The sequence below is a fragment of the Phoca vitulina genome, unplaced genomic scaffold (genome assembly GCF_004348235.1).
Source record: "Phoca vitulina isolate PV1807 unplaced genomic scaffold, GSC_HSeal_1.0 scaffold28, whole genome shotgun sequence".
NCBI classification, from domain to species: domain Eukaryota; kingdom Metazoa; phylum Chordata; class Mammalia; order Carnivora; family Phocidae; genus Phoca; species Phoca vitulina.
Genome location: NW_022589731.1, coordinates 14,940,630 through 15,012,718, shown reverse-complemented (window position 1 = coordinate 15,012,718; position 72,089 = coordinate 14,940,630). Strand labels below are relative to the sequence as shown.

The window sequence follows — 72,089 nt, the reverse complement described above, 5'->3', positions numbered from 1 at the left end:
GACAAGTATCATATGACCTCACTGATATGAGGAATTCTTAATCTCAGGAAACAAACTGAGGGTTGCTGGAGTAGTGGGGGTTGGGAGGGATGGAGTGGCTGGGTGATAGACACTGGGGAGGGTATGTGCTATGGTGAGTGCTGTGAATTGTGTAAGACTGATGAATCACAGACATGTACCTCTGAAACAAATAATACATTATATGTTAAAAAAAAAGAAGAAGATAGTAGGAAGGGAAAAATGAAGGGGGGGAAATCGGAGGGGGAGACGCACCATGAGAGACTATGGACTCTGAGAAACAAACTGAGGGTTCTAGAGGGGAGGGGGGTGGGGGGATGGCTTAGCCTGGTGATGGGTATTAAAGAGGGCACGTTCTGCATGGAGCACTGGGTGTTATACGCAAACAATGAATCATGGAACACCACATCAAAAAATAATGATGTAATGTATGGTGATTAACATAACATAATAAAATAAAATTTAGAAGGAAAAGAAAAGTAAATGAGTTGAAGACTAAGTAAAAAAAAAAAAGAATTAGGCTGTTTGAGATGATAAGCAGTATCATTCATTAACCATTAGGAAGAAACAGGGATAACTAGCCCTGATTCAATCTATTGCTGCACTTTGCATACTAAATGTTATTTACAGGGCTGAAGGGGTTATAGTTCTCTACAACTTACTGACATTGATTCATCTGGTTTATCGGTGTGTGTGTTTGTGTGTGTGTGTGTATCTGAGAGAGAGAGAGAGAATTCCCCTGTGCCAGGTTCTAGATCTTGAATATATGAAGATGAAAAAGTAAAACTCCAGCCTTCAGGAAGCCCTCATTCAAGCAGAGGTGATGGCCCATAGTTTTCTCAGTAGAAAATTATAGCTTAGAGAACACAAGTTATCAGCACGGGGGAAAAAAAGACCATTTTGAGAATATGACTCATTAAGCAACAATCTCCAGCTCATAGTTCATATGTTGACCTACCCTCAACTCATAGACAGAAGGATTTTGAGGGTTTGCATATGGTGGAATAATTCATCTCTTTCCTAAGCAGTAAAGAAAGGGTCATCTTTGCTTCTTTCACCTCTAGGCTCAAAGAGAAGCATTTCCCTGAGAGCTGGTAGAGAAGAATCCATTGGAATTTGATGTAATCTTTATTTCCCCTCCAAAAGGCTTGCTGACTTACATTAGGTCCTAAAACTACTTTTAATTCCTAATAAAACTCCATTTCTCCTTCTGAGGTGGAGCACCCATGGTTCTGGAATGCTGTGCAGAATAACCAAAAAAGAAAAAAAAGAAAAAAGAAAAAAAATGCTTCTAAAGTCCCTTAAATGTCCAAAATGAAATTTGCCACATTAAATCCAAGTATTTTTATTAATGACAGGAATTGCCAACATGCTAAGAACAAGGGAAAGCTCCAAGAACTTATCATTCATCTTACGCTTTTTTCTTTAACAGCAAAACCTATCTTGTTGTAAATTATTAGTTGTAAATTACTTCTTTAAAATATTAGGACTGTTCATTTGAGTAAACCATGAGGTAGATTTTTTCCCTATAATTTAAAAAGCTACCAAATGAGCTATAATTCATTTACTATTAACATCCAAATAAAAGCTATAAGCCAGAAGAAAAAAATGAGTCATAGTTGCATCACAAGAATTAACTTCAGAGGTATATTAAGGAATGAAATATTAGTTTCAGTACATTGGGATTAACTATTATTTGCAACCCAACCTCTGGTAGCACTCTATTTTATGATAGAAAGCACAGAAACACATGGTTAATCCTGAGCTGGTGTCTATTTTTTTAAAAAAAAATATTTATTTATTTATTTGAGAGAGAGATGGGGAGAGCGAGCACTAGCAGGGGGAGGGGCAGAGGAAGAGGGAGAGAAAATCTCAAGTAGACTCCACACTGAGTGTGGAGCCTGATACGGGGCTTGATCTCAGGACCCTGAGATCATGACCTGAGCCGAAACCAAGAGTCAGACGCTTAACCAACTGAACCACCCAGGCACCCCCTGACCTGGTATCTTTTAACATTAATCTAGGTTAGTGTGTCCCAGCCCTAGTTTGTTCCACTCCAGGGCATTTCCAGCTACCTCATGGGATGGTATAAAATTCTTCCAAATTGCCTCAGCAAAATTAATTTTAATTTACATTAATATTAAAAATAAATGTATACCATATGACAGATGAGGGGAAAGAAAATACTAGAAAGTCAAACTCATAACTTAGCAAAAGATTCCAATTCATCAGCCCAATTAAGTGAGGATTTAGATAACACTTTTTAAGCCACGGATTCTCAGGAAAGAAGAATGTAGTTCTGGAAACCAAGAAAAATATTACTGAGTTTTAAGTCCTTAAATTGCATATTGAGCTCTCTTGATGAAACACTTTTCTTTACAATGAACTAATTCTAGTTTCAAAAACATTAACACATGTCCTTGCTCACTCATAGTTTTGGTAAGGACAATGCTTTCCTCCTATGCTTCATAGATAATAATACTCTTCCATGTACAGTATCTCAGCTGCTGAGTAATGCTGGGGACCAGTCTGGTCACAGAGAGAAAAGATGAAAAGGCATCTCAATGAAAGATCTTCACTGAACTACATCTCAAGTGGACTAAAGTTATACTACGCTACTGAGAGTTCATATCCACCATGATGCACTTGTGAGAGATGGGAAAAGGGAAGGCTGTACTTTGTTACTTCTCCAGCTCCAATACCACATGCAGAAGCTAAGTGATCTGTCAACTTGGCCTCACTCTGTTCCACTCCCAGATAAACTAGAGGGAGGAATGGTCAGGAGTCAGTGGTAGAGGGATTAAAAGAAAAGAAATGATTGCTTCAATATAAGCAGAACTTAAAGGAAGCAGTGTGGGTAATGATAATTGGAGAAACTGGGTGGGTAGGTGGGTGGACCCCACAGAAACTCAGACTGGAGCAGTTTGAAATAACATCTATTGATGAAGCACCTGAGACCCAAAAAGAGATCCAGGAAGAGGCTCGCTCATTCTTTTAAAAAGATCAATTCTCACACACAAATTTAAAACAAAGATGTGTTTGTTACAACACTCAGGGTGTGGAAGAATATTTTTTTAAACCAAAATTTCATCCCCATTTGTGATGATATGGGCCCACTTCATATTCTAATTTTAAAAATTACTCAGAGGAAGGTAATTAGAAATAATACCTAACCATTTTTAATGTTTTGAGCATGAATTTAATTTTTAGTGTGTTTAAAATTAAATGAATTTACTGAGGGCATCGTTTTAAGAAGCTGAACACCAAGGAAGCTATTAATAATTTGGGAATCTCAGTTCTCATGAGAAGTGTTAAATCTACCTACTGAAGAACTATACCAGACATGTATTTAACTCATACATCCTAGTATTATTAAATGCAAAGCAGGATGGGTATGATTTTTCATGCTATTTCGCTATCCTCTAAATTTCTTCCTGCAGGTGGCAGACGCAGAAAAGCATAAATAGACTTTGAAGGGATTTCTGGTCCTTGTATGATGGTCAAGAGTCTTAGAACTAATTCTTCTTAGTCGGTTCAGTAACAGCTGATCATTCAACAACTTTTTGAAAACTCTTAGCAGTCTATAGTCTTGGCCTTTGAGAAGTCACAGTTCGGTGGATACAAAGAGGTACAAACAAGTAAAGTTAATAAGATATAGTAAGGACTTAGAAGAGATATGGACACAAGATCCTAGAAACTCATAGAAGGGAGTGAAGATTTCTTTGCAGGGGAGGTGGGAAAGCCGTCCCACAGAAGGTAACATTTGCACTCCCAAATGGAAAGCAGGAATTACCACATATATGAGGTCATTCAAGGCAGAAGGAAGAGCAAAATGAAAAGAAATGGGGGTATGAAAAGAAACAGGGAGGAGGGAGATGGCTAGAGCCCCTGGGCACAGAGTGTGTGGCAGACAAGTGGAGGAAAAGGCAGCCATACAAGATGGCAGCAGGGTGGATAAAGAAGCACTAAAGTTTGGGGGGAAAAATAAAAAAGCATTGACAGCACAAAAACCTCCAGGAAAACAGTATTGGATTTGGCAATCATTTTAGCCTTGTGCTGGCTCCCAATTCTGAACCTCCTACTAGGTGGTTTATTCAAGAGAATACCAAGCTAATGATAGAAATCAGCAGGAAAACATGTTTTTCTCTCTAGGAAATGCTTTAGTTTATTTGCTGGAACACATTTATTTTATATTAAACTCATGATTGTTATTTTAATATTTGAAATTATTTACCAAAAAAAACTTAGAAAGGATTTATACCTTGATTATTAAGAATTGCCAGATTCTTACAATTCTATTGGAAAATTAAAAAGACTTCAAGTGTACGAATTTAATGAAACCACAATCCACATTTACAACTGAATACTTATAAATGAGACCAAATTTTCACCTCCTGTGTTTCCTCTGGCTATAATCTTCCCAAGTATACTAAAAAGCTGCTGGGAAGTATGCCTATCATGAAAATTGCTCAATTTTCAAAATGATCTATGAATCATAATGGGAGTCTTGGTAGTTAAGTGTCTACAATAACATAAAAATGCCTCCCAGCCCTCTAACAGGTGGTAGAAAGAAGTCAGAAGTGACTCTTACAATGGCCTTTTTTTCATCCATTTAAATCCCAGTATATCAGACAGCATTAGGAGAAATAAAAAAAATAGAGCATGACTATAATAAGATACATAAGCTTACAGTATAATAATGATAAGAGAGATAGGCCTTGTACAGTGGAGCCAGACTGACCGGGTTAAAATCCTGGATCTATTCTTTACCAGCTGTGCAGTCTTGAGCAAGTTATTTAACCTCTCTGTGCATCAGTTACTATATAAAAAAAAAATGTACCAATAGTAGCTAATATGTAGGGTTATTATGAATGTTCTGAGTATCTTCCCTTTGCCTCCCCAGATCCTCCTCTGACCCTTCTCCATCCTGCTTCTGGACCCTGGGAGGCTGGCCCATAAAGGTGGAAACATTGAGCTCTTTGCCCTCTGGCTTTCTGTCCTGTTTGGCTGATGGGAGGCAGGAGGAACGTGAGGTCTGGGTGTTTGTTCTCGCGCCCTCCCTGCCAGGTGGCTATGGTTGTCTGCAACCCACCCACGGTGTGGGGGGGGTGGTTACTCTCCGGGTCCCTCTAACCATGCTCTCTGCTTGTGCCTTCAGGCAGGCCTGGGGGTGGAAGGGCTCCCTGCTGAGCCAGCACAGCGGGTTGCACAATCCCGCACTGCAGTTTTCTAAATCCCACTCACACCTTTGTAAATATTCCTTTTGTTCCATTCACTTCGATTTATCCAGTTTGAGTGTGCCATCTGTTTCCTGCCAGGATCCTGACTAACAGAATGAGTTCCTCTTTGTAAAGCACTTAGAATAATAGCTGGCCCATGATAAGCGCGATACAAGTATTTGATAGATAAATACAATAAATGAGATTTAGAAACTTTTTTTTTTGTAGTCGATTTAAGCATACCTTTTTGTGGCCTGCCATACAAAGCAAAATCTTCAGAAACATTTTCCCAAGTACAACTGCTCTCTTCAGTAGACTTTCTGTGCATGAAGTCACCATCATTTTATTTCTAATCACGTTTGTAGCACTTTGGTTTAAAAAATTCTAAGTAAAATATTATTAAAGTTTTTAATTCAATATGAGCCTATGGGGAATTTATATAACTATACTCATTATAATCATTACATATAGTTATTTCCCCCTTTTTTTAATACTTCTTTGTCATCTCTTCTCTATATACCTTTTATTCCACATACAATATTGTCTCCTTTGATGCTTTAAAACAAGTTGAATGTAAACCTACATTTCTACTCAATTGGTTAAATATAACAGTATTTCCCAGTTTCTAGAATTATCAGTGTATCTCTTACAAACAATACGCTTGTTACTTCTTTGCATGAAAGACAGGAGGGTTTGCATACTGGATTCCACTTTCCCCTCCTCCTCCTCCTCCTTCTTTTTTTTTAAGAGAGAAAAAGCTGGGGGGGGGGGGGGGGGGAGGGGCAGAGGGAGAAGAAGAGGGAGAGAGAGAGGGACTCTCAAGCAGGCTCCCCATTGAGCTCGGAACCCGGCTGCGGGTTTGATCTCAAGACCCTGAGATCATGACCTGAGCCAAAATCAGGAGTCAGATGCTTAACCAACTGAGCCTCCCAGGTGCCCCATCCCCTCTCTCGTTTCTTAAATCTAAGGTTCTAAATATTCCAGAATATTTATCTATTTTGTGCACTACTATTTTTTTTTAGACATGTGAACCAGATAGCAGAAGCAGCCTTCTTGTTTGAGCTCATATTTACTTCTTATTGAACGGTGGTTGTCTCAGATGCATCTTAGCAGTAGCATCTCCATTCAATATTTTTTTTATTCTAACTCATGCCTAATATTATGAAGTATGGCCTCCAGCAAGATGCAGAAAAGAGAGTCTGAAACTTTGTGATCTGAGAATATCCTTCCTTTGGCTTTTTTATCTGAGTGACAACTTGACCAAGTGGCCCATATCTTTTCCTAAGGGTTTCATAGATGATACTCCAGCATTTTGCAATACTTGCTGTAGTAGAGAAATATGGACATAGTCTGGCTATTACCCCTTTGAAATTAAGCAAAGTTGCTGTCTAGAAGACTGCCATACAAAAATCAGTTGTGTTTTTCTACTCCAGCAGCAAACATTTGAAAAAATATATAATCTTATTTTTAAAAGATACTATTGACAAAGCTACTAAATGCATAAGATATCTAGGAATAAACTGATCAAAAGTTATTTGAAACTTCATAAAAATGTTTTGTTACGGTTACAGAGGTCCTGTACTAGCAGCTTCAGTATCTCCTGGGATCTCATTAGCAATGCAAATATTTGGACCCCATCACAGACCTACTGAATCAGAAACTCTGGGGATGGGGACAGCAATCTACGTTTACTGAGCTCTCCAGGAAATTCTGATGCACAGTTGTGATGCAGGACAACACTTTGAGAACCACTGTTCTAGAGCAACCCTCAAGCACGCAAATATGAATTTATGTACAAGAATGTTCACAGAAGCATTTTTTGGTAAGAGCAAAAAACTATAGTAATCCAAACAGTCATGGAAGATAGAATGAAAAAGTGAACGGCAAATATGTTTCTAGAATACTCTGGAGCAGGGAAAGTGAATGAACAGCAGGGAGGTGCATCCATTTGAATGAATATCACAAAACACAACATTGAGTAAAAAATGTAAATTGTAGAAGAAAGCGTATAGCGTAATACAATTTATTAGAGTTCAAAAGCATACAAAATTAAGCTATATATTGCTTAACAGTAAGTGCATTTATATTAGAAAGTCAAGGTTTGATAAAACTCAATATAGTCATTACTATTGGGGACGTGTGTAGAGAAATACATTCAAAGAAGGGCAGATGGTGGAGTTTAACAGCATTTGGTAAGGCTTTATTTCTTAAACTAAGTGGAGAATATGCAAATGTTTGCCACATTAGTTTGAAATTTTTCTTGATATATGAAAATTTTCAAAGTAAATTTGAAATAACAAATATATTACATTTTAAAAGGAATCCAAACCTTATCTTTCTCTTTGGAAGTTGAAAAATCTGGTGTCTTAATGATAAGTGGGTATGAGAATATTTCTTATTTTAGGATTTAATTGTTTTTTTAGTTGGGGATAGTTTTACTCTTATGTGACTTTGATTATCTTTTGTGCCTTTGCTATTGCTTGATCTGCAAACGTCTATTTTTCACACAGTTTGGGTCTCCATGTTAATATCCTTCCATATCAGTCATCTTTTCTTGAATTTTTCTTTTCTATCACATTCCAGATATTTCTTAAGTTTATCTTTTATTTCTTTGTTGTACTTTCTAGCCTCATCCATCTCATAAGAATTTTCAACTTATTTACAACTAGATTTGAGCCATTTCAATTTTGTTTTGCCGTGAAAAAAAATCTATGGCAGACTTTACTTCTAAGCCAGGGATTCTTAACTGAGACCCATGAAATATCTGAAATCATACACAAAATTTATGTTTGTGATTTTAATTTTTTAATCTGGGGAAAAAATCCGTAATTTTGTCAGACTTCTTAAAGTGAACTGTGACTGAAAAATGTTTGATTCTAAGAACTACTCTGTTCTTCTTATGCTGAAGAAAATTTGCCTCAAGTCATTTTTCTGTTAATTGCTACTCCCTCAGTTTTTCCTTCTTTATATTTTTAAGATTTCCTTATTGACAAGAATCTTGTTTTATTTTACAGTTATCCTAACAAGGTATCACAGATCAGTTTCTTGGTTTAGATTTTGATTAATATCCAGATATTTTTGTTCCACTGAAAAAAGAAAAATTAAAGGCTAAAATTTTAATTCCTGATCATAGTTTCTGCTCATTCTGTGAATCAGGCTGGGATTTCAGGTGCATGATAAGATATCAAATGTTCTTCATTCTTATCATACAAAATGACATTAAAGTGAATACAGAAATATTTGCTTGAAAGGAAGAGGTTATTTCCAGTTGGCAGAATTTTGGGAAATATGTTGGACATTTGCCCTGAGCCTGTAGGCAGGTGGGGATAGGAGAAAAAAGTGCTTTAGGGTTTAAAAAAAATTAAAAAAAGCAACATAGCAAAGACAAGGTATCAGTAAAGTATGCAAGAATGTTAATCCTTTCAAGGAACCAACTTTTGGCCCTATTAATTTCCTATATTGTTTGTATGTGGGGTTTTTTTTGAAATTTCACTAATTGTATGTGGGTTTTTTTTTAATTTCACTAATTTCTGCTCTTCCCCCCCTTTTTTCTAATTAATTTGGGCTTACTTTGCTCTTATTTTTATAGGCCAAAACATAGGTCATTAATCTTATTTCATTCTTTTTTTCTAATTAAAGCATTCCAAGTTATAAATTTCCTTGCAAGCACTGCTTTAGTTATATCCCACAAATTTTGATATGTTATACTTTCACTATCATTCAGTTTAAAATATTTTCTAATTCCCTGTATGTTCCTTGTATTCCCCTTATATTTTCTTCTTTAATCTATGAATTACATAGAATGTGTTGTTTAATTTTAAAATATTAGATGGAAGGGATCTACATGTATTTTTGCTATTGATTTCTAATTTAATTTCTTAGTGGTCAGAGCACGTACAATGCCTTCAATTTTTTAATATTTATTTGGACTTGTATAATCCACATATGGTTTACTCACTGAATTTTCTATATGTGCTTGAAAAATTGTGCGTTCTGCTAATATTGGGGATAGCATTCTGTAACCATCAATTAGGTCAAGATGGTTGATAATGTTATTTCAATCACCTATATCTTTATTAATTTTTTAATCAGTTTTTAAAAATCAATAATTGAGAAAAGAGGGTTAAAATTTCCAACTATGATTGTGGATTTGTCTATTTCCCCCTTTAACTTGTTAATTTTTTAAAAAAATGTATTTTGAAACTCTATTATAAGACACACATATGTTGACCAAGAGTATGTCTTCTTGATTTAATATATACGTAACCTATAATTGAATATATACATTCATATATAATATATATGAAATCTAAAACTGTATTTTAGAATATACCCATATCCCCATGACATTTGTCATATATATTACATCTACATATACCAAATTTCCTTAAAGTTTTTCTTTTTTTTTAAAAGACTTACTTCTTTATTTGAGAGATGGGGGGTGAGGGGCAGAAGAAGAGGGAGAGAGAGAATCTTAAGCAGACAGCCCACTGAGCACAGAGCCTGATGCAGGGCTTGATCTCACAACCCTAAGATCATGACCTAAGATGACAGTGTTTTGGATGACATCCAAGAAATTGTGAATGATATATTGCAGAGCCTGTGGATTCTGTTGTGTTCCTCCAAAGAGCACTGATTTTTTTTTTTTTAAAGGAGTCAGCTTTCTTAACTGACCTCAAACTCCAAACTGTCTTCCTTGTGGTTAGCAGCAAGAGAAATCTCTGTTCAGTTCCTTTAGCCTTAGCGGGGCTGCTTGCATGCCTGGTTGGGGTGTCAGCAATGATTTGTGTGGATTTTACACACAGAACCAATTGTCTCCCTTCTTTGGTTCTCTTCTTTGCTCGATTCCCTCTTGCTTTCCAGTTACTAGAATTACCTTGAACTCTATCTCCTGGCTCTTCATGACAGTAAGACAACAGGGTTTCTATCCAAATTTTAGTTACTCCTATTTGGCACAGATTGACTCTTGCTTTCTGGTAAAAAACAAAACAAAACAAAACAAAAACAAAAGAAACAAAACTAAACAAAACGAAAAACCAGTAACAATGGGAAACTTGCGCATTGTCATTGTCTTCTTCCAAATGCAGACTCTACTCCTGTATTTGCCTGGTTGGTTGCTCCCTAGTGCCTTTAGACAGCTGCATTTTATATTTTGTCCAGATTTATAGCTGTTAGGTGCAGGAGGATTACCAGAAGCCAGAGCCCATTCCATTTCTTTGAGTTTGCTTGTATCTCATGGGTTGTTTCTTCTTCTTCCTCTTTATTATTTATCACTTTTCCCCCTGGACCCCAGGGCAGCTCTTCTGGTGTCCAAAGTCTCACAGTCTTTTCTGAAACAGTTCCAACAGACCTCATCTCTTGAGTTCCAGAGGCTCAAATCCAATTCAAGGAGCCAGACAGGGGATGAGGATAAGCGATCAATGACCTTGTCTTAGACCACACTTTAGTATTTTCTTCAGAGCAGCATAGTCTGTGGACCTGGAGCTGTTTATTCAACTCGGCAAATATTTACTGAGTGTCTATAAGGAGCAAGGCTCTGTTTTTGGACTTTTGGATACATTGATAAACAAAACAGTCAAATAGCCTTACCCTTGGGGGAGTAACATTATGAACAGGGACACAGACAATAAGCAATAGATGTAATAAATGAGCAGGATAGTATGTTAGCAGGGGTAAGTGGCCACCCTACTTCTCGCCCCCAAGCAGTTTTGGCTCTTGGGAATCACAATCATTTCAACATCGTCATTTCCCTTAGCTTTACGGACCTGTTTGAGTTGTTTGGCTGGAACTAAGAATTAGGCAGTGAGCCCTGAAGGAACAGCACCTGGTGCCAATTGCCGCAGGGATTCCCCTTCACCGCCAGGTGGGAAATAAATGAAAGGAGCCAGAGAGTGATTGCAAAGGGACAGAAGGCAAAGGAAGAACTGGTGTTCAATGATTGCTAAATTCCACCTAATCTTACTCTGCTCGAGATCTCTCTTTTACCTTTAGGGCCAAGGTCACACAATCAGGTGGAGCAATTTCATCAAAGGGTGGTCGTCTGGTGCCTAGAAACTGAGAAAGAGTGGGGTTTTTTTTTGGCACCGGATTTTATGTGTGTGTGTGTGTGTTTATGTATATGTATTTTATTTTCATTAGTATGTATCTTTTCATTTTTATATATATTACATGTAATATATATGTGCATATGTGCATGTATGTTCTACTTGCATTAGTACCTATAAATATATATATCTTTTACATATTTATTGTGTGTGTACATTTTATACATATATCATCTGTTATATAATATATAATATAATATATAATATATAATACATATAATATATATAATATAATATATAATATATAATATAATGATATATTATATATATAGTATATTATATATTACATTATATTATGTCATAGGCTTTCAATAAGCTGCTTTTAAAATCTTTTTGAGGTTATGGTGCTCCGTGACTGGTGATTTTACCCATATATTCACCATCACCATCATCACTGCTCACATTTAATAAGCTTACCATGTTACAGGTCCTGTGTTAGTGCTTTGGGGTATGTAATACAATAACCCTATGAAGGTTTGGACCCTTTTTCTAAAAAGGGCCACATGGTAAATATTTTAGGCTTTGTGGGCCACACAGCCTGTGTTGCCCCTGCTCAGTTCTGCTATTGCAGTGTGAACGCAGTTAGAGACAAGATATAAACATATGGGTAAAGATGTCCATCGACAGATGAATGGATAAAGAAGATGTGGTATATATACACAATGGAATATTATGCAGCCATCAAAAGGAATGAGATCTTGCCATTTGCAACGACGTGGATGGAACTGGAGGGTATTATGCTGAGCGAAATAAGTCAATCAGAGAAAGACATGTATCATATGACCTCACTGATATGAGGAATTCTTAATCTCAGGAAACAAACTGAGGGTTGCTGTAGTGGTGGGGGGTGGGAGGGATGGGGTGGCTGGGTGATAGACATTGGGGAGGGTATGTGCTATGGTGAGCGCTGTGAATTGTGCAAGACTGTTGAATCACAGATCTATACCTCTGAAACAAATAATACATTATATGTTAAAAAAAAAAAAGAAGATGAAGATATCAGGAGGGGAAGAATGAAGGGGAGAAATAAAAAAAATAAAAATAAACATATGGGTATGGCTCTCTTCTGATAAAACTTTATAAAAGTAGGATTTGGCCTACAGGCCATAGTTGACCTGTCCCTACTCTTAACCACCAGGCTCCACTGCTTTGCGATGGCAAAGATTCAGATGAAAACTAGAAGTTCTTCCGCTCTCCTGCTTACAACAGTATGCGTCAAAGGCACGTTGTTTGACTACTCTGGGTCTCAATCCCTTAGTTCTTTGCGGGAATAGAAAAATCTGGCTGACGTTGTGGCTCTGAAATCTAGAATTCTGAGTTTCCAAGAATTGAGCTCAGCTACAAGGAGTGGCTAGAGCCACCCAGAGCCAGTGGGTGAAAAAGTCAGAAGTTCTGACGTTTGGGGAATTCTTTTTTTTTTTTTTTTAAAGATTTTATTTATTTATTTGAGAGAGAGAGAATGAGAGAGACAGCACATGAGAGGGGGGAGGGTCAGAGGGAGAAGCAGACGCCCTGCCGAGCAGGGAGCCCGATGCGGGACTCGATCCCGGGACTCCAGGATCATGACCTGAGCCGAAGGCAGTCGCTTAACCAACTGAGCCACCCAGGCGCCCGACGTTTGGGGAATTCTACATGTTAGTATGTATCAGGTGCAATGCTAGGCATTTGGCAAGGCTTATTTCATTCACAGTACCTTTATGTGGGTAAGTGTGGTATTCTGGGGTGGAGGAGGAGAACTATTGGTTATCAATACCCAGATGGTTACAGGCAAGGGTCTCTCAGGACAATACCTTGCCTGGGAATCTGGCAGGCCTAGAAACAAGATATCATTAGTATGTCCAGTGATGACAAAGTCAGCTACTAAATGAATAGGCCATTTGCTCTGACACATAGGCTGAGGTGTCAATTTATTCACTTATCTGGGAGTATTCACACCCAATGGGAGAGGAAAGTTGGCTCAACAATCATTTCTTGAATACCCAGCATGGGCTAAGGCCTCAGGAACAGAGATAGGAAAGAGGACATGGCCTTTGCCTAAATGAACTTTTTGACTGATCACTGCATGCCTCTCAAGGATGTGAGGAGTGTGGGGTGGAGATGAGTCAGGGGCCATCTGAAAGCGGGTTGCACCCCAATATAGACCTACCCCTTGAAGAGCACTCATCTAGAGTCTACCCATAGGATGGAAAGAAGAACACTAAACTGGTTACCCAAGAGACTGTCAACCCTTGCTCGACCCTAGCTCCTTTGGAGACCTTGGACAATAATAATAACAGCTCATATATACTGAGCACTCACAATGTACCCGGTACTGTGTGCTAAGTACCTTACATACATGACCTTACACTGAATCTGAATTCTCAAGTGTGATGGTGGAGACTTCCCATGATGCAGCCCCAACATAAGGTTCTATTTTTTCCTCCTCTTATCTGAAGCTATAACACATTACCTTATATTGCTTTTATTTCCAGCCTTACCTTGCATAATCTTTTCCACCTGGATTGCCTTTTCCAACTCAGTCTATCAGAATGCTGGCCATCCTTCCAGGCCTAGCTTGTGTGTTAACCCTTCCTTGAAAATTTTCCTTGGAAAGGATCTCTCTTATGAACACCAGTGAAACTTTGTACCTCATTCAGTAGCATTTAAATGCCTTTAAAAACCCCATCTTAATGCTCTCAGTTCTGATTACAAAAATAAGACATTGCTCATTGTAAATAACTCAAACAATAATGGCAAAATTTTTATAAACATGTTATAATCCTCTTATGATTTTAAGTTCCTTAGGGACAAGGACTGTGTTTTAGTCATCTCTACATCCCCCTAGAATCCTTCAGAATGCCTACTCCAGGCTTGATTCATAATAAAAACAAAGTAAATATTTACTTGAATGATTACTCCTATGCTTAGCACTTTTATAGCTAAATCAAGAGCTGATTTTCAAAACTTAGGTGAGATTTATGGTCAATGATGTTATTAACATGTCTTTATTCCTAATATTATAATGCTTCTTCAAAAATCTGCTAATAAAATCATTTTGTTGCTAGATTAGTGAAATGTCTGTGCTTTCTTGGAGCATGGGCCAAATCCATCTCTGATCATCTGTTATTGCTAGAAATTCTATTGCCTCTATCTTCAGACCACTTTCGAGATGAATTATTTATTTCATGCTGAGAACATTTCAGTACTTCAGGTTGTTCACCTTTCAAAGTTCCTCAGGTATCTGTGAGAATTTGTGAGTGAAAATATTCTTGGGTTACAGGTCTTAACTTCATTGAAAATTGACTGCACATTTTTATCATTAAATCATGAGCATCACAGATGACTTTCACATTTCTGCTGAAGGCATGTTTCTTATTAGGCTAAAGCTTTTCAGTCTGTACAATTAATGGTTCATAGCACACTAGGGAACATTTATTAATTTTCATTTTCCATGTTTTTCAAAGGTTATGGGGGTTACGGGTTCTAAGTTGGAGTTACTGAAATTTTAAAAGGTATAAATAGGTAAATATTATGGTTCCTGGAAAAGTGAGACTTTTTTCTTTTAAGCATGTGATTAATATGACTAATAAAAATGTCATCAACCTTCACTGCCAGGGTCACGCAGTTAGAAAGACATTTTGTATATGTGCGTGTTGTTTGGTTTCCATATCTAATAAGATATTTTAAGAGAACACTTAAGATAAGAAAATTACTTTTAAAAGTAGGACCTTGATGCTTTGTTGGTTTTATACAATAATTCTAAATGGAATATAGCATCTCCCTACGCATTTACTAAAGATTTTTCTTGACTACATTTGGCGGCTTATGTCAGCGTGTGAGATGCAGAGAATCTTTCCCTCTGGTCAGATGACTTGACGTGAATACCATTCTTGTTGAAGGCTGCAGTTCTGAAAGGCAGACCTCTTTCCCACACTTTTGTGGATAGATAACTGATTTTACATCTCCATTTAGTTTCATTTCATGAGCCACTCTCCTAAGTAGGTACTTCCTCTTACTTATAGTTCATGATGTTGGTTATATACAGTAAAATATTTAATTTGGGCATATGTCAAACAGTAGTTTTTAAACACTTTTAGTGAGATTTGATTTACGTGCCACACAGTTTGCCCATCTAAAGTGCACAACCCAGTGGTTTTTAGTCAATTCATAGACTTGTGCAATTTTAAAACATTTTCCTCACCCCAAAAAAGAAATCCTGTGTTCACTGGCAGTCACTCCTTTTCTCCACCTCACCTGAGCCTTGGGCAACCACTAATCTATTTTCTGTCTCCATAGATTATGTAGTATTTTTTTTAGAACAACCCGTAATTATCTAAAAATTTTGGTGATTTTGAGACATTATTAAAGCTCATACAGTCAACACAATCCTCAGCTAATGGCATTTTTCTTTATCTTCTTTTCATCTTTATCTTTAAAACAAAGCCTCTGTCTGGTTTGCGGTAATTTCAGATCTGTTGGTAGTATTAAGTTTACCAGTGCTGCCCTTCCTCTCGGTTGGTACTGTAAGAGTTCTATATCTCTACCTGCACCAATGTAGAAATGCTAAGTTAAAAAAAAAGGCAAATACTTAAATAGTCAGCATGAGGCACATTCAGAGAAGAATATCTCAAATTACTGTATTTTTCTTCTTTTTCATTCTCCAGTTCCTCCCCAACACACACACACACACACACACACACACACACACACACATGCATGCACACACACATGAGTAGCCATGGTCATATATGGTGGAAGATGCTAGTGACTTTATTCAGTGACAACCCGAAGTAGTAATGCACGTCCGGTATTGATATATTCTTATGCATGCTATAAAAATAACATGTGTATTTTGATTGCATATACATATGGTTTATTTCTAAATCATAGTGGGAGTCACAGAGCATTCTCTAGAGGTTGGAAGTGCTAACGCAGAAAGCAGAAATGTATAAAATAATATTCTAGGTCGATGCTTGTTTCTACTGATTTTATTCATGGCATTATCAGAAAACCTGGAGCTCATTCTACTCACTCGTTCTTGCAACACCTATTTATTGATTAAAGACAATATAAAGTGCACAGTGCAAGGCCCCAGGTAATAAGGCACACCTAAAATTCAGCTTTCTTGGGAAGTGTTGCCCAACCTCAGCACATAAAAGGGTGGGCTCTCTTCTCAGAAGGAAAGAGCTCAAAGAATCATGCATCTTTTCCTTTCTTCTTGAAAAACTGCCGCCTATATTTTTCAGAAAAATTCAGCATAATTGGTGTATACCCATCTTTTTAGGTGAATTAGGCCTTAGCAGACAGGTAACCCATTTTGTTCTAAAATTCAACAAACTCTTGGAAAATCTTATTCCATACAATCTTTTGAATATGTCATTTGCCATTTATATTTGATGGCCTTCAGCAAAAAAAAAGTTATAAGAAGGTATTAATGCAAGTAGATAATAAAGCTGCATTCTATAAATCTATAGCAGCTTACAGTAATCATTAAAGCATGCCAAAGTCTTTCATCTATTCAAAAATATGCAGTGCACAGAATGTCTGCTAAGGTGCATGACAAGTCAGAGTTAAATATATATTAATAAATGAATTAGCTTCATAAATAATAGCCATAATGACATTTTAGGAGACAATAAGTCTGAGGATTGTCAGAAAACGGTTGATGTATGAGCTTCACGTCTCAGTGATTCTTCAAAATGAATAGGCTTTGCGAGATAGTTCAGACCCGCGACCAGCCTATTTCCTTGAATAATTTACTTGTTGTCAATTTGTACAGCCACATTACACATGCAAATTGTTCTGCCTGTGCAAACAGCACTTGGAGATGATAAAAACAAATTTACGAAGGCTATAGAAGAAGGATTTATTTCACTTTCTCACCCAGGTCAAGCAATACATGTATCTGACGATTGTGTGTACCCAATTTTGTTGTAATTATATCAGCAAATTATTCCTTATAATCTTATTATTTTTAGCAGTCTCCTTGTGCTTGGGATAATTAGCTTTCTTCACTCAGTGTAAAAACAATTCAACTTGCCAGCCAGGCAGGGCATAGCTCCATTATCTGTTTTGGGTTTAAATTTATTCCCTATATTCTTGGACACTTTGTGTAAATTAAAAATTTCATAGTCCCTAATACTGTACACGCTGTTCATTCAGTGATGAATTAAGGCCCCTAAACCTCTCCGTTTGCTATTAGATATCTCACCCACTTTATATGTTAATCTGTGCTAATGAATTCCACAACCCCTAGCCACAGCGAGATGACTAAAATTATTACCACTTACAGAGATATGCCTTTTTCATTTAAAGTTCAATTCAAATTGCTCCCATAAACAGTCTGCCACACAAAGATACCTCCTATAAAGGAGAGTTACTTACCTATAAGTAGAGTTCTCTGAAGGTAGTATTATCTTGGGATGCACATTCCTAGGTCACGTGCCCTCAGGTCTCTGGCGTGGGAGGGGAGAGAATTCATAGCTGATAGGTAAGACTTTCTTTCCTTGGGGCACTTCATTAGCTCTGTGGTCTATATTCCTGAGGGTTCTTTGCGCCACACCCCTTCACACAACCAATCCCTTCTTAGCAGAACACGCCCCAAGTGAAGTAGGCAGTGTAACGACCAAAAGAGAGTCGAGGGACTGGTTACCTACCATCGACAGTTGCTGATGGTCAAGAAGCACATTTTCTGTCTTCATAGAGGGTGCCTATAAAATAATGTGTCTGGTAATTGGGAAAATAATCTATTTTTTTTAAACCTATAATATGAAATTTCAAGTCTATATTTCCTTTTTATATAAATAACATTTTTGTTGCAGAAGTAACACATTTTCATTACGGAAGAATTAGAAAGTGTAAAACAGAAGAATAAAAATCACACACGTTCCCACCCACAGTCCCACCACCCAGTGACAACCACAGCTAAGTGTCCATGTCTATTTTTACAGTCAAGTTTAGTACTTATGTACCCTCAAGATGGCAAAAAAAATAACTAGTCTCGCGTTTCTCTTCAACCCATTCCAATCAGAGGTTCTAGGACATTTGCCCTTGTCTCTGACTTAACCCATTTTAAGAATGTTATGTGCTGTCTTCCTGTAAAATTGAGGGGTTCCTAGAGCTTCAGGTGCTCAGCTCTTTGCCTCTTTCACCCCTTTCTCCTCAACAGAACATTCAAGCAAGTTCTCACCTGGCTTTAGCTCTAAGGTGCTCTTGGTGATTACCACCTTCCAAAATAGCCTTCCTCAAACAGTACAGCAAGGCACAGGAGTGTCAGGCACAGTCTGAGGGCTGGTTCTTGTAGCAGACGGCACCATATTTTGTATGCCTGAGTGTCCTGTTGGTATGGGTGCTGTCCCTCATTCGCTGCTGCCTCCGCACTTGAGCCTCACGACGGTTGAGGAAGTGGGCAGAGCAGGTGCTGTTATGCCTGTGTCACAGATGAGAATATCTAAGGTCCAAGACGTTAAGCAACCTGCCTGTGAGAAAATAATGAGTGCCCAGGTCTATGTGACTCCAGAACAAAGCGCGCTTCCTTTCCATTCTTGCCCTTAATTGTCCCCAGTGGCATTGGGACTTAGGGCTCCTGGTGTGTTTTCAATATTTCTCCCTAAAGACAGATTGTTTCCAGAGGTAAATCTTCGGAAGTCTTTTTTGGCTAGAAATTCAGAGCTTCATTCATTATTTTATTTTGAGGCTCCTTAATTATTGATTACCTTGAGAAGCCTATTTACATAAAGCAAATATAGTGTTTTGCTTCAGGAGAGTTTATAAGAGTCTCCCTTTTAGAGTATCCTCTGCTTAAAAGTCAAAACAACTCCTTGAGAATGAGATTTTTTAGTCCACGGTTAAGAAAATACTCACAGATTAACTTAATTCAGTATCACACCTGGGTGTAGCATGACTAGGTCTGAACCTTCCTCACTCTGTTTGCTCTTCTCTTTTTGCCACGGGGTCGCCCACAGCATTACACACCCAAGCAGTTAGGATGGCATATCACATGTGACATTCAGTATGGGAGGAGCATCCACCGAGAGGAACAATTTAATGCGTCACTTCAAACCGTGAAACCGTCACATGAATGCTAGATTGGGCAGCCTGCCGTTAACCTGAGCTAGTATGTGGCAAAGCCAGATGGTCAGCTCCTAACATCTAATCTCACACTAAGTGTCATATGTTCTTTAGTTAGTAAAAACCAAATGCACTTTAATTTAGCATCTTCTTTGGAACAGAGTGTATTCACCTGATTGCCTCATCTCATTTACGAATCACAAATGTGGGTTTGGCTTTAGCAAGACCGAGCCCAGGAAAACCTGAAGTAGGCAAGGTTGGTGTTCTCTGCCTCCACCATTCCCCAGGAGTGTCTTCTCCCATCTTCGTCCCCCTGGCCCTGCCCTTTCCTCCTGTGGCCTGCTAGTCCTCCTTCCCCTGCGAAAGCCACCTGTCCTGATACCAGCTGGTCCTTCAGTCACAAAGCAGTGCAGTTAACTAATAAAGCTTCCTGTATTTTCACTCCCAAGATTATCATCGTCTTGAGTGGGACAAATCCTGGCAAAAATATTTAGAGACCAGGTAAACATTCCCAGGGACCATCAAATAATGTGACTTAGATCAAAGTTCTTGGTGATTAGGGATATTTTACTTGTAGACTTGTTGAATGCCATGTGGAAGATCTGCTTCCTTTCCTGGCCCATGTGACAACTTACTCTCTTTTTGGGGAATAGCTTACTCATATACAAAATGAGGGTAACAAATCTCTCTCATATGATTGCTGTGATGATTTAATTAGTTACTACGTGTAAAAGTTGTTGGAATGGTGTTGGCATTTAGGAAGTACTCTGTTCATTTTTTAGATGCTCTTCTCCCCTTTCTCTTCCTCCTCCTCGTCTTCCTGGGGGAGGCAACATGGCAGAGAAGAAAACACAGAGAAGAGGTTGGAAATGAGGTGATCCTGGGCTCGGATCTAGATTCTGCTATGTGATAGGGGGCACATAACCTTTCTGAACTTTAATTTCTTTTTGTATAAAATAGGGATTATACAAGTATCTCATCTTGTTATATTAAGCGAGGGAATGCATATGTGGTGATTAACAAGGTGTTTTGCAGACACACATTAATGAATTATTGCTGTTGATGCTAACAAAGGCAAAAGACATACATACATTTGAAGTCAACAGCACAGTTTTCTAAGTATTAAATTGCCTCTCACAGTCTCTTAACTAAATAAGGTGGCAGCTCGTTTGCACTTAAATAGTAAGAGTTTCCAGGCTTATGAACCATAAATACCATCTCCTTTATGTGAATATTTTCCCACTAACCAAAACAAACAAACAACAGCAAAAAACCACACTAGTATTATTTGAGGAAAACATTCCAATGAAGTACTAAGGAGGTGCTAAGTGAGTAGGTGGTTATCATGAAGAAAGCTTTTGTATATGGGAAAGTATGAAGTATATGTTAATAAGACTTCAACGGACAAAAAAGTAGAAGAAAGAAAATATAGAAATTCTGTTTGAAACAAAATTTTGGTGAAAGTTCCTTGAGTTTCTTTTTAAGTAAAAAATCAGAAAACTTTGAGTCCAATGGTCGCTTCTAAGCAGTTGACACCACTTGCTGAAACTCCCTAAAGAAAGGCCAGCTCCTTTTTCTTTGAGGGAATTCCTGCCTTTTGTAATTTATTATGCAAGTTTTTCTCTGCCTCTCAGGACGCATTCTTCAAACAATCAAAGGGATACCGAAACTGCTATATTCAAAGGAAAATCAGTTTTAATTTTATATGACAAATTTTCACAATGCTACATATAATTGCAGTACAAGGGTAAGAATATAAAAATAGCGACAGGATCAGAATAAAACAATTAAAAGGAACAGAGAGAGGGCATCTAGCGTAAGTGAAAAGAGGAAAAGGTTCCGGGATGAAATTGACCAGTTTATAACTGCATGCTTTCATATAAAAACCTAAAAAACCCCAAGTCTTCCCACTCGACCAATTCCCACATACATATGAATAATATTGGGACAATAAATAAATATATAAATTAATTAATTTTAAAAATCCTATTGGGGAAAAATTAGAACACTTCAAAAATTATTTTTTCTCTCGGCATCTTTAAAGTTCCATTACCATTTATGATTATATTAAAATATAATATGTCAGATAATTGCCTTTATATCAGCAACAAAGAACCCAAAGCATATACCATACTGACATAATAACTGTCATCTACAATGTGGTTCTGGCTGTTTCCATTAAACTCCCTGTGTTTCACTTCTTTCTTGCATAAAATATGTTGCCAAATCCTGTATGTTTGTAACCTCTTTTTCATATTTTTCTTGAAATAGAAAACATGGTTTTTGTTTCTGGCTATTGCCAGTACTTGTCACCTAGGTCATTGTACAACCTGGTCACCAGCTTCCCCGCGACAGCCTGCACACTTCCATCAGCCCGTCTTCACGGTTTGATCTTTACTCAACTTTCCCGTTTTTTTCCAATGATGATGAAACAGGTTCAGGTTTAAGAACTTTAAGACGTTGAACCTAGTCACAGGTATCTTTGTGACTACAAAGTCTAAAGTCTTATTCTTAAACCATGTTACTCTTCCCTGAGCATGACCCAAATTTCCCTAAAGTGAATTTTCCTATCAGATACACCTATTAAGTTCTTTACACCCTCCTAAGACCAGCTGGTAGACTTCCTTTACCAAGAAACTCACCTGCCATACCTATCTGATATCATTGTCTCCTACTTATTGCAATATAACACTTTGCTCTAATCTCAAAATAGCACTTACCATTGTCTGCTTTATATTAAGGTTATTTACATCTGTCTGTCTCCCTACTCGCTTTTGGATTCTTGGATGGCAGAGACCATGTCTTATCTGTCTTATGTAATTATCCTTCCCTTTTATCCTAAAACAGTCAGTATTTCCCACAGTGCTTTGCATCTAATAGATATTAAATCAGTGTTGGATAAATTAAATTAAAACTCCATTTTAAAATATAAGGAAGTTGGGTTCTGTGTTTTTGAAAGAAATTTCAGTGTTTTCTTTCAGTTCCAATGGCAATTTTTATGAAAAAATAGCAATTATTAACTAAATGTTCCTGTATAGAATTTTTCTCAACAAGACTATATTTTGTATACATTCTGAATGTATTCTGTATAGGTAAGGAAAAATTTATGCTATGTTTACTCATTATTCCTCATTTAAATATTTACCAAGGACCCAATATATAGCATTGCAGGGCATGCAGCAGTTAAGATGGTGCCAAGTAAAAAGTATCAGTCCTTGATCTGAAAGACTATAACCTAAAATGAATAAACTCTAACAACTATAATAAGATTCCATGAAAAACACAAGGCTGTTTAAGAACACATGCACCTGTCTGGGGGCACCTGGGTGTCTCAGTCGTTAAGCATCTGCCTTCGGCTCAGGTTGTGATCCTAGGGTCCTGGGATCCAGCCCCACATTGGGCTCCCTGCTCAGTGGGGAGTCTGCTTCTCCCTCTTCCACTCCACCTGCTTGTGTTTCCTCTCTCGCTGTATCTCTCTCTGTCAAATAAATAAATAAGATCTTAAAAAAAAAAAAAGAACATATGCACCTGTCTGAATTAGATATGCTTCCACTTCCAGTCATGGCCAAGTAAGCTCTGTCAGACCAATCTTTCCACTGAGACTCTGGAAGAAGCAAGATGACTTCTTGAAGACACTAGAGAGTGAACGAAAGCAGTCATACTGGAGAGGTTGGTTACTTGGAAGAAAAAGATTTCAGGAGAAGTTTAAGTTTGTTTTACAGCTCTTAATCTGAGGGGAGGCCGTAGTCAGCACTGTGTAGGAAGTTTAGATATTGGACAGAAATCTGGTCTTACCGGGGAAAGGGTTTGGGTCAATCACAGCTACTAGAAAGTGAAAGGGAATCTTGAAAAGAAAAGAGATAGAGAAGGTGAGCCTAAATTCTACATATAACTTATGCCAAAATTTCTGGATGACCCTTGAACTATGCAAGTGAAGGGCAGACTCCAAGCAGCCCAACTAACCCAAAATAAGTGAGCTTGTATTTGGGCTTCCACCTACCATGGGGAGACAGAGCTTGTACACTGGGCTAAGCCATTAAACTGCCTGTTTAAAAAAAAAATGGCATTCTTCAGAGGCACATAATATAATCTAGAATTTCTACAACATATCATTCACAATTTCCAGGATGAGATCCAAAATTCCTTATTATATTAAAAAGAAATGGGAAACCAGCCATTTCAAGAGTGGAACCTAATCCTGGGATGACCCATGTTTGAATAAAGAAAGAAGAATTTTAAAATAGTTATGTTGAAGGACTAAAAGGAAAATATAGTGAATGAAAACATGGGAAGCATCATTCAAGAGATAAATAAAAATTTTGGAACTGAAAAATAAAATACATAAAATAAAAAATGTGCTGTATGGTTTAAGAACAGCATGGATATAACTTAAAAGAGAATCAGATGACCTGAAGATACACCATTATAAATGATATAATCTGAAGAACAGAAGAAAAAATTTGTAATAAATGATCAGAGCCTCAGGGTCCTATAGACCAATAACAAAATGAGGAGTGGAATGAGAGAATGGATGAGAAAAGACTATTTGAAGAAATAATGGCTGAAAGCTCTCCAAATTTGGTTAAGGATATAAATTTTCTAGTTCAAGAAGGTTCAGCCAGCTCCAAGCAAAATATGCAAAATATAAACTGCATGTCTAGAAATATTATAGTCAAACTGTTGAAAACCAAAGATAAAGAGACAATCTTGCAAGCAGCTGAGAAAAGTGACACATTTCATACTGGGTAAGTTGATGGACCTCTAACCTTTCATCAGAAACAGCAGAAGCTAAAAGCAGTGGAACAACATTTTTTAAAATAATGAAAGAAAAAAATCTAGCAAAAAAAAAAATCCTTTAAAACTGAAAATGAATTCTACTTACACCTTGCATGTGGAAAGCTGGAAAGAGCATCATTTATACCATAAAATAAGAAAGTGCTCAGGAGACTAAGTTTTCAGGGCAAACAAGTAGCTGGAGATCTAAGGAATGACAGAAGCCATTAGGGAGAGATGAGCACTGGCTCACTTGAATAAGGAACAGAGAAAAGCACAGAAGTAAGGGACAAAGTGTGGAAAAAATAGAACATAACTAAAAAGATAGTAGATTTAAATCTGACCATGTAGATAATTACATTAAATATAAATACTCCAATTACAATTAAAAGAAAGAGATTGATAGGATAAAGAAGAAAGAACTAGTATATATTGTCTACAAGAAACACTTTAAATGTAAATGCATCAGTGTTTTAAGAATAAAATAATGGTAAAAGATGCCGTGAAAATACTAGTAAAAAACAAAACAAAACAAAACAAAAAAACCAGAGTGGCTGTATAAATATCAAACAAAGTAGACTTCATAATGGAGAATTTTGCCAAGAATAAAGGTAGCTGTTACATAACGACAAAGAGGTCAAATGACAAAGAAGTCATAAAAACTCATATATGCACCTAAAACTAGCTTCAAATACTAGAAGCAAATTGATATAAATGAAAGGAGAAATAGACATATCCAAATTAATAGTTGGAGATGTCAACATTCCTCTTCAATAATCAATTGAACAAGTAGACAGAAAATCAGTAAAGAAGTAGAAAACCTAAATATCACTATCCACTAACTTGATCTAATTGACATTTATGGAACAATCCACACAACAGCAAAATCCACATTCTTTTCAAGTGCATGATCAAAATTTTAAAATTGCATTTCTATTTAGTAGAAATGAACAGTTGGAAATTGAAATTAGAAACAATACCATGTACAATATAGCACAAAAACCGTGAAATACTTGAGCAAAATCAGAAATATGTACATGACTTATAGGCTGAAAATCACAAAATATTCATGAGAGAAATTAAAGCAAACATAAGTAAATCAGGAGATAAATTGCTCATGGGTTTGAAGACTCAGTAATGTTAGGATGTCAGTTCTCTCGAAATTGATCAATAGATTCAATACATTCCTGATCAAAACCTCAGCAGTATATATATTTTTAATAAGAGTTGAAAAACTAATTCTAAAACTTGTATGAAAAAGCAAACAACTAGAATAGCCAAAATAATTTTGGGGGAAAAAAAGAATATGGTTGAAAGACTCACATTACCCAATTTCAAAACTCACTGTAAAACCACTGTTATTAAGAGAGTGTATTATAGAAAAAGTCTAAACACATAGACCAGTTGGGACAGAATTGAGGGTCCAGAACAGAGGTGTACATAAATGTGGTCAATTTGATTTTCAAAAAAGGTGCAAATGCAATTCAGTGGATGAAGTAGTTTCAACAAATTGCCCAAAAATCAACCTTGATTGATTTTTTGGACCATGTAAATAATTAACTTAAAATGGATCACAGGTCTAAAATCTAAAACTGTACAGGTCTCTAGAATAAAACAGAGGAAAAATATCTTTGTGACCTTGGGGAAGGCAAATATTTCTTAGACATAACACAAAAAGCACAAACCATGAAAGAAAATATCAACAAAGTGAACTGTATTAAAATTGAAAACTTTTGCTCTTTAAAAGACACTGTTAGGAAAATCAAAACACGAGTGACAGACATCACTATCATTAGGAAAATTAAAATTAATACCACAATGAGATACCACAATACACCTATTTGAGTGGCTAAATTCTTTTTACTGTCCCTGACAAGAATGTAGAACAAGTGGAACTTCTATACATTGCTGATGTGAAGGAACAATGGCACAATCACTTTGGAAAACAACTGGCAGTTTCTTATATAGTTAAACTTAATCTTACCATACAACCCAGCAATCCCACTCCTAGGTATTGACTTAGGAAAAATGAAAACCTTTGTTCATACAAGAACCTATATGCGAGTGTTTTAGCATCTTTGTTTATAACTCATAATTGCTAAAGATGGAAAACAAACATCCTTCATCTGGTGAATGAATAAAAAACTACGTTATAGCTACACAATGGAACCCTACTCAGCAATACAAAGGAACAAAGTGCTGATGCATTCAAAATGAATGATCCTCAAATTCATAATGGTATGTGAAATAGGCCAGAGAAAAGACTACATACTATTTGATTTCACTTACATGACTTCATTCTGAAAAAGGCAAAACTATGAGGACAGAAAACATCTCAGTGGTTTCCAGGACCGAGGGTGAGAGGGTGGTTTCCTGCAAAGGGGCATAAGGGAACTTGGAGTGATGGCAATATTCTGTATATTGATTGTGGCAGTGGTTACATGATTATATGTAATCTCACAGATTGTACCCTATAAGGGGTGAATATTATTGCATGTAAATTCTACCTCAGTGAACCTGACTTAAAAAAAAAAAAAGAATGGGGAGGTCACCTGGGTGCCGCAGTCAATTAAGCACCCAACTCTTGGTTTTGGCTCGACTTTGATCTCACAGTCATGAGATAGAGCCCTGAGTAGAGCTCCGTGCTCAGCGGGGAATCTGCTTGAGATCTTCTCTCCCCCTCTCCACCCTGCCCTTCCCCACTGCGTGCACTCTCTCTCTCTTTCTCTAAAATAAATAAATCTTTAAAAAAATGGAGGTGAAATAAAGGTATTTTCAGAAAAAAGAAAACTAAGAAAATCCAGTGCCAGCAAAACTACACTATAAGACATACTAAAGGAAATTCTTTAGAATAAAGGTAAAGGAAAGCAGATTAAACTCAGGACCACAGGATGAGATGAGGAACACTGGAAATAGTAAATATGTGGGAAAATGTAAACGACTATTTTTTTGCTTTTTATTCTTTTATTTTTTAAAATTTTAAAAAAGTTTTTATTTATTTGACAGAGAGAGAGAGAGCACAAGCGGGGGAGTGGCAGGCAGAGGGAGAGGGAGAAGCAGGCTCCCTGCTGAGCAGAGAGCCTGATCAGGGCTCGATCCCAGGACCCTGGGATCATGACCTGAGCCGAAGGCAGACGCCTAACCAACTGAGCCACCCAGGCACCCCTGCTCTTTAACTTTTAAAATACATATATCATTTAAAGCAAAACAAAACACTGTATTGTGGTATTTACAATATATGTAGATTTAATGCATGTGACAACATTAAAGATGTGTCAAGAACAATAAATGATACTGTCCAGTTTCAAGGTTTCTCCATTTTACATGAACTGTTAAAATATTAGTCTTAAATAATCTGTGAAATGTTAAGGATGGATACTGTAATTCTTATAATGACTACTAAAATATAAGACAAAGAGGTAAACGTAAAAAGCCAATATATAAATGAAAGTGAAATTCTAGAAAGGACTGAGAACATGTCTATTATGCAAGACCTAGAGTGGAATGTGCTTTTTAACTGGAATAAGACAGGTAAACTCAGCCAAAGTTTAAAAATAGAATGCACTTCAAAACAATTTCCAAGATAGAACTTTACAAGGGTAAGATTGTATGAGGCAGATCATTTAGGATGTCTTCAATTTAGCAAATACATAGTTTCAAGTATTTATTTCCAAAGAATTATAGGAAACTCAGAATCATTATTTCATTGGAGACAGTAGCCTAAATGCTGATTAGATTCCCAGGCGTTAGAAGATAATGTCACATTGCAATAAAATCAAACAAAATAAATAATAATGCCGAATAAGAAATGACTCTTTCTTACTCTGATTAGTGGAAGCTTTGGAAGACATTCTTTTTTTTTTTTTTAAGATTTTATTTATTTATTTGAGAGAGAGATAGGCAGAGAGGCAGGCAGAGAGAGAGGAGAAGCAGGTTTCCCGCTGAGCAGGGAACCTGACATGGGGTTCGATCCCAGGACCCTAGGATCATGACCTGAGCCGAAGGAAGACGCTCAAACCAACTGAGCCACCCAGGCACCCCTGGAAGACATTTGGACACATTCAGGTGAGATTCTACTTCTTTATTTAGTTATTTCACTTTAAACTTACAGCTTTCTTTTTCTTTGCAAGCACATCATCATCTTGTGCTTGGCAGTTGGGATTAGTGTGGTGGGTAGTGGTGTTTAATAGGTCACAAAAAAGATGATGGAGAGCAAGACACCAAAGTTACTAGGCTACAACTGGAAAGAGGTTTCTAGGTGGTGTACCTGTATCTGTGAGGAAGAGATTAGTTGACATGGAATTTCCAGACTCTGGACTGTAAGGATCAAAGGAGAAGCAGAGATCACTTTTTACATTTTCTCTGCACCAGGAGGAAAATGTGTTGGGTTGCTCTGCAAGTAGACCACTAGGAGGCCACCTACATGACCAATACTCTCCTGGAACAGCTTTGTTATTCTTTTTATTTTTTTTTTTAAAGATTTTATTATTTATTTTTAGAGTTATCCTTAAGAGTAAATTGAGGATGTGGTGTTGATGGTGGAAAGGAAGCGAAGTGGCATACAAAAGCTTGTTTGTGGGGGGTATTTGAAAGACTGATTTAACTAAAATTGTTTTATGGGAGTTCATAGTTCATAGTAAAGGAGGTATCCCTGAAGGTTGGGTTGCATTTATAAAACTGCAGAATATGAATTTTGGAGAGCAGGGAGCAAAAATAAGGTCAAAGGCGTGCAAGCAAGAATGAAAGGAAATGAATGGATGAATGAATGAATGAGTGAATGATGAAAATATTAGACTTGATGTTCGATATGCCCCCATCCTCCATGACCATTGCCTTTGTCCAGATGCTGATCACTTATTCCATCATGGTCTTTCAGCTGCGTGCCTTTCATGTTGGCTCAACTACCTCCAAATTCATCTTTCCTATTCACAAGACTGTGAATTTTAATTTCCCTGAAGAATCTGCATCATCATATCCTTGGTTAGAATTCTCTAATTCCCTCACTGTATTAAGACAGAACTTGTCTGTTTGCCTGACAGAAGACTCCCATAGTCTGACCCAACCTGGTTTTGTTTTACCTAAACCACAGCGTTCTTGCCTCTCTGCATTGGTTCATGTAATTCTCCTATGTCACTTTCCCCATTTCTCTTCATTCCATGTAGTGACATTTTCGCTTCTGTCATCCATTCATCCTCTCCACAAACATTTACTGAGCACTCACTACTTGACAAGAACTGTGCCTTCAAAGGAGCTCACAATCTATCCGGGTAGACTGACCTATGACAACTAATTGTATCTCAATGGAATAAAGCCCTAGTTGTGCTATGTATCAAGTATTATGAAGACATAGAGAAGAAAAGCATGAACTTCATGAGTCAAGGAAGGTTTAACTTAGGAGGTAATATTTGATCTTGGTTTTGAAGGATGAAAAGATGTTCCACAGGTATAAAAGAGAAAGGGTGGCACCTGGGTGATGCAGTCAGTTAAGCATCCAACTCTTGGTTGGGCTCAGGTCATGATCTAAGGGTTGAGAGATCAAGCCCCATGTCAGGTTCTATGCTCAAAGCAGGGTCTGCCTAAGACTCTCTCTTCCTCTCCCCCTCCCCGCCAGGGTCTCTCTCTCTCTCTCTCAAATAAATAAATAAATTTTTAAAAGAGAAAGCTATCCCCGTCAGAGGAAATAGCATGTGCTGAATCCCACCTAGCTTACATTTCCATTCTATTGGACTTCTATAGTTTCTACTTACATCATGCACCTCACAATTTTAGTACTTATGGTGTAAAATGTATAATTTATAATCACATTAGATGTCTCAGACTACAAACTTCTTGACCAGCCAGTTCATATACTTCATTTGTATTCTCCTTGAACCTTAGCTATGTGGTATCACTGGGTACATAGTAAGGACCACAAAGATGTTGACAGGTTAACCTGGTAATCTGTCAACATTTATGGATTCCTTATTTTTTTGTGCAGGGGTTCCAACAAAACTTTATTAGGACACTAAAATTTGGATTTCATATAATTTTCATCAATAATGAACTATTGTTCTTTTGATTTTTAAAAGACTTAATTTTTTTAGAGCAGCTTTAGGTTCAGAGCAAAATTGAGGGAAGGTACAGAGATTCTTCCACATATACTTTGTCCCCACACATGCACAGCCTCCCCTATAATCCATATTGAGTGGTACATTAGTTACAATTGATAAACCTACATTGATACATCATCATCACCCAAAGTCCATACTTTACATTACAGTTCACTCTTGGTGTTGTATATTCCAAGAGTTTAGACAAATGTATAGCGACATGTATATCTATTATTATGGCATCATACAGCCCATATTCATTGCCCTAAAAACCCTCTGTGTTCTGCCTGTTCAGTCCTCCTCCCTCCAACGCACACACACACACACACACACACTCACTCACTCCTTAGTTTTTATGTGTAAGGGAAGGAAATTAGTATTTATTGTAGTAAACTGTTGACTACATGCTAGGTTCTGTGTTAAAAGCTTTACACATGTTCCTTCATTTAGAGAGATTAATCAGGCAGTGGGCTGTTTTGGAAGATGAAGTTATTGGGGAAAGGGAGACAAACATAGACCTCAATGTAGCAAACCAGAAATGATTGAAGAGGATCCCTCTAATGGGATTTGATCACTTGCTATGTACTAAGGGGGATGGAAAGAGAAGACGTATTTTGCACCTGAAGCCTCTCTTTCATAAGCTCCCACCAAGTACATATCCCACTCGGTAGCAATGATATCTATACTTTGCTGACTGTGCTAAGCTGGGATTCATTAGAAACTTCACCTTAAAAGGAGCAGTGTGTGACAATGAAAAGAGCATGAGCTTCAGAGTCCAGTGAAACTCCCCACCCCGGTTTTCCATGTTACTAGCTGTGTCACTTTAGGCAAGTTTCTTAAACCCTTGAAACCTTAATTTCCTTGTCTGTAAAACAGATACAATAGTAACTACCTCATAAAATTATGTTATCAGTTGCAAAATACCTAGCATACAGAAATGCTCTAAAAACCTTCCTCTCTGGCCCTCCCCCTCTCCCTACATACAACCGATTAAAACTGAAGTTGAAAGTACCAGATATGACCAATAAGTAAAAAGTGCTTTTCTTTGGCAACATCCTTTATTACAGAAATTTTGTTTCCTCAAATGTCAACTCTTGCTGATGTCATAGTGTTAGCTGTTCAACATACTCTTGGAAGGCTAGAACTGTTTATAGATCATTCAGTTTGCAAATTTAGAAAGCAAATCCAGGTGGAGAAATTGTCACACATTTTCTAAAATTCAGAACTCCTTTGTTTCTATTCTTTTGCATTAAGTCACTAGACTGCTTTTTCTTTAAGGCAGAGCATGAAGCATTTTGTACAGACTGAAATTAACTATTCTCTTTCTCAGTTTCAGCCAGAAGGACATTTATTATATGTTCTACAAAGTCATATTCAGCTTTCCAAACTGAGAAATATTTAAGGGATTTCATTATATTTGGGGAAATTTTCATCATCAGAGATTTAACAGCTACCAAGAAAGACCTCCACAATTAATCTTTTATAACATGAGTGTGGCTTGTAATCTCCACACTAAGAAAAAAAATTACTAAGTATAGGGGAAAACTCTTCATAAACTATAATATTTCTTGGCAAAGAAAAACTGCTTTATGATTTTTAAGATATGTTTGAGGATTTAAATGAAATGTACATGTTTGAAATTAGGGCCAGATGCAACACAATTCAAGTCCAATTCACTAGCTGCATCACATTTACTGTGATTTAGTAAAAGGTATTCAATAATTCAATAATTCTATGTTTCATAGAAATCTCACAAATACAAGTATTTCATTCATAAAGGGCATGGTTTGGCAGGTTTCCAGGGCAGGAATTTGCTGGAGGAGAGGTAAATTTATTGATTAAAATAAATCAAATGACTGACATTTCCCCCAGAAAACTGGCAAAACAATGATATTCGGAGACTGGAAGTCTTACAACCAGAACCAGAAGGAAATTTTGAGCTATTTACATTTATTTACATTTATTATAGGAATCCTATAATATGATAGAGCAAACAATCAGACATTTGAGAATTCTCAAATTTTAAAATACATATTTTTGGAGTAGTACATTCCAAAACCTTTAATATGAAGTCTGGTGTTTGTAGGTCTTTGGATTAGTTATAATTATATTCCTCCTCTGTCCTTTGTACCTTTATATGCACTGAATAATGAGTACTCTGATGGAATATGTGCAGAAACAGTTCTTAAACAGGTCAACATCACTCAGCTCCTACCCTGTGTCTCAGTGCTTCCCCCTCTGTGCTCTCTTTTCCACTCTGGTCACACTTCCACCAACAGCATTTGTTATGAACTGAATGTTTATGTACACCCAAATTGCTGTGTTGAAACTCTAACCCACAGTGTGGCTACATTCGGACATAGGGCCTCTAAGGAATTAATTAAGGTTATATGGGGTCATAAGGGTGGGGCCCTGGTCCTCTAGGATTAGTGTCCTTATGAGAAGAGGCACCACATAGCTTTCTCCTGGGCACACACGTCCTTTCTCTACAAACACAACAGGAAGAGATCCTGTGAGCACACAGCAAGATGACTCCTGCCTACAAGCCAAGAGAAGAGGCTCCCGAATGAAACCTACCTGCCAGCACCTTGATCTTAGACTTTCCAATCTTTAGAACTGTGTGAAATTAATTTCTGTTGTTTAAGCCACCCCGCCTGTGGTATTTTGTTATGGTAGCGGGAGCAGACTAAGACAGTAATTAAGAGGCCCAAATGCAACAGCCATAGTAGCACTTTTATACACATCCTTTCTTTAACTGTCTGACTTGTTAAAGATTTGGATTGGGGGAAAACGTTATTGAGACCTGGACACAATTGGCCAGGAGAGTTTCACACAGATCCTGAAATCACTCAGACCTGCTTCTATTCTAGAATCAGAGAAGGTCAGCAGGAGAAGGGCTTGAGCGACCCAAGCTTGTCAATTCAGGTTTTATTATGATTCTGGGGTTATAGGAAACTATGCCATACACCTGGCATATCCTTCTGGAAGACACTGGGAGTGAGGTAACAGATAGTTATCTAAAAAGCTTAAACATCTGTTTACACTAAATCATGATATATTAGGGTGCAATGCAAAATTCTTATACATTTTTAGAATGCTTCAAAGAAAGGCGTTATAGATAATGTTAACAACAGTAACAAATAGCTAAGACTTAAAATTACTGTGGGCTAGATAATGTGTTAAGGACTTTATGTGTATTTTCTTTCATCATCCTCATGAAAATAGGAAAGTCGTCTTATCATCATTACAGAAGCATTTCTAAAATAGCCCGCACTCTCATCACTATCACATTATTCTGCTTTGTATTCTTCATAGCACCTTCTTTTTTCTTTTTTTCCTTACTTATTTTCTATGCTCCCCCAACCCCCTCCTCGGGGCCTGAACCAGTGGCTGTCACGGAAAAGGGGCTCAATAAGCTTTTAGTCAAGGCCACACATCTGGTCAGTGTAGCAGATGGTAAGCACCAGGAGAGCAGGAGTTGGGGCTGTTTTCCGCTAAGCAGAGGCTGGCAGGGTGCCTGCTCAATACAGAAGGAAAAAAGAAAGGAAGGAGGAAGGGAGGAAAGAGGGAGCGAGGGGGAAAAGGTTGAATGAATGGAAATGTTCCCTTAAGAGCCTAGAGAGCATCTACCGCGAACCTCCCTCCTAGGAGGAACGAACTCAGTTCAAGGTCTAAGCCAGCAGTTTCCTCATTCCCAAAACCAGCGAGCAGCAGGGAATGGGGAAAAGAACAAAGCCTTTAAAAACGTCCAGAAGAAAGGGAGAAACGGTGAGAGAAAAGAAGCAGAAAGAAACGAATCCGGCGCTGTAAACAGATCTGAAAACGAGCTAAGCCGGGCCGGTTGCCATGACGACCCGAGGCCAGAACGGCTCCAGTCCATTGGCTGAGATGCCGGAGCCAATGGGAAGGCGCGGTGTTGGCGGGGTCTTAAGATGGCTGCCGGGCGGCCGGCTTCTGACGGGTGAGTACCGCGGATTGCGGGGCTGCTTCCCGGCCGCCCCGAGCTCCGATTTGACGGGTCCGGGAGGGCCGGGTGCGGGGAGCCAGCGAGCAGGTGTGGGCGGCCTCACAACCTCACGGCCGCGCCAGCAAAGCCCCCGGCCGGGCCGACGGGAGCGTTGGTGGGGCTGGCCTCCGCTTTGCTTGGAAGGGACGTAGCGCCTTCCCGAGCCTGTTGGTGGGAGAGGGGTTCTCCGTCCCACCCCGGCCAAAGTGAGAGGGTGAAGAGGCTTTCTATCGGGGAAACAGGCTCCTGTTTACAACTGCTGTAGCCCGGGGAAGAGCTGCAGTTAATGGGAGTGTCCGCGGGCTAGACGTCCTGCACCCGAATCTGCGGCGCTTAGTTCTGTGCCCGGGACGGGATTCTTCCCGTTTGGGGATCGGAGTGTGGCACTGCCCCGGCGAGCCTGCCGAGTTCCGGGCCCTGCAGCCCAGCAGGAAGAGGTGTACCTTTCTAGAGCCACCCTTTTGCAGTCTTGAACCTTGTAAGTATTCTCACAGCGGCATCCGACTTAAAATGAGCCTCGAAATGTTATTGGTTAACTGGAAATCTTTCCATGCAGGGTCTTGGGACGTGTTTTCCAGGCCTTGACGAAACAAATACCGTCTTTTATTGGAACATATGCATACGTACAACATCCTGCCAAATAAATGGTTTGGGTAATCAGACAGGGAACTTAAATTCGAAGTCAGGCCTCTGATTCAGTTGTACTTTATCTTTTTGAGAAAAGACAACATACTTCATGATTGGGACCTTTACATTAACGTTCATGAGACATGCTTAAAAGCATTTTAGTAAAGTGATTCCGAGTCATGGAAACGGATTATTGTGTAAATTATTTAACATGATGGTGGGTGGTGGTTTATGATTATTACACAAGTTAAGATTAAATTCAGATCGGACAAAATTCAGGTTTCTGTGATTATTCTAATTGAATACAAAATATGGGAAATAAGACAGCTTTGTATGGTGAAAATAGAATTGAAATTCTGGAATATTAGAGACGGGAGACATTTACCCATTAAACTGCTCAGATTGGGTTTTGGTTATAAGCAGTCGCCTGATCTTCCAGAAAATGTGACATTATTACCCAAACCTCTGAATGTGATTTTTATGTACACATTTTAGTATAGCATCTTACATAAGTTTCTGCTTTGAAAGAGTAAGACGGATTTTTTTCTTAAGCAAATTTTAACAAAATTACAGGCTAGAGTCATTCTTTAGACCCACTCTCAAATCTTTGTCTCCACGAATATATTACTACTTAAATTGCATCCTCTAAAAGTTTCTAAGTTGAAGCCCTAGAGTTCTGCTTTTGTAAAATAAGCATATCACAATGCCTTAGGCAAGTCAGTTACCTCACCTGTAAAAGGGGTTTAGATAGTAATTTCTAGTGGAAGGGTTGTTGTAGGGATTAATGGTAAAAGAATTTCTGTCACATTGTTTGTATGTGACATTGTTTATATGCCATACACATCGAGTTGCTTTGTTTTTCTTTCTGTTTCTGTTTCTTCCCTGTAAGTGGGGTCTCCTTTGCTTTCTCTAGAGCACCTTTCAGGTGTTTTGTTTTACATGCAGTCTTACTGAAAACTGGAAATCTTGGCCGTGGTGGCAGGGTTGAGGAGAGAAGCCTTATCCACTGGGGTATCAGGGTTTAATCAGTATTGCATCTGACTGGTATATCACATCTTTTGAGAATGGCTGAATAATTTCCACATTTAAAGGGTAATTTGGAATGATTTGCTTTAGAATAAAGGTATGGGGTGAGAGACATTTCAAAGAATTAGAGAATCATCTTTAAGAGCAGCCAAAACAGGAGTAAGCACCAGGCCTAACCTAGTACCAGTTGGTACCATAGTACAATTGGAAATGTATGAGTGACATGTATATACTATGAGTTCAAAGACAGTGTTTTCAAACATGAGCCCAGAGCAAGTCACAGAGCAGCCACTCCATATTGGCTGGTTTACAGTTGAGCTGCTGCTCACGTGGGCAGCTCCACTTTGCAGTCTTCTCGGTGAGTTATCTGTGTTTATCAGTGGCCATGGAGTTGCCCTTGTATATATTATGTATTTTTGCAGTCACAGGAGAATGGCACACCACTTTAAAGATGTTCAGGAACTGAGTTCAGAAACGTGTTATTTGAGTTTTGCCTTATTTTATGGATTTGGTTGTAGAATCCAATTTCTGAAATTTATTTTAGTTCTTCTTTTTTCTGTGGGCACGCACAAGAAATTATCGTACCAGCCAATGTCATACTGAAGACAGGTCCAAAATGTGATCAAAAAATGCTTGAGAGCTGATGGGGAAAGGCAACTTCAGGGCACCCGAGAGTGCTCCCCAGAGTGAAGCACGTTTGGGTGCCCGAAGCAGAGACACACCCTGTAGGGATGCTGAAGCAGTGTGCTCCCGTGGGAGAACTGTGCTTGTCAGAGAGGCACATGCCTTTCATTAGCAGCCACAACTGAAGTCTGGGCCGAGTGGTACTTGGCTGCTGATGGACAGACGCTTGCCATGAGTGTAGAGTGTCGGCTCCATGAGGTTAGATATTTTTGCCTGTCCTCATGTCTTAAAGAGTGCCTGGCACACAGTGGCCTTGCACAAGATGCTATGGACAGGGAAAAGAAACAGTGGTTTCAAACATAGAACCCCAGTTTTGCTAAGAATGCTGAATCTGAAATTTGTTACTGTCCTTAAGTTCTGAAATAGATAACGAGCCTAAAGGTATATAATGTGTCAGTGGCAAAGTCATGTTGGAGCTTATTATCATTCCCCCTCCATCTACTCCTCAGAACAGTAAAAATATTTTTACTGATGGCATAACATCTGTTTTTCAGTATTGGCATATTTCACATGGTGTCTTTTGTGCTAACAAAGTATCTAAAGGTTACCCATTCCAACTGTTAAAATCCTCAGACCAGGTTTAGGGGTGGATCCAGGTTTTATGGGGCTTGGAGCTTATATAATTTTGGGTCTCCTCTTTAAGAAAAGGAATGCAAATTCTAAATAGAAAATTAGGTATAATGCTTTGGAAAGACCTGTGCAAGAGGAGCCTTGACACTTAGGCTCCATTATCTTCCTGCCTTTGGTTTTATTCCTCCATTCAGAAAACCAGACACCAGAAACTTAATGTTAGACTGTGGAAATCAGGGAGGTAAATGAGTTGCATCAATTGCTAAGTGAATGCACCTCAACCTTAGAAACTTCAAAACTACCCTGTGAATGCTGCTACCCATAATAGAAATTATAAAAACATAATATGTGGCCATAGAAATACTAATAGCAAAAAGAGCTCAGCATCGATCAAGCCCCTAGAACCTCCTAAACATTGTGGTGAGTGTTTTCATAGCTTATCTCATTTAATTCTCAGAATAACCCTGTACACAATATGACTATCCTTGTATTACAGCAGAAAAAGCTGAGGGTCAGAGGTGGTAAAAATGATTTCCTCCCACTGCTAGTATATGGTGGGGTCAGGATTACAAGTGGAGCAGTGAGATGTCAGAGCCCTTCTTCTTAACAAGCCAAAAGAGTATTTTGGTGAGGTTGTTTCTGAGGGCTAACAACTGTGGAAGCTGGACCCAAAGTGCCAAAAATCAGATCTGATTCTTTGGACCTGGGAGGAGGTTCCTAAAGGTTATCTGGAATCCGTTATTCAGATTAATGCAAAATCCCGTGGCATCTTTGTCTCAGAGACAATGGTGGTAGTTTTCTCATTAGGTTAATCACAATAGGGGCCGGAAAACTCGGGAAAAACAGTTTCGATCCTTGCATTTTATTCCTTCAGGGTTGAAGCAGTACAATCAACTTCTCTTTTTTAGGCATCTTTTTGTTTTACAGATCTTATTTATTTATTTGACAGAGAGAGACAGAGAGAGAGGGAACACAAGCAGGGAGAGTGGGAGAGGGAGAAGCAGGCTTACCGCTGAGCAGGGAGCCCGATGCGGGGCTTGATCCCAGGACCCTGGGATCATGACTTGAACCGAAGGCAGCTGCTTAACCGACTGAGCCACCCAGGCGCCCCTTTTTAGGCATCTTTTGAATGAAGTGGTTTTGACTCAATATGTATGCCATGTGATTAATAGTGAAAATGTACTCAATTATCATAATTTTAGCAAATGATTATAACTCCAGTTTTTAAAAATAATTTTTGATAAACTTAACAGTAGTTAATATTCTTTCTACCAAGGGGCCATATAGCTAATGATAGATATTATTCTGAACTTTAACCTTAGTTTCCTAAACACAATATTGTTATTCAAAAAAGCTGTATGTTTTTGTTCAATTGTTAGGATTAACATTTAATACTCCATTTCTTATTATTTTAGCAAACGGTGTAAAATTTAAAACTAGGACATTCTTTTTACTGCCACGCTTTCCTCAAACTACTTGCACAGCCTAAAAATTTTCCTTTGAATAATTGTTTTCCTACTCCTTGGACAATAAGTCCCCTGAAAGTTCAATTCAATACCAGTGAAACATCTGACTCTCTTTTTTAATTGTGATAGCTTGAAATACAATATTATAAATCTTAAATTGTGTGAAATATATATTGTTAGGCTCTTAACATTCTTGAGCAATGAATGCTTTTACTGAATTTATTTTTTTTTTAGACAAAATTATCTGTATATTAGAGAATCCAGGTCCTATTTTTCTTTAAGTCATTCATCTGTAGGTATGTCTTATAACAGACTTGCTTAAACTACTTTGTACTTTTTGAAAAATTTTATATAAGCAAAGATTTTAATTCTTTTAATATGGAAGGTACATCCCATTTTAGATTAAAAGAAAAAAGTCTAGATGGACTGTTCCCAAACCATTGGGATAATTACTAGACTCTTGGGGTTTTAAATTTCTTTCCATGTCCACTTTATGTGTCTAAATTCATCTTTTTTTCCCTTTAGAAGAAAAGATGTGGAGTGGGCTGCTACCTCCTGGCCTAAATGAAAGCGATATTGAGTTGAATTCTGAAGATGAAGCCCCATTAGAGAACTCTGGATTTAACTTACAGGAAGATAAAGAAGATGGGGCCATTACAGAAACAGAGGTCTCAGATTTCCCAACTGATGGACCAAAGCCTGGAGTAGAGGCAAATGTAAATGCATATGAAGAATGCCCCTCTGGAATTCCCTTAACTATGTGGCATGTAGGTTTTCTCTGATGTGTCCTTATTAAAGCCTGTGCGTGTGTGTTTGTGCATGCTCCTGTGTCTGCCATGGTCAGAATGCCTGTTCTTGGGAGGTGATAGGGAAGATTGACTCAGAATCCTCTGGGTCTGTGGTCAGCCCATTGGGCACTCAGATGCTTGCTTTCATCTTTGTGTTGTTTTTTATAAAAAGAGGAAGAGAAACATTTGATAGGATTAGCTACTTTGCTTAACATAATACATTAATTTGATCTCTTTGTCGTCTGTATGAGTCACTGAATTTTACTCTCAGATAATCAGATTGACTTATGTCGAAATAAATGAAGGTAAAAACTCAGGTCGTGAAAGAGTCTTAGAAAATAGAGTATCTCAAGAAGAACTGAACTACTTTTGTTAAATTTGTATTTTTATAAATGCTAGAATATATTTTTATTACTTAACATGTTATTTTTTGAATGTATGCTTTGCTTCAAAATATATTTACTACTTTCTCTCTCTCTCTCTTTTTTTTTTTTACTTTTATATAGAAATTTCAAGAATTGCATAAAAAACATTCTGAACAGAAAACCTCAACTTCAGGATTCAGAGGGAAAAAAAGAAAACGCTCCAGGAAAGGTGTTTTGTTTTAATTCAAGTTGTCAATAGTGCTGATGTTAAATTGTGACTAATTGAGCTCAACAGTTTTTAATAAGCATTAATTTTGAAATAACAAATGAATACTCAGGTATTGACACTTTGTGAATTCTTTTCAGGTAAATTGAAGAATGAAGAAGATTCTCATAGGTAGGTGGAATTTAAAATATTTGTTCTAGACAATATTGTAAAACTTGTACCAATAGTTGAACTACTTATCTCTGAAACATAAGAACTAGTTTTTGTGATTTGTAATTGTAATAACCAATTAAAAACACTAAAAATAAGTTATCGTCTGTCTTGCAGTGAACAGACCTCAAGTGAAACCCAGTGGAAGGAGCTTACTCAGTATTTTGGAATCAATGATAGGTTTGACCCCCCTGTTAAAAAGAAAAAAATTGACAAGGTAAGATCTTTTTTTATCGCATCTTATATTAGCCAGTAGAAAATGTTTGTAATTAGCCTTACCTAAGGTATTCTCCTCATTAATTAATTCAGTGAAAAAGTTGAAATGTCTACTGTATGTGAAACAAGATGCTAGGTAAACAAGTAAATATATAGTTACAAATCATTAAAAAAATGGCATTAAGGAAATGAACAGGATGTTGTGAAGAAATTAAAATGGAGGCCTCACTTTAGTTTAGGTGGTCAGGGAGGGTCTTTCTTGGAAGATGCCACTTCAGTGAGACCTGAAGGATGGGAAGGAACCATCTATATACAGAATGCTCGTGTAGAGGTACTAACCTGGGTAAAGGTCCTGGGGAAAATGAGTTATCGTGGGACATTTGAGTAACTGTAAGAATGTCAGCCTGGCTGGAATGGAGTCAACAAGGAGGAGAGTGGGCCAGGATAGGATCAGAGAGGCAGGCAGCCAGGGACCAAGCTATGAAGGACCTGAAGTGGCAGAATAAGGAATTGGGTTTTAGTTACAATGTAATTGAGAGTCATTCAAGGGTTTTAAGTTAAGGGAATGATATGATCGAAGTTATGTTTATAAAGATTGCTCTTGTGTGGAGAATGGGCGAAAAAACAGCAGCAAAAGTAGACAAGAAGAGAACAGTTAAGAGACTCTTCTAGGTGCAAGAGGTGGTGACTTGAACAAGAATGATGCTGCTGAAGATGGAGAAAAGTGGATGGATTTGGGGTCTATTGTAGGAGGAGAATGGACAGTATTTGCCTCTGATGCTTTGTGAAGTGATGGAGAGGATTTGGGGAATGAGGAGGGGAAGAGAACCATTCCAGGTTTTACCTTCAGCAGTGGTGTGAATAGTGATGCTAGGTACAAAGATGGGAAGGCTGGGGGGGTGGTGGGGGAGAAGATTTAGAGTGGGCCTGTCCAAAGTTCATTTGGGGCATGCGTGATATCAGTGGGCAGGAGTAGAGAGATGGTTGGTAAAATGAGGCAGGAACCCAGAGGAGAATCTGAGCTGGAGATGTCATCAGTCTATAGATGATGTGAATATTTAGTAGAGTCTTGAATGAATGAGTAACTTACATATTAACATCACGGAGTGTAGACTCCAGGAGCATGAAAATTAAGCACTGAGTGGTAGGGCTAGAGGCTCAGGAACCTGCCTGGTTGAAGCCCAGGTATATTGTATCCTGCCTGTGTAGACAGATTCCTCCTTCAGGGATCATTTCTATAGACTGCTGTGTGTACATAGAGACCATTCTGATTAATCAATATTTCTTGTGAAACAAACCTCAGATATTAAACCCATCATTGGGTGTTATTGTGTCTTCGAGGGCATGTGCATTAAGGAACTGACAGAGTAGAATTTTGCATGTGAACCTTTTGATTCCAGTTTTGCTAAGAATTGTTGTCATTTAGTTCTTAGAGCACTGGGGAATTGGAACCAGCACCACTTTCTTTTCTTTTCTTTTTTTTTTTAAACATTTATTTATTTGAGAGAGAGCACGTATGTGCCTGGGGGGAGGGGCAGAGGGAGAGAGAGAATCTCAAGCAGATTCCCCACTGAGTGAGGAGCCTGATATGGGGCTCGATCCCAGGACCCTGAGATCATGACCTGAGCCAAAATCAAGAGTTGGACCCTTAACCGACTGAGCCACCCAGGTGCCCCAACCAGGATCACTTTCTGCCATGCTAATTGCTGCTACTGAGCAATCTCTGTTTTACAAATGTTCAACAGGTGCGGAAATGCTTACATTCTTACAAAAAAAGATCCCTGGTAGAGTTGAAACTAAAACCCAGGCTTTATGACACCACGCTCTGTTCTCTAGCTTCACTGCACAAGGGCCGGTCAGCACTTTAAAATGCAGTTGCTGTGCTCTTGACCCCTGTGATTCTGGTGGGCTGGCAGGAGGGATCTTGTGAGAAGGGTGCTCTGGACTGCAAAAGCCTGTTCTAACGCATGAAGGGGAGTGGGCTGGTCTCTGGCCAACCTGCTGTAGAGTCCCCACTGCTGGTTACATTGTTTTGAGGGAAGGAATGGCTAAATATCGGTTCTTATAGGAAATTTTTTTTAAGTTTTACTCATGAATTAGGTGGTCTTTGATCTTCCATTATTTATAGTATTTGTTATGTTTTCTCAGAACTGTTGACTTCAGAATGTCTAAACTGTTTCTTGGTGAAGTTGTTAACCATTCCAAAAAGTAAAAAAATTTGAACGATTTTTTACAATCTCTGAATTAGAATTTTATTTTTACCCTACGTATATGAAATTGTACCTTCTTGATACTGGCCAGATATGGCTAATTCTTATTCATTGTCTAAAATTTGAGATTTGTATGGAGTAACCTTAATAAAGGTTAGAATGACGTGTGAAATCTTTTAAACAACTCAGTTTTATGAACTAGTGTTCTGTTTCACATAATACATTAGATGGACTCTAGGAAAAGAAATTTAAGTCAAACATTTTAGAAACAAGATTTCTGTTTAAGGGAAGTCCTCTCTAAATCCTTTTGTGATCACTCAATCTATTTTATGAGTTTGGATTTTCTTAACAGTAGACATTGCTCTGTACGAATGACAGCTGACTAAGAAAGTTATGGCATTTTTCTAAACAAGGAAACTGGTGCTGGCCAGGCTTGCCTCTGCCCAGGATTTTGCCAGCACTTACTATTCTATAAATAAATGCAAGCATAAAAGGAAAAGAAGTGTTTAGTGAGGCCAGATTATGTCATATTCTCTTGGTAGTTCAGCATGAGTGCGCGCCCACAGATTTGCACTTCTCCTTTGGTTTGGGATCACTGTCTCCCTGTTTTACATGCGCCCCTCTTGCTGTCATGCTAAAATCTACTGTGAATCCAACAGAGTAAATAGACATTAAAGAATGTCTACGTTGGAGGCACCAAGATAAAAGCTAAGAATAAATGTAAGTCAAGCCGATAGTAGCTACTGCTCAAGAAATCCAGAGAGGATCATGAAAATCTGTGATGCGATTTGGACAGAATTCACATGGATTTCTAGTCCATTATTTTATTTCTCTGGAGCAGAGGCTCATCTGTTACCATATCTGAGAGAGCCCTTTTATTCTGTATTCTCTCAGTCCTCAAGAATGGTAAAACAAAACTTCTTAATCTGTGTCTGTTGTGTAGTACCCCCCACCCCCATGTTTTCTTTCCTTTTTTCTTTGCTTGCTTCCTTCCTTCCTTCCTTCTTTTTTTGGAACACTGCCAAGCTAAAACTTGCTCAACCAAGGATGTATATTTACAACACTGCTGTCACCTGCTTTCCTGACAATGCAGAGAGGATTTTTTTTTTTTAAATATAATTTTCTTAATATCCAAAGCTGTTTTAAAGTGTTCTTTGTGTTAATTACAGCTATAATAGTATTTCTGTAGTTCTGGGATTTATTAATAATTCTGTAATCACAACATAATTATTTTGAATCTTTGTAGGAATTTCTTTAGAACAAATTTTACTCATTAATTTCATTACAAATATCTCAAGTATTCTTTAGTTGAATCAGCTTGATTAGTCAGCAGTCATTATTGAAGTAGTTTTATATATACTTAATGTATACTTTTTGGCCTGAAAAACTAGAGTTAAGTTTTAATAGTTTTAAGAGTAATTGCACAATGTCTTTGATAATTTTTTTAGTTGTTTATGAGAAGAAACTTTAATTGTATAGTGTAGCTTTTTTCAAATTTATTTTTTTTAGTAGAATGCTTTTTCCAACCAAAATCTTACTTGGAACTCCAATACACAGATGAGATAAAAGACTGCCTGGGTAGGGGGTAGGGGGTGGTGGGGGAGGGATGTAGGGTAGTGGTCTGGAGGGGGCAGAAGTGGTGGTGGTGGAGGGGAGGGTTGGAGTGGTACCATGACTTCCCCTGGTATCAATTACATAATTACAAAGCATTATCTTTTGATCCCCAGGTGGTGATTCAAATAATTTAAGTAGGGGCGCCTGGGTGGCTCAGTCATTAAGCGGCTGCCTTCAGCTCAGGTCATGATCCCAGGGTCCTGGGATCGAGCCCCACTCGAGCTCTCTGCTCAGCGGGAAGCCTGCTTCTCCCTCTCCCACTCCCCCTGCTTGTGTTCCCTCTCTCGCTGTCTCTCTGTCAAATAAATAAATAAAATCTTTTAAAAAAACAAAAAAAACCCCAAATAATTTAAGTAGGTATGATTTATACATAAAGGTAACACCGCTAATTCTTAGTTCTTTATTTTACCCCCTTCTTTATGGAGAGATTGCCTAATTCTTTTTCCCTTAAATATTAGGTTTAATTAGTCACAGCAAACTTCAGTGGATAGTTCATTTGTATTAAGCTTTAAAAATAGAATATATTATCCAAATATTTAGTAGCAAAATTTCTATAGAAATATATTGTTCAGTTTGACTGAGGAGCTTTAATCACATGTTAAAAGAGATTTTGCATATGCACATGTGGATGATTGGTCCTTCATGTGAAACCTCATACCCATACATTTCTTTGAGATTTGTCTCCTTGACCCGTCTGCAGCGAAACTGTTAATTAGAGGTTATTTATGGCCTCGTGGGAACCTGTTAGATACTGGCCTTGGATGTTTTTCCACCTATGGCCAAAGTGCCATCTCTAAATTTGTTTGACTGTATTGAGGTGTATATATCTTAAGCTAAATTCTGATTCCTGACAAAAAGCACACCGAGGCCCTGCAGAGTATCATAGTCCCACTTCTGTGCTATGAGAGACATCAGAGATAATTCCAGTAAAGGTACTCTTGGGTTCAACTTAAGATTTTTTAGAAGACTTAAGTAATCAGACCTTACTTCATGAGACTACTTACTGACTCAAAGTTGAATTCTTGCATCTTATTTATGCTTGGGGCTGAGGCCTTGATGAGTTATGATGAGGCCTGTAGCCATATGGAGCTAGGCCTTCTTTTGGTTTTAATGGTATCCTGATATTTAGATAAAATAATATGAACAGTTTATTTATCAAATGATGCTATATTCTAAAGTTTTGCTCAGTATTTTACATATATTTTCTTTGACCCCTACCATAAACTTGCAGAGGATGTAGTATTACTCTCTTTTTGCAGGTGAGGTAACTATAACCTGTAGAGGTTTAGGAATCACCAAGTTTCTTGGCCAGTAAGTAGAGGAGCTGGAATTTGAACCCCTGGGTCTGACCTCATCAGCCATGTTCTTTGTAAACCGTTATTAACTTATGGTCTTAAGATGATGGAAATGTTTTACCTTAAGATTTTTTTTTTTCTTTTTTAGTAATGTTAGCATTTTGAGTGTATTTGCAATGTTAATATCTTAAAGAAGCAGAAAGTTTGGGTGTGCATATGGAACCAGAAATTTTTCAGAGCCAAAAGGAACTGTTATATTTTACTTAAATAAATTGTCCAAAAAAAAAAAAAAAAGAAAGAAAGAAAAAGGGGAAAAGGGAGAGAAAAAAGAAACAGTTCTATCTGGTGAAATTTTGTTGAATTAAAAAAAAATTTTAGAAGAGCTGAAAACAAAGTTGAATATGTAAGTAGAATTTTATATCTAGGAGAGAATTTTGGTTATCAGGCCTGTCGTCTCATTTCCTTGAAGGAAACTGAGGCTTTGCTCTTCCTTTAAGGAAATCTCATTTGCTGGGAGCTGTGACCACCTCTCCTGACTTCTGTTCCAGTGCTCTTTCTACTCTGTTGTGCCAGTGCTCTGAATGGCTGGGGGAATGGGAGTTGGTTGATGGTGAAGAGATAGATTTGTAGTTTTAGCTGACTTTTTTTTTTTTTTTAAGATTTTATTTATTTATTTGACAAAGAGAGGGAGAGCACAAGCAGGTGGAGCGTCAGGCAGACGGAGAGGGAGATTCAGGCTCCCCGCTGAGGAAGGAGCCCAGTGTAGGGCTCGATCCCAGGACCTTGGGATCATGACCTGAGCCAAAGGCAGCCGCTTAACTGACTGAGCCACCCAGGTGCCCCTAGCTGACTTCTTTTTAAGTGAAAATTACACTTATAAGCTTAGCAGTTCATATAAGTTTCTAGAAGAGGGGAATATTTTTGTTTTCTACCTTTGGGACATTAACTATAAACGGTGGCTCCATGATAACCAAAGGTAGGTTCGCAAGTTGATGCATCATAATGACCTGATAAGCAGACCACTGGTTTATTTAGGGTAGTGGTGGTAAAAATAGAGTGGATTCCTTTTTACTCATCTATGATACTCTAGGTCCTGGAGTGAAGTAGTACAGCACCCAGGTCTAACTAATCTTAGGAAACCTACATAATTGGAGGGAAACATATAGAGCTGTTAATGTGGAATCAGCTGGCAGGCCCAAGAATGGATGCCATTAGTGACCAGGTTGCTGAAATGAAAGGTTGGGACAGATTAAGTCTGGGTTGATGTAACTGGCTCCCCCAGAATTGGTGGTTCAGGGAAAATTGAAGTTTGCTGTTAGTATTTTATTTTCATATGTGTTTGAGGAGATACCTAATATTCTGTGCCGAAGGAGAGCCCATTTATTATCATTTCTTAACTAAAATACTTTATTTCTATTGTAAAAACAAATAATAAAGTTCTAGAGACAAGGACTGTGTGTGCTAAGCTCTGGGAGTCCAAGATGGAGAAGATACTCTCCATGCCCTCAAAGAAATGCATATTCCAGTGGTGGGAAAGATTTATACATCAAGAAGTACAAGAAAATGCAGCTCTTGTTTAATCATAGGGGTACTATTACCCCAATATTACTGTTGTGGAATTCTCTTGGGAACTTGTCAAAGCAGTGGTTAGGTAATGAATGTTCCTCATTTGGGTGGGACCCTTTCAGTATTAATGCAACCATGGATTACTGCACTGTGACCGTTAACTCAATAACAGAGGCTGACTGAGCGCCTCCTGTGTGAGAAGACAGGGCTAGGTGCTGGGACACACCAAGCCAGTGACATACAGGTCTGCCCTTGGTGAGCCTGGAACCCAGGAGGTGAGACAGACCAACAGGTGCTGAAGAGAGTCATGGAGTGCAGTGACAGCACAGCATGGGGAGAGCAGTGTAGAAGGCACTTCGGTACTGGGCATGGGGCAGAATGAAGCAGGGTCAGTGGGTGTATACTGGTGAGTGAACCTGCAGAGGTAGAGAAGGTAACATTTGACATGGGATGTACAAGGATGGTTAAGATTTTTTCCAGTAGAAACACATCAGATGCACAGGGGACAATAAGAGAATGGTAAATGTGACCAGAGATTGGGAAGTACAGCACTGCCCAAGATGGGGCTGAGAAAGCATTGTGGGAACCTATTGTGAAGGGATTTGGGTGCGATTCAAAAGGAATAAAGAAATGATCATGTTTTCAAGCTGGCTAATGACATGGTATCTCTACTTCAGAAAGATAGAAGACTAGTTTGGAGAAGGTTATCATCTTCCAAACAGGAGATGATGAGGCCTTGAAGAAGCCCAGAAAGGAGACATGAGACACCCTACAAAAAGAGTTAAAATAAGAACAAAGGATTGGAGGCATTGAAGACCACTCAGGATTCTGTCTGGGGTGACTAAGTGGGTGGTCAGCTCTGAAGGGGAAGCAGGGCAGGAAGTGATGAGCTTATTTTTAGGCACAAGAAGTTGGAGACCCTACCTTTGCAAGGCTTCAGTATGAAGATAACTAGCAAGTAGCTGGAGATAGAGATGTTGGTATAGTTGAGAGGTCAGATGTTTCGAATTAGAGATCTATAAAGCAGCTTATAAGAGGTAATTGAAGCCCTAGGACTGAGTACATTACTGAGAAGAAGGAAGAGTGAGATGTGAAATTGGTAGAAACAAGTGCTTGGGAATAGCCAAAACAAGGTAAGATGTGGGAGGAAGTTGAAGGTATCGCTTAGATCAGTGGTTCTCAAACTTCCGGCCTGGTTAGCATCAGCGGATTGCTGGCTCTCGACCCCAGTTTCTGATTCAGAGCATGTGTATTTCTCACAAGTTTTCAGGTAGTGCTCATGCTGCTGGTCCAGACTTAAACTTTGAGAACTCCTGGCTTAGAGTTTGAAAAGGTTAATCATGGGCGGCAGGCCAGAGAGGGAGGCTAGGAGAATCCAGGAAGGGACTGAAGGACTCTGAGAATAAATACAGTGGTGCCAGGGCAGGGTTACAAATGAAGACAGCGCAGGTTCACTGGCTATGAAACTTGGGATAAGTCAAAGGACAGAATCTTGAGTTCAGAGAGAATTCCAGATTTTAAAAAGCTTCGGAACTAGAGCTTTCAGGTAATGTCTATTGCATGGCCCAGAGCAAGCCTTTTCAAAGTATTGGTCTTCCAAGAGATACAGAGCTTGTATCTGAATATAGCTCAGTGTACTACTTCCTGATTTGAGAAAGTCTTGTTGTCCTTCTCCCCTTAAAAAAAAAAAAAGTCAAAGTTGTGTATAGTCATGTAGCTGGGTATAGTCACATAGTTGATTTGCATTCTGGCACAAACTCAGTTCATAGACTGGCTCCGTTCACAGACCTGAACAGGTGCACAGACCACACTTGGAGTGTCACTGGCCTAGAGTATGGACTCTGGGGTGGGGTATTAGTTAGAGGTCCCTGAGGATGAAGGATGTTGGAAAAGTGAGTCCAGGATGTTTTTTGGACGGTGAGAAGAGTTCTTCAGAAATACAAAAAAGAATTTCTTTTTTTTTTTTTTAAGATTTTATTTATTTATTTGAGAGAGAGTGAGGAAGAGAGAAAGCACAAACTGGGGGAGAGGCAGTGGGAAAGGGAGAAGCAGATTCCCTGCTGAGTGGGGAGCCTGACGTGGGGCTCGATCCCAGGACCCCGGGATCATGACCTGAACCAAAGGCAGACGCTTAACTGACTGAGCCACCTGGGCGCCCCCAAAAAAGAATTTCTGGACACTGATTGGTGATCACAGGACCAGAATGGGAAGAGGACAGGAGAGCCACATGGCCTAGGATCAGAGACTAAGGCCTACTGAATGATGGTCTCAAGCTACAGTTGGGAGCAAGGATGATAAGTGTGTCATCCTATCAAGTCCTTAGGTGGGGTGAGGGATTGTGAGAAGGGATGATCTTCACTCAGCAGGGACACTAGTGATAACCTTACTGGTCTGTGTTCTGTAATCTTTTTGAGCAGATTATGTGTGGGCATTTTTTCTTTTCAAATTTTTATTTAAATTCTAGTTAGTTAACATGTAGTATAATATTGATTTCAGGAGTAGAATTTAGTGATTGATCACTTACATATAACATCCAGTGCTCATCATAACAAGTGCCTTCCTCCTTAAGACCCATCACCCATTTAGCCTGTCCCCTACCCACCTCCCTCCATCAACCCTCAGCTTGTTCTCTATCATTAAGAGTCTTTTATGGTTTGTTTCCCTCTTTGTTTCACACCCCCCGTCCAATCCCATATGTTCATCTGTTTTGTTGTTGTTGTTTCTAAGTTTTATTTACTTGAGAGAGAGGGTGTGAGTGAGCAGGGGGTGTTGGGAGAGAATCCCAAGCAGATTCCCCACCCAGTGAGGAGCCTGACATGGGGCTCGATCTTAAGACCTCAAGATCATGACTTGAGCCAAAATCCAGAGTTGGATGCTCAACTCACTGTATCACCCAGGTGCTCCTCATGTGTTTTCTTAAATTCCACATATGAATGAAATCATATGGTATTTGTCTTTCTTTGACTTATAATACACTGTGGCTCCATCCACATCATTGCAAATGGCAAGATTTCATTCTTTTTGATGGCTGACTAGTATTCCGTGTGTGTGTGTGTGTGTGTGTGTGTGTGTGTGTGTAAATAGGCATTTTTAAGCCTTGTTTCCACAGAGGCTGCTCAAGAACAAAATTTCTCGTGGTTAATGGGTATAATCAAGCAGTGCACTGACAGGCAGAGGCATTCTTGGGGTCCCTTTTACTAGATGAGGGAGAAATTGGGAACTGAAAACACGGAGGACACACTGGCTAAGCCATTGTTAGGGCAAAATTTTCTTGTGAGAAGCATACATTAGACCATTTAAATATTTTTTTATTTTCTGTGGTAACTATTTCCACAAGCTAACCTCAATTATTTAAGTCTAAGCGTCTTTCCATAAATGTATGATGAATCCTACCTCATCTGTTTGGTAATCGCATGAAAATTTTAATTATGATTTCCTGAAGCATCTTCACCTAGTAAATAAAAACATTTCCATAGGAAAATAAAATTTGTTCTCTTATGTAACATTCTTCCCCTATTTAATATCCAACTTAATACCCATCGTCAAAGACTAGAGGGGCTGTTGAAGGAGGGCCACAAGCTACAGGAAGGGGCAGTAGAGAAAGGAGGCAGAGAAAAACGGTGGTTGAGAGCACAGGCTCTGGGCAAACCCAGATTCCTGTGATGGCATTACCACTTCCAGACTCTGACCTTGGCCACGTTAGTGAGTCTGAGGCCTTGGTTTCCTCATGTTCAAAAACAGGATAACAGTATTTTGTGAGGTTAGGATAAATGAGCTTTCTTATAGTAGTAAGTTAGGGTCTACTACATAATAAGCATGCCATCATTTTAACTGTTGTTATCATTAATATTATATTGTTATTAAGGGAAAGCCTAGTCCTTGAAGTCCTAAAAGTCTGTATTGGCATCTCCTTTATCTTAGTTCAAGAAGTTATCTGACCTTGAATAAGCCATTTGGTATCTCTGTGTGGCCTTCTCATCAGTAAATTGGAGTGGTACCAACTACCACAGGGGTCATCGTGAAAAATAAATGATTTACGTATATAACGTGTTCGGTGTAGACCTGTGACATAGTCTTTGCCAGCAAATGTTTGCCTTTTTTTCCTGCTTTTAAGCTTTAGGTTTCTTTGCTTTCTAGTCAGGCCTTGAAAAGAGCATAGACCAGGCTGTGGAAGAGTGGAACATTGAGAAGGCTGAGGAGCTCAGTAACCAGCTCGCTACTCGAGAGGTGAGTCACCTGTAGTGTTTCCAAGGTTTCTAAAATGAATGTACGTTCTTTTTGTGACCGTGAGTTAAGTTTGGTATTCAGATATTCAATCTTAGCTTTATTGTTTGTTTGTTTTTTAAGTAGGCTCCATGCCCAGTGTGGAGCCCAGTGTGGGGCTTGAACCTCACCACCCTGAGATCAAGACCTGAGCTGAGATCAAGAGTCGGATGCTTAACCGACTGAGCCACCCAGGCGCCCCTCAAATATTAGCTCTTAGATTTTCCTTTCTGCCCATTTTCTTCCCTCTCGTGCTGCCATTTATTTTGAAGTGCTGGGTTTTATTTTTGTCTTTAATGTTTTTAAATTATTCTGGTCTAAAACTTATGGTGGAAATAATCCATGATTGATATTCAACCCTAGATTTCACCTAGTTCAGAGAGTTTTTTTGCCAGTTATGATTAAAAGACTAGCTTTCTTTTTCTATTTGCATCTTTAATTCGGTTTAACTCTCCCTGAAGGCAGCTGTGTGTTCTAATGTCACACCTCAAGGTTTTCCTTGCCCTCGCTTCCCCAAATGCTTTCTTACTGCATATTCTAAACTTTTCCCTCAGCCCTAAATAATGTTCAGCTTTTTAAAACTTACAGTCTACAATATAAAACTAATAGATACATTGAATATTCTTTTTCCAAGTACACAGGGCTTTCAGAAGATTCTGACTTGCACCTTTTGGGGGGGGGGGGGCGGATATTTCTCCCATTGCTGCTGGGTGTCACTAGGCAAAGTCACACGTAGAATAAAGAGCTCATATCGGCATTGTTGTGTTGTTGTTCTTGTGTTTTGTGATTCTTTTTTGTCCGTTTTAGGGAACAAGTTCTACCATAGCTTTCTTAGTGTATCCCTATGTTCTTCACCTTACTCTTAAACTAGACTCCCTGGGGTTTAATTACATGGAGACACCGTCGGTCGTCTGTGCGAACAGCTGGCCACGTGCCCTGTTCTTTCTTACTCACCTGCAGGTGAGCTTGTGTTTTAAACTGAGACTCGTGACGAACTTAACTATTTCAGTATATTCTTCTGTGGAAGCACCATTTTGCTCTTCATCTACCGATGACAAAAAAAATCCACTATTGATTGCTGTTTGTTGGTTTGTTTCCTATTTTTGGGTGCTGTCCATAAGTATCTTGGGAGGTGTATGTTTTTATGTAGGGAAATAAACAAGTCCAGAAGTGAGGCTTCGGGATTCAGAAGTTATCTTTTTTCCCACAAGCCTTTAAGTTCAGTTGTCACAGTAAATACTTCTGTTTGTAACGTGTCTGTGTATGTGTACTTATTTATTAAATGGCTAATCTACAGGAAATTATGAAGCTTGGAGCTTAAGTTTGGGACTTAGGCAAGAAGCAGCACAAACGGCAGTTTCAAAAAGTGACATTAAAAAACAATTAATGTTTACTTTTTTCTTGTAAGATTCATTCTTCCCTTCCCGGCTTATGATGTTTCTTGTGCTTTAAGTTTGACATTTGCTCTCTTTCATCTTTAAAGTAGCCATATTTTGATTTTATTGATTATAATATATAATTGGATATAATAGCATTTTATCACTCTGTTTTCAAATAGAATGATTTAGGTGTTACATTTTTTTAAAGATTTATTTGGTGAGAAAGAGAGCACATGTGCGCATCGGTGCGAAAGCATGGCACGGGGGGGGGGCGGGGGGGGAGGGAGAGGGAGAGAGAATCTGAAGCAGATTTTGCAGAGTCCCACGTGGGGCTTGATCTCATGACCTTAAGATCATGACCTGAGTCAAAACCAGGTTGGACACTTGATGACTGCGCTGCCCAGGCACCCCTACTACATTTTAATAAAATGAACTTGATGGTATGTTGAACGGCGCCACAGCCTCTCTAGGATTTAAGTGTCGGTTGGCAGTTGTTATAGTGGCTTCTTCAGCTTGGTATTTACCTGGCACTTATCTCTACAAATCAGCTTTGTGTTAAAGACCATCTTTAAAATTCTCTTCAGCAGTAGAGCACTTAATGTTTGTTGGTACTATTTTGGTACCTGGAACTTACTTTTCCATGGAACTGTTGTGAGAGGCAGTGGCTAAGTTTCTTGGGTGACCTCCAGGTGTACGCAGTACAGCAAGTTATGTCAGTGTATCTCATCTTCAAATTTTGGGGAGTTGACCCTGAAATGTCAGAGAAGGGTGGGGAGGGACGTGCTTTGGAGCTGGAAGAGAGTCCATTGAGTAAAGTAAATATGGCTGCAAGGATGGGGAGGGGTGGGCACATAGGACATACGATGGAGGTAGTGGCTGAAGGGGTAAGTGGGCTTTCAGAATCTGAAAGGTGCATAGGGCAGCAACACCAGTCATGAGTTTTGGTCACATCTGAATAGGCAGGTGTGGAAGCTTTTGGCAGCTTTCTCTGAATATCCACCTCATTTGGATCAGAAGCAAAACTTTCTGGAGAACCGGTCCTTAAATGTACCACTTAGGTCCATGTTGTGCCACATATTTGAGCAGGTGTCTCTTGAATCCCTTTAAAAATTGTGGGTATTTGTGACTGTTTGCTCTCCAGTAAATGTTGTACCATTAGCATGTGGCTGATCTCTGAGATGAGTGTATAGTCCAGGAGAGCTAAGGATAGAAGCATAATAAAACCAGCAGGGCCTTAGGCTTAGGCTTCCTGATTGTTTTCAGTAACACTGTAGACTTCTTTGTCTTTACTTCTCCCTCAAGGATCATGGGACTCCACAAAGTGATGTCCCCATGTCATTATTTGTCCATTCTTCCTTTTGGAAGACCTGAGAGTTGTGTATTTTGTAATCTCTGCCAAATAACAAGGTGACTGTGATTCAGCCAGAGGCTCCAGGTCAGTAAGTTTTCTCAGACGTTGGTTTGGTAACAAGAAAGAATAACGCAAGGCTTAGTCTGCAGCATTAAAATGTGGGCTCCACATGACCCATCCATGGCTGGCTGTTTTTCCTTTTGTCTTTTTCTGTTGATTAGCACCCCCATCTGAGGCAAGGGGAATTCAGAGAGAAGCATTTACTTTACTGCAGACTCTGTGTGTTTTCTAGGTAAAGTTAGTAATGCTGAAATTTTAAGAGTTGCATACATTTGATTTAAAAAGAAAGTTTTATTTTGAAATAATTTTAGACTTTCAGAAAGTTGCAAAGATTTTGTTTACCTTCACCTAGGTGCCCAAGATGTTAACATTTAACATTTACTTTGCCATTCATTCTAATTTATATACCTCATTTGGAGTTGCCAAATGTCTCACTGATTTCCTTTAAAGCAGAAAGAAGAGTTTCTTTTTCCAGGTCTAGGACATTGCATTTTGTTGTCAAGTCTCTTTATTCTTCTTTAATCTGAAAAGTTCCTCAGTCTGTCTTTTTCTCAGCACGTTAGCATTTTTGAGGAGTAAAGGCTAGTTATTTTGTAGGATGTCCTTCAGTTTTGGTTTGTCTGCTATTTCCTCATGCATTTTTGGCAGGAATATCACAAAAATGATGCTGTGTCCTTCTCAATGCAAGATATCAGGAGGCACATGATTTCTGTTTTTCCCATTTATTAATGATGTTACTTTTGAGTTTTTGGTTTAAGGCAGTGTCCCCAGGTTTCTCCACACTATTATAATGTTACTGTTTTCCCGTATGTAATTAATAAGTATCTCATGGAGAGATGGGAGATAATTTGAGACTATGTAAATATTCTCTCTGTCATTATACTTTACCCACTAGTTTTAGCATCCACTGCTGATTCTTTTACTGTTTGGGACAGTTCTTATTGTGGTGGTTGCCAAACTAGATTTTTAAAATATTATTTAATTGTACTTTTCATCTTTACCTGGCAAACCAGACCTAAAATTTGTCTTAAATGAGATATTGGATTATATAATCTTTTATGTATATGTTAAATCTTGCAGTAAAACCTGGACAGTTGAGAATTGGATATAGTTTTTTTAAATGATGCACTGGGAGGGGATGGGGTCACCGTGGCCTTGTGCTCACCAGCAGTTGCATGTAATTCCCTCCTTACCTGCTTCATCAGGAATCACTCGTGAGCTTTCCTTCCTCTGCCATTGGAAGCTGCGTGTCAGAATGTATAGAAGTAGCTCCTTACCAGCCTCAGAGATGTGTGTTTTCTTTGAGGATATTAGGTTTCTTTTTTTATGTTTTGTTATACTGCTGTTGTAGAAATGTGAATTGCATGGCACTGACTAGGTGTTTTCCATTTTAAAGAGTGTTATTTCCTATTACCTTTATGATGAATGAGATTGCTTCAGAAATAAAGGATATTTTCATCACTTGCAAGGATAGTAAACATTTTTCTCAAGTGTTTTTTTTTTTTTACTTCCGTACAAATATAATGCCTGATTGTAGTAAAATAAATTAAACTTATTTAGTGTGGGGTTAAAGAATTCTGATTAAAAGAGAAAATAAAATGTATTCTATCCTTTTCCTTGTATAAATGGCAAAACATCCGGAAAGTGTTTGCTGTTCAGACACAGACTTTGGAAAGATACTGATGCCGTGTTCATTAAACACCCGTGAAGAATAACTAAAGTAATCAAGATGGAATTCTTGAATAAATAGTTTAGTTTGAGATTTAATTTTTCGTATTTATCCCCTTGGTGCCAATCACCATGGATATGAGAGATGAGATTTTGAGAAGTAAGTAATTGTGAGTTTGGGGCAGAAACCCTTTATGAATTAACTGTATATGTGCATGGTAGGTGTCCTTTTGGAAATCAGGTATATTGGTTTTTAATCAGTTCTGTTTTCTTTTTTCAAGAAGCAGTGACTGGGACCTGCTGATAAAGCCTCTGCTCAGAGGCACAGATCCCAGAGTTCTTAAAGCCTTTTCCAACCATAATAAGTGAAACTAATTTTTGATGTTTAACATTTATAAGCCTGTGAAACCAATAGGGCAGCATCAGTATTGAAAAAAATGAAGCCAAAAGTAGAACCATGCCTGCGAATGAGCCTTGAAAATAGTTCCTCAAAAAACAAAAACAAAAACAGTGGTATGCTGTTTGTCCATGCACTATCATTGTGGCATAGCAAATACATATTTTTCCAGAGCCACATTCCCTTAAATTAACGATCACATCAAGGATATATATTTTCTGGTTTGAGGGAACAGATCAAATTCATATGTTTGAAGCCTAGATTCTGCTAACATCTTTGGTTTTTGCCATGTAGTAATGTAGTCGCCTTGGGACTGTCCCTCCTGTTGATTAAATACTTCTTTGTCATTAACAATCTTGGAGGAGAGATAGCGGGAAAATATACTTGGGTTTGTGTCATATTGATGAAACTGTTCTAATTAAAAAAAAAAAAAGTTGTTTTTGAAAAAAATATATCAGTTTTACATACACACAAAGTATCTGAGCATATTTGTGGCTTGTTAACCTAAGGCCTGAATTGGAAGTACATTCCATTCATTGATAGTGATCCTTAAAAATTCCATCCTTTGGTACTGGTCTTTTCTGACACATTATCGTTTTTATAATCCAGATTATACCAATTAATAGAAGTCAGCAGAAGCATGTTTTAAAATTAAGTGCTAAAAGCCTAAATTTAATTAAGTAGGCAACACTTAGGTTGAATGTCACATTTTGGAAAGAGAATTTTTCTCTAGGCATCTTCACGTTAGTCCGCTGTAGATAAATGAAACCCCCTTGGTTTGGCAGCAGTGAGTTTCTACAACATGGAATGAATCACATCTACATTAACTAGATATATTGCTCAGGTTGATTTCAGTTCTAACTGTACAGTGTCAGAGTAGAAATGAATGGGAAAGAGAGGTTGCCTGTGAATTTTGTTTGAACTTTGTATAGCTAAAAGCCCTTAAAGATGATTTTTTCTGTAAATGACTCTAGTAGGATGGTCTTTGGCAGCACCAACTAAACTTAATTCTTTGAAAGCATCAGTACTTCATGTTGTAACATGATAATTATTTTGTGTAACCTAGAAAGGGCATTCATTACATTGGCAGTATGAATTAAACTGAGAAATAAATTTTAATTTTGTTAAATAAGACGACTTAAATTTTCGGATTCTGAAACATAGGTAAAGTTAATAATGGTGAAATGTGGATAGTTTGTTAATATTTAAATAACAAAGGTGGGAATGGCCTTCTTAAAAAAACTAATGTTTGAATTGATTGAGTTGTGTTCTTCCCTAGGTAAATAAATGAAATGCTGTCTAATTTGGAGAGATTATTAATTTGTAGCCTAAGCTCTGTTTCTAGAGCAGTTTCCTAAAAAATCTGAAGGCGTTCTCATTGAAGAGGGGCAAATATACATGGGAAGAGATAGTTGCTGCATTTTAGGTTCACATCTAAGAAGTGGTCCTTTCTCAGAAATGCCGTGAGTGCTCCCGCACTTGCTCTCGCGTTCAGAATTTTTCCAGTGCACTGCATTGTTCGGCTTTGGTTTCTCTGAGAGGACTCTGGCTACAATTCACTCTTTTCATTTTGGGTTTTAGTTTTATGTTGACATACATGTGGTGCTGTCTTAATGGAATAAGAGCTTGAGTCCCCCCCCCCCCGCCCCCCCTGGATAATACAATTTTGGCAGATTTACCTGTCAGAGTACCTGGAACATTATCATGTGTAGGGTTCAGAATTGATATATTTGTTTAAATTTTTGAAATAGAGATTCTGTCAAACTTGATAAGTTTAAAGTTAGTTTCGTCATTGCTATTTTGAAAGCTCTAATATGTTTGCATTACATACCAAAAAAAAAAAAAGATGAATTGAAAGACATATTACAATGAAGCGCATCTTGTCATTCTGAGCTCTTTTATTCTGTAATCCAGAGAGCAAAATTATTTTCTTTTCATTTTCATGAATACTTTTTTTGGGGTAGAAATATCTTAACAACCATGTTTCCAAAGGTAAAACAGTTCATTCAGATGTGAAACTGAATGTATATTCCAATTAGTTATTATAAGAATTTATCATTGGAACATGTGACTCTAAGAAGGATGGCAGGTACATTCTGTTTTCTTAATTATTGCAATCTCTTGCCACTGAAGATTGGGTATACAAAATAAAATGCGTTAAATTACATATATATATATATATATAGACTCTAAAATGTCCATTTCAACATTTCATTTTTATAGGAAGGATATTATTTTTGTTGCTAGTACCAGGAGGTGTAGGTGAAGAATACATTATTTCATACAAAGTCATCTAATGCCTGCAAAATATTTTTTATGTCTTTGAAATGTTACTGCTCTGCCTTCTGTCCCTTACTTTTTCTTTTGGGTTGGTTGGTTGGTTTGTTTTCTCTTTCCAGTTAGACAGGAGAGTTTAGGACCAGTTTCTTTGTGGTGTATTTCACTGATTCGCAGAGGAAAGGACTCTAGGAGACTGAGGAGAGCAAAGCCCTCCCTCCCTGAGCAGCCTTCTGCAGCAGCAGTGTGCTCGGCCACCTGGGCAAGTTGGGCCTTCTCTGCTGGGGGGGGCTGTTTGTTAAGGATCATCTAGAACTGACTGACTTTCATTAACTTCGGTCATTTCTCAGTGGTTTTTTAATTTAAATGTTCTTCTGTGTATCATTGTGTACTCTGAGGGTAGTCCAGGGGGCTTTTAAACGGTGGTTTTAATTCTTTGAAGCCTTGTTCTTCTTAGTTCTTAGAAGTAATTTCAGTAATTTCATATAGATGAACCGTTAGCAGAGTGTATGGGTAATAAGCTGTGCCTATCCAGGTAAGGGAAGGTCTAGCTATTTGAATTCCTTTACATTGAGTTTAAAGATATATTCATTCCCATAAAAAATTGTGTATAGCCTTGAAGTTGGAGCATGTTAACATGAGAAAAATAAAAATGGGGCCGAGTGATGGGTTTTCCTCTCAGGTTTTAGGTGTGCCTACTTAGATCTCCTTGCATTGAGGATGTCTTCTTTTAACCTTTTCAGTATGATTGGGTGATCACCTAGAATGGTGTTCCTTATGCTCTCTTTTAATTATGTTTATCTGTGCTTTTAACAAACCTTAAGAAAAGATTTCAGATGTTACAAGTCTAATTAAAGAGACAGACAAAGCACAGTTTATACTGTAGATTTTTTCTGCAGTTCAATTAATCAGCATGTTTTCTCTTTTAATTAAAACCATTTTAGTAAATTAAAGCCCACAGCAAAACACATATATAATTTGTTTGTAATTAGCTCTTAATTGGTGGTAGTTGAAGCTTAGCACCCTTGGTTTCTTTCTTCATGATTGCCATTTTATTAGCAGCCAGTCATTAATTAATCTTTTTCTAATTAGCTTATAAAACTGTTGATGGCACATTATTGTAAATGTGATTTTAAGTTCAAAGCTTGTTAATAAGCTTTCTTACTTAGAAGAACAGAGATAAAGAAATTGCTGAAAACAGTACTACAGTTCTTTAAAAAAAAAACTGTCTTTCTTATGGGGACTGTGTAAAGCATCTAACAGCTTATGGTTAATTTTTTAATGCTTTTTTTCCCTTATGAATGGGATAAGTTGCTTGAATATAAATGTCTATATCCAGGAGTAATTTCAACAGTATAACATCTTTTCGCCCTCCTTTGGATTACTGTAATCTACATATGATTTGAAGCCTTAATAGTCCTCATTAAAACAGGTGTTATATAAACTATTTCACTGTGAAATCAAAGTTGAGTATAGGAATCAAAGTATATCTTCTTACACCTCATGAACCAAACACATATTATTTTTATAAATTGCAGGGTGTATCATATATGAGTGTATATATGTGTACGCCCACACACAATATATGTATGATATGGGTATATATAAATATCTCTGTGATGTGTTTGAAAAACAGGATTTGTTGGGGTATGCTTTGAAGTATAAAAACTACTTGGCTTTAACTCCTAGACAGTTGAGGTACAAAAATAAGTAAGAGGTGTTTGTACAGTTGTACACACACAGGTAGATGTAGCACACAAATGTGTAAACCTGTGAATGCACATTTTAAGATGACAGGGAGATTAGTCTGTTTCTATAACAGAAAATGACTTGTAGAAGTTGACCGGAGAGAGCATGGCCTGTTTGCAGTCATCACAGCTTTGGCATCTCAGGTGTGACCATGGACAGGACCCATCCCAGTGCAGACACCCCAAATTTACTACAGCACGTCACCACATTACATTGGGGTTTGAGTGAAACATTAGCCACATCATATTCTTTATTGAAATATACTACTAATTTCATAAAACTCCTTAGCTGCATGTGTTCTGAGCTATTTATCAATATTAGTGCAGAGTTTTGAAAGTTCTAAACACAAAGCATCATCAGTCATTGGAAGAGCTTTTTCTTATTTGCTTTTTGAACTTTCCATGTTATTTCAACTTTGGCTATTTCTATGCTTGTTTTTACGAAGGCGTTTTATGATGCCATGCAAGAGACACTAGAAAGGGATAGCTGACAAGGAAAAAATTAAAAATTGGATAAAAAGTAAATGAATAATGTCATATTACCAAAAAGATGAGAGGCTAATTTGTGCCGACTTTTTGCTAATTTTGTTCAAGCCTCAAAATGAGGAGCTGTCACCCGTTCTGTGTAGCACTGATGACAGTGCCAATGATCCATGAAATAAGCTGCCGCTGGCTTTGTTCTGATAAGAATGAACAAATCTGCACAATGTTCGGCTCCCAGAATCTCATTTTCATACTTGCATGCAGGCTAAAAGAAATAAGCTGTTTGCAGGCTTGATTAATCAGACATTGGAGGGGTTTTTGTCTCTTTGATCTCTTTCGTCTCCTAGGTAACTTGCTTGACATTAATGTTGAGCTTGAGTAAAGACAATCAGGAATTGTCGACCAAACTGATATAAAAATTAAAGACCTTAACACTTTAAGTACTCCAGTAATGGTTCCGCTTTACTTCAGAAAACATCTGTTTTCATTTAATTAAAGAACAAAAGAGAATGGCATAAATATTTTTCATAGAGACCTATTATTCCATAAAAAGTTAAAGTATGATAATTGGTATTTTTAAATAAGTGCCTTGAAAGTGTTCAAAAGGGAAGAAAACTTCATAAATCTGTTACAAGCTAGTAATTTTGAGATGAGTAAAATATTTTATGAAATGGATAAGAAGTGTACAGTTACGCTAGATTAAGCTGTTTGAATCAGATGCTGCAAATGATTATCGGCAAACTTTAGAATGGCACAGGTTTAGCAAGAAAAACCAACTTTATTTTGAAAGTTTGTCTTTTAGAAATCTCTACTATGTTACAAGATGCGCCATTATATCTATTTTACAACCCAATATGATTTACACATGCTAAACCTGTAAAATTGAAAGGAATTAAAAAAATGTCGCCGTGCATTTGCTTGAGGTTATGCAGACGCTTTTACAAATCTTCCAAGTGGCTGTAAAGATGAATGCCCCAAGGGTCCAGCCAGGGCCCTGCTTTTCCAACCAGCTAAAGCCCTTATCTTAAATCCAAGCAAAGTACCATTAATCTTTTTGAAAGACCTTTTATGGCTTTTAATATATCCCAAATTAGAACATTTTACACCCTTGGTTCCTGAAATATGGTGATAAAAAGCCTTTAGAGCTTAATTTTCCTTACCGCTTGCTCTGACCAATTTGCAGTTCTTTGTGATAATGTTTAGACACCTTAATTAAAATGCAGCAAAATATTGGATGTTCTATATGGAAAATGCTGATACTTTGGCTACACATACAAGAAATTCTGTATATATTTTTATTCATTTTAAACATTTTCTTTCCACATTGTGTTGCTATAGTTATCTGATGACCCGAAACATTTTTTTTTTTTTTTAAATATGAAAACCATTGACCAAGCTTTTGTGATGTTTACTTTGGGCATGAAGATGCATTTTTCATTTTACAGAAGTGAAAGGGAGATTCTTGTTGGCCTATATTATTTGTAATACTGAAACATAGCACGATAATTCTTTTATCTTTGGGAACTCGGGTTAGTCATCTTGCCTGGGAAAATGAGTTTCTTCTCAACTGTCTCTTCCATAGATCTTATTATCCTTTTATATTTCCAAATATTTCTGTTCTTTTTTCTTTCTCCACAGGAATAAGTGAAACACATTTTAAGCATGTGAAGGACACAAAATTGATAATGACTTTTCATCATCATTACAAGCTAAAAGATTCATTCTGTAAAATACATAGACCAGGCTTGTTGAATGTTTATCAGTTGAAGAACATTCCATTTAACCTAACCCAAGGCAAAATACGGTTGGAAAATATACCTTTTATACGAACAGGTCTGTTTGAAAGTATTACCTATATATACCCAGCCATTTATTATATTTACTTAGTCCCCAGAAATGATGAAGCCCTCTCGTGTAAATATGTGTTTTATATGTTTTAATGAATTATTTTTAATAAATTTATACTATGTCTTATGGAACGTATGCTCTAAATCCTTACTCTGATGCTGATTTTGCTGGCCTGGCCTTAACGTTGCCAGAAAATAAAAGCTTTTACTTTCTTAGGGTATGTGACCGTGTTGAGATGATGAGTCCCATTTAAATCAAACACATTGAGGTACTCTTTGGCTTATCGATCCCCAATCCAGAAAACCCATGTTGGGAAATTTCAATAAGTTAAAAATGTAAGCTACCTCTTAATTTACAACAGTTTTAGAAAATAATTTTTTCACATGCTTAATGGTACATGGCAGATATGGTTCAGACCATTTTTGTTTTATCCTCCGAGTATAGGCTCAATTTAAATATAAGATAAACTCGCCAAATGGGACTTTTGTTGGGAGGTAGACTTGGCAAAACTATATCATACATCAAATTTGCATTTGATACATAATACATGGGAATATAGCTAAATAGAAAAACACAGAGTTCTACACTTTACCTTTTGGAGGGTAAGGGCCAGGGAAGATGCTAAATACTCTACAGGAATGTGGAGAGACATGGCATACATCTTAACACAGGTAGCAAGGTGGGTTTTATGACAGTGGACAGTTTATTAGGTGCATCTGCTACTCCTCTGGGAGCCCACAGCACCCCATGTTCCCAGCCGCCTTACTTTAGGCGGAACTGTATAAATAGTTGTGACCAGAGGACTGTGGGCAGAAATGATGTGTGTCACTTCTGGACTAAAGCATTGAAGAGCCATTGTGAGACCCTCCAGCCTTCTCTTCCTCTGCTGCAGCAGACTTGAAAGTCACATGTTGAGATGCCGGTGCCACAAGATGGAGGCGAGCCCAGCCATGCCACGGCTGAGTAGAAGTGAAACAAGAAATAAAAGTTCAGCCAGTGGGATCTGGGGATTTGTTTGGGAGGTACGGTTTTGGCTAGCCTAACCTGACAGGCGCTGACCTGTTTTTGTTGTTTATGACAAATGGATAGTTTTTCCGTGGAATCCATCTTAATGATAAATTAGCCACAGTGTCTTTCTGGTTGCATTTTCTCCTTAGATGGTGACGCTCCAGCCCTTTGATTCTTACCCTTTTCTTAGTTGACTTATCTGAACTTTTCTATGATGAAGAACTGGAAACAAAAAGACAACCAAGGGAAGGAGGCCAGTATTGAAACAAACAGTTAATGTCACTAGCAGCCCCTTCTGCCTAGCCCCCGATGTGAAAATCAGCTTGGTTTTGTTCAGTGCTGTACTTCTAGCGCCCCGAACAATGCCTGGCCAGACAGTGCCTTTGTGCCCTCATGATATTTGCTGAGTGAATGTTGTCCTGTGAAAAGAGATGATGAAGGTAGTGGTGCTGGTCCTATTGGTGTGAATTTTGGGACTCTGAGGTCAGTCTGCTTTCTCAAGTGCACTCCTAAGTTACAATTGAGCCCTCTTTCGTCAGTGGCTTTCCTATTGGTGTTGACCAGTTCAGCATTCCGGTTTGATTGTTGGGTTGCTTCCATTCTTTATGTATATTCTTACCTGGACTGGAAAATGAAATCAGTGTGTGCTGTCCTTCATAAACCCCAAGCAGTGCTTGATTCCTACTTGTTTGTTTCATCCTAAAGGAAACTGTTCTCCGGAATAAGCTGAAAGAAATGTCAAGCATGTCAAACCTCACTTTCCTAAATAAGCTTCTCATACATGTGCTCTTAACCCGCCCACGATGCCTCACTGTTGGCCAGCAGGTCCCTAAAACTCGGGCTTTACCACATTGATCTGACAGTGACTTCCAGCTTCTTTCTTCTCTTCCATGTCTGTTGTCCACTCATGTGCATTAGGGTGAGTCCAGGGATAGAAAGGGAAAGGAACACCAGAAGGAGATTTTTAGCCTTTGTTGTCCAACCTGGGTTCATAACAGATACTTTTGAGCTATCCATATGGGCAGGTATTTTGAAAATCAGAGCTGCTAAAACTAGAAGATCACCCTGCTTGTCCTGGAGACACTTGCTGAGGAAGTTTGGCTGCCAGAGAGCTGTGTAGAGCAGAGTGTGCGAACTGTAGGTTATGGCAGAGAGGCTGAAGGGCTGGAGAAGTACAGAAACAAGGACTGTTTTAGGTTAACTTAGAGAAGACTTCGGGTGGGGGTGGGTGGGTGGGTAGGAGGCTTTGTTTTGATCGGACCTTACAAGACTGGGGCAGATGGGTGTCAGGCTGAGCAGGAACAGAGGGGCCCACAGAGGGAACACAGGTACTGTGGTCCTCGTGCCCAGCCTTCTCGCTTCTTAGCACCCCCTATATTCTGTTTTCTATCAGTGAATTAAAAGCTGTTGCCCATCATACGAAGTGCGTTTATGAAGCAGTAATTAGCTTTCCCATGTTTTATTAATCACATCTATGACTGCCAATCAGAGCTTCTGATCAGCATGAGATAACTGATGTGACCATACTGAGTTGCTATAATTCTAGCCCAGAGCAAAGAAACTTGATGTCTCTGTCAGTCTGCGCAGCCTTATCAGGGGTAAATTCCTGTTTGGCCTACTGAAATGCTGGAATAGCTGGAAGATCTTCATCACATCCTTGTGGACCCTCAAGGGCCCTTGGTTTGGGAAGGATTTCCATCCAGGAGGCTGGTACAACCAGGGTATAGGGTCTGTGGGAGGTAAGGGAAATATGGGCCGCATCTGTGCATTTGTTTACTTTGCTTCTTCAAGGGGGCCTGAGCATAAGAATTTCTAATTTGTAGCTACGGCTTTCATACCCACAAGTTCTCTGTATGACTGTAATTCTTACATTAGCTGGAATATTTCTTTTCACTTTTTTTTTGTTTGTTTTTCTCCTTTGTAATTCATAGCTTGGTGTAAAAATTGCCAAGGCGGTTGCCTGCCACAACTTTGTAAAAGCCAAAAAGGACGCTGAAAATTCACAGGTTGCCCGAAAAAAGAAGAAACTTGCATGGGGGTAAGTTTGGAGATGAAAAGGACACTGAAAATTCACAGGTTGCCCGTAAAAAGAAGAAACTTGCATGGGGGTAATTCTAGGAACTTCATAGGGATTACAGAACTCCTGGAATACATCATATGAATCCAGTTTGTGTGTGATTGTTACTCATTTTATTCTTTGTGTCTTTGCTGCATGTTTGTCATATTATAAATATTGGAGGCATTTCTTCATCCTTTTTGATATTTATTTTGTCATCGATGGAGTATGTGAAAATGTTTTAAGTTTATTTTACTGTGGCACTTAGTAAGCATGTTTAGGAAAGTATTTCAAAATAAATTGAGATTTCTATGTTCTTTATTTTAGGTTTGAAGCAAAGAAGAGATGGGAAACCAAGAGCAACATGGGATATATGTAACTTGCCAGAGTTCCTCAAGACATTTGAGTCTTGACTTGGGTTTTTGCTTGAGTCTTCAACTCCTCAATTTACTGAAAAGATTTACCTGCTGATGTTAACTACGTCAGGAAACTGATAGATCGGAAAAATAAGCATAAAATTTGGGAGTTGATTATTAAATCTTTTCAGTCTTTTTCTAAAGAGTTCATTCTATTGAAGTGAATGAGATGGAGCATTCTGTTATTTGTACAAGAACCCTAAGCATACATAGCAGGAAAAAAGATAGGACTTTATTTGTTTATTTACTTATTTATTGAATCCTCCAGTATAAAATCAATTTTACTTTTCATCCATTTGGTGTAGCATAGCCAGTGAGTTCCTTGTTCTTTCTTATCTGTACCCAGTGTATAACTGCACTTATTCTGGAATCGTGTTTTTAAGATTGGCATTTGTTTATAATGGATTAGTCTTAACTGCAAGAAAGTCTCGATACTGTCTTTACAAGTGACTTTAATTATCTTAATGTTATAAAAGTAATTATTGGTTCTTTATTGGAGGCAGTAGAATTGATATTTCATAGTCAAATAATGAAAGCAATTGATTAATTTTTGTATACCTTCAGATAAAATATTATAATTTTAAAAAGGTCAGAATGTAGTATTTGGACGATGATTTAAATTTCAGTTCTACCTGGAAATGTCTTCCTAAATATCTCTCTCAACCTTATCACTCTTTAAATTATGAGATGGTTCTTAGAAGAGAAGATGGCATAATTGTACTAGACAGTTACAACTCCGGATGATATAACTTGGAACCTTCCAAGGACATAGTTTGATTGTTTTTACTCCTCTTCCCCATTACTTCCTTTTTCTTTCTTTCCTTTTTTTTTTTTTTTTTAAAGATTTTATTTATTTGAGAGAGAGAGAGAGAGCGTGACCTGGAGGAAGAGCAGAGGGAGAAGGAGAGAGATCACAAGCAGACTCCCCGCTGAGCACAGAGCCTGATGTGGGGCTTGATACTAGGACCCTGAGATCATGACCTGAGCCTAAATCAAGAGTCAGATGCTTAACTGACTGAGCCACCTAGGTGCCCCTCCCCATTACTTCTTAAAAGATTGAATGAATTAATGAGGATAAGGTGGATTGGTGCCACAGGAAGTAGTTTTCATTAGATGTGTGTTTCATAGACCTAACTAGAAGTGGCTTTGAGAAATCATATAAGAAGCTGGCAAATAAGACTGGATGTTTGGTGGTTTGACATCTGCCTGCACAGTGCTTAGCAGAGGTGGAAGAGCTGCTTATCGCTGCTTTCATCAGTTCACCTCCCTTCCTCAGCCTTCGTCAGAGGTTTGCTAGCTTGCTGGTATAAACTTACTCTGGGTTGATAATATAAATTCAGGAACATTAGAAAATGAGCCATGATTATTATTTGATTATTGTTTTATTATTATTTTGTTATTTTTAGACTTAAAATAGTAACAAAATTTTACTAATTTATGGTAGCATATTTAATGTTTTTCCTCTGTTCTGGAATAAGTAAATAACTAGTTGCTATTTAAGAGAACAAAAATAATATCTTGCTTCCACTTAGGTGAGGAGAGCCAGTGTAGAAAAAGCAAGATTTTAGGAGATTGGGTATCTACTTAGAGAATTCATCATAAAAAGGTGTCCAGACCAAATATTGGAAAATCTTATATTTTATGATTTACTATCCCCTGTTGTGTTTCCCTACAACATTTCATTTCAGACTCCTAGTAGGGGAATACAAACTTACCGAATAGAAACCTTTTCCCTAGAAAATCCACCATGGGAGAAGTATCCACTGCACAATCCGGTGGTTTTGTCTGAAGCATTAAACATGTTGTCGTGGCGCAGGTGGGTAGTGTAGGTATTCTCACGCACAGGGCCCGCAGGCGGACATCTCCCTGCAAGCTACGTCTCGCTTTTTTTTCTCTTCCCGTATCTACTTCCTTCGAGCACTTAGTGACCCCTGCAGGCAACGCTTCACCTCTCTGCTCATGCTGAGGCCTTGCCAGAGTGGCCTCTTGAGGGGCTGATTTGGGAGCCCGTGACCCGAAGTGCAGCCGTAGAAGCCCTTCTTCAGCCTGTCCGGTGCTCGTGGTCGTGCTGCCCTCCTCGGGGCTCTGCTACAGGTGGGAGCATTTTAAGCCTGTGGTAGGCATTACGGTGGGATCGAGTGTAGCAGCGGACTCATTTGATGAGGGGGGCTGCATCTCCTAATCTTCATTTTTGGGGGGCCTGGGTTGCGAAAAGCTCCAAAATATGGTACAGCAGGGGGGGGGGCGAGGGAGGGGACTGGGGGAGAGGAAGGGACTGGTTGTCTGCAATGAACCTGGCTGGGCTGGCATGTCGTTGGGACCGGATTTATTTTACCAGCTTTAATTTGAAGTAGACATTTTGCTCAGTAAAGCAATAAAATGGGAACATTATTCTTAGAGCACCCATGTTGCCCAAAAAGTGTAGTCATTTGTCTTCTCCATCTGCTCACAGCAAAATGAGGATTCTTTTTGGATCAGTAATAACTTCAGTTCCTGAAGCTTCGGCATGTGCATTTACTACTGCTCAAATGCCTGAATTAGACAAGGGATGTAAATGTCAGTTATTGTTAACTGAGATTAATACGTTTCAGGCCATCATTGTGGCATTAATGTAACTGTGATTTACTGTTTCAGTACTTCAGGCTAAAACAACTTAACTAAGGAACAGTAATTTTGAGCTTTATAGCACTGGTTCTGAGAAGGAAGGTTGGTAGTGCGTTCTTGTTGGGAGCCCTCAGGATGTTTCTGATTTTCAGCAGAACATTCTATTTCTTTCACCAAAAGGAGAGTTTGAATGTATAATCTCAGGTTTGCTATAATTAGTTCTGATGACAGAGTTAAATACCTTGGCCAAAACTATATAAATCAGTAGTTAAACAGGTTTCTGCAACTGATCATAAATCTCAAACTCCATATTTTAAGCACATTTATTTTTTTAGAGAGACAGCTAAGGGAGGGGCAGGCCAAGGATGGGAATAAAATGTTATCTGAACTTTGAGTAACAGCCTGGAACCTCACATTTAAAATCTACTGATTTCCCTGCTACCTTTGGTCTAAAATGTTCTCTTTTCAGTATTTTAATAACCTCACTTATTGTTTAAGCCAAGTTTGAATTTAATTCTTTTTTTTTTTTTTTTTAAGATTTTATTTATTTGACAGAGAGAGAGCACAAATAGGCAGAGAGGCAGGCAGAGGGAGAGGGAGAAGCAGGCTTTCTGCTGAGCAGGGAGCCCGACGTGGGGCTCAATCCCAGGACCCTGGGACCATGACCTGAGCCGAAGGCAGCCGCTTAACCGACTGAGCCACCCAGGCGCCCTGAATTTAATTGTTAAACTATCAAGTTTAATTTCCAAAATGTCCAAATTTCTATTTGCTAGGTAAAGATACCACTTTTTTAGAAATGTTTTGTCCTGCTACACTATAAAAAAAATATTGTATGAGGTCGATATTTAAATAAGATGCCAATTGCGCGTGTTTTTTTATGAGATAAGGTTTTGGGGAAGCAAGGTAATGTTATGTCAGACCGCATTTTGGAAAATTAACTTAGTGTGAAACCCAGTAGTCAAATTCAGAACCAACTGAAACAATTCAAGTTTTTCCATGTTGGCAGAAGTTGCTTTTATTTTTAGTATCTGGCAGAGCAACAAATGCTTTGCATGTCAATTTAGTATTTTTTCGAGCCAACTGTTTATTCATTGGCTTTAAATTTACACTCTACTAAAGTCTTAGTCCTGACTTTCATGAAACAAATAGTAATATTTGGACAAAATATGTACACGGAAGTCTTTTTCCAAAACCAAATGTAGGTTGGTATTCGTGGCATCAGTGCCTTTTAACGTGGTGATGGATCTAAAAGTACTTTGAAAGTCTAAGGCATTTAGAAACCCAAGGCAATGAATTTCAAGGAATTAATTTTTATTATGAAGTAATCAGCATCTTTCTAGGTTTTCAGATTTAAATTAGTGAGAGACTTTCTGCTAGGAGGTGGAATATATGTTAGAGTAAATTTCAATGAACTATCAAAAGATTATTTTATCAGCGTGTATCTATGCATGACCTCTGTAGCCTACTGAGACAGTAAGACCCATTTTCCATTTTGAGGTTGGGATGCTCTCTATAGATTTTGATAAAATGAGCAGACCTGCCTTCTTTAGTCTTTATAATTTTATCCCTCTTCCACACTGCTCACCTTGAAACACACACACACACACACACACACACACACACACTCAATGTTGGAGCTGTCATCAGCCCCGAGACTTAGTGGGGAGGTGATTTGTGACTCCAGTCAAGAACATGGTGGTATGTAGCCGATCAAGATGGCCATGAAGAGACTGAGAAAGGAGCCTCCAAACCATTGTGCTCTAGTGTTAAAATGAAGTGTGTTGTTTCTTCAGCAGTATCTCCTTCTACTCACTTGTGAGTATTCCAGATTCACTTTGCTAGAATTTCTTCAAATACAGTGGTGCCATCAGAATAGCTTCCTATAGCACTGGCTTTTGTGATCTTGATCCCCAGAACACAAGTACAGGCTTTTTTGAGGTGGCAGGGCCGGAGGGGGGAGGCCCTCTCCATTAAATGCCATGCAGTATGCTGTGTTTTTAGATGGGCTTGTAAAATCAAGAATTAGCTAAGGGATACTTCTTTTTTTATTAGTATTAGTAACAAAGTTTAGATTTAAGTAGAAAAGGTATAAAAATATTCCTAGTGAGATGGCATTTTTAAAAAATATTTTATTTATTTATTTATTAGAGAGAGAACAAGCAGGGGGAGCAGCAGAGGGAGAGGGAGAAGCAGCCCCCCCCCCCCGTCCCCCGCTGAGCAAGGAGCCCGATGCGGGGCTCGATCCCAGGACCCCGGGAATATGACCTGAGCCGAACCGACTGAACCACCCAGGTGCCCTGTGAGATGGCATTTTTAAAACATTGAATTTGGGTACCTGCCTTTTATGTCCAGAACAAGTTTCTTAAGGAGGCACAGAATAAAAGGGAATGGAAGGAGCGAAGAGGGTAGTGCCCAAGAGAAGCCTTAGCTCCTGGGTGCTCCTCTGCCAGGTTTCCGATTGTGCCTATTCCCTGGCATTGTTCTAGAAGCCCCGGCCCTTGCCTCCTCTGGGGCCCATGGAATGTCTCTTGCTGAATTGCTGCTGGGGGCCTGCCATGTGACAGGTATGGAATGAGGTCATCTTTTCCCACCTCTAATTTCTGAAGGGTGTGTCTGTCCAGTTATTACTTGTTCATTGAACTTAAAGGTTTAGAAACCAACAGCTATAGTACAAGCTGTAATTATTGATGTTTGTTTCATATTCATCTCTCTGGCATTTGATCAAGAAGTTAATATATCACTTCATCTTCAGGCTGAATGTGCCTCTGCTATAAACATTTTATTGTTTGATGGATAGTGTATAATTATGAGTGCCCAGAATAAAAAGTTTTCATTTGTAGTGTGGTGATACTAGAAGAAGTAATTAAGAATTACACAAGGAATAGTGAAACAGTGAAGCCTTGGATTGCTGTGAATTCCTCCCTACATAACATCTGAGAAACATTTACTGCGCACCTACTATGTGTCAGATAGCACACTAGCTCTTGTGGTTCCGCAGCTGAGTCAGCACTGCCTGATGGGAAACGTAGGTAACCCATGCTTTGGACAACTTGATTTTTAGGTGGGATATTAGAAAATCAGTGACTTTTTCTTTGCCAAATACAAAGGAATCATTTACATGTAATAAATTAAGTAACTTACAAAAATGAGTCACATGGGTGGGTAGGCCTTCGCTCCCCCAGGCTGGAGTTTCCTAGCTGGGCAGCTAGCTACAGTCTCTCACTAGCTTAGTGACTGATCCACGCGTGTGCACCTCACAGTGAGTCGGGTTGACACCCTGACTTTATTTCCCAGACTTGCTACAGAGGTGAGGGTCGTTGACAGGGTCGGATTCAGGAATGAATGCAGCTGTTTTTGCACAATACTTGGTAATTTCTTAGACTATATCAACATGTCCTCTGTGTTAGAAT

General features: G+C 38.4%; 1 protein-coding gene across 3 annotated transcripts; it reads left to right on the top strand.

Annotated features, from left to right (window-relative positions):
• The first annotated feature begins 34,116 nt into the window (after window positions 1–34,116).
• On the top strand, window positions 34,117–66,218 carry FAM204A (family with sequence similarity 204 member A). Of its 3 annotated transcripts, none has more exons than XM_032423272.1 (8): window positions 34,118–34,213; window positions 39,157–39,398; window positions 39,926–40,013; window positions 40,151–40,181; window positions 40,338–40,437; window positions 51,259–51,348; window positions 65,535–65,641; window positions 65,987–66,218. In XM_032423272.1, exons 1-8 carry the CDS (start codon window positions 34,141–34,143, stop codon window positions 66,036–66,038), a joined length of 783 nt encoding a protein of 260 aa, XP_032279163.1. In that variant the 5' UTR covers window positions 34,118–34,140; the 3' UTR covers window positions 66,039–66,218. The 3 variants fall into 3 exon arrangements, with proteins under 3 accessions (XP_032279165.1, XP_032279163.1, XP_032279164.1); XM_032423273.1 differs by lacking the exon at window positions 34,118–34,213 and adding an exon at window positions 34,230–34,736; XM_032423274.1 differs by lacking the exons at window positions 65,535–65,641; window positions 65,987–66,218 and adding an exon at window positions 62,386–64,816 and having other exon boundaries at window positions 34,117–34,213.
• The last annotated feature ends 5,871 nt before the right edge of the window (window positions 66,219–72,089 follow it).

Bases quoted from the DNA above. Each gene is read 5' to 3' on its own strand.
- FAM204A (XM_032423272.1), top strand. From the start codon at position 34,141: ATGCCGGAGCCAATGGGAAGGCGCGGTGTTGGCGGGGTCTTAAGATGG. The intron at 40,014-40,150 runs GTGTTTTGTTTT...AATTCTTTTCAG, and splicing joins AAGAAAACGCTCCAGGAAAG to GTAAATTGAAGAATGAAGAA. The intron at 51,349-65,534 runs GTGAGTCACCTG...TGTAATTCATAG, and splicing joins ACCAGCTCGCTACTCGAGAG to CTTGGTGTAAAAATTGCCAA.